Genomic DNA, 72,089 nt, shown 5'->3' on the forward strand with positions numbered 1-72,089 from the left:
GAGGTGGCGGGCGAGTTGCGACATACGGCGGGAGCGTAGACCACCTTGATGGTTGATGTACGCTACTGTGGCGGTATTGTCTGATCGGACTAGTACGTGTTGACCCTTGAGCAACGCTCGGAAGCGGTGCAGGGCAAGGCGTACGGCCAGCAACTCGAGGCAATTGACATGCAAAAGGCGCTGAGGACCTGTCCAGGAACCTGCAGCAGCATGTCCATTGCACATGGCACCCCAGCCCGTGGTGGAGGCATCTGTGGAGACAACAACATGCCTGGAAGCTCGTTCTAAGGGCACTCTAGCCCGTAGAAAATTGAGGTTCGACCACGGGGTGAAGGTCTGACGGCAGGACGGAGTCACTGGGACTCGGAGCGTGCCGTGTTGCCATGCCCACCTCGGGACTCGATCGTGAAGCCAAAGCTGAGGCGGTCTCATATGAAGCAATCCGAGCGGCGTTACTGCGGCTGCGGATGCCATATGCCCCAGGAGCCTCTGAAATAGTTTCAGTGGAACCGCATTCTTGCCCTTGAATTGGCGAAGACAAGTCAGCAGTGACTACGCGCGCTCGCTCGTAAGCTGCGCGCACATGGCGACCGAGTCGATCTCCATACCGAGAAAAGAGATCCTCTGCACGGGGCAGAGTTTGCTCTTCTCCCAGTTGACCCGAAGGCCCAGACGAGCTAGGTGCCGGAGCACAAGGTCCCTGTGTTCGCAAACCTGGTCTCGAGAGTGAGCTAGGATCAGCCAGTCGTCGAGATAGTTCAGGATGCGAACCCCGTGTTCGCGTAGGGGAACAAGGGCTGCCTCGACAACCTTCGTGAAGACGCGAGGAGACAGGGCTAACCCGAAAGGGAGAACCGCGTACTGTATGCCTGTCCCTCGAAAGCAAACCGTAGAAACGGTCTGTGTCGAGGAAAAATGGAGACATGGGAGTAGGCGTCCTTCAGGTCGATCGCTGCAAACCAATCCTGCGGCCGCACGCATTCGAAAATGCGTTTGGCCGTGAGCATCTTGAACGGCGTCCTCTTTTTTGAAGGGAGCGGTTCAAGACGCGCAGGTCCAGGATTGGTCGTAACCCACCGGATTCTTCGGTACAATAAAGTAGGGGCTGTAAAACCCAGACTTCATTTCGGCTGGAGGGACAGTCTCGATCGCACCCTTCGCCAGTAGGGTAGCGACCTCCGCTCTCATGACAGGGGCATTGCCACCGGCCATAGTGAGCGGATTCCCCTGAGGCGGGGAGGAGACCACGCGAACTGAATCACGTAGCCGAGCCTGATGGTTCTCCGACCCGGTGGGACAGTCCGGAAAGCTCTAGCCAGGCCTCCAGAAACTGCGCCAGCGGGGTTATTCGAACCACAGACGTACTGTCGGGGGTGCAGCGAGGCGGAATGACCGGCCCAGGCGTGGGTGGCATAGCGGCCCGGTGCGGGGGCACGGCCATAAACCGCGTCCTGCCAGAGGAGGCCAGGGGAGGACCAGCGTCCCACGGGGGCGTGCTCTGGCAGGGGTCTGGCGACAGAGGTGGATGAGAGGAGCGTGGCCCGTGGGCGGCGCGTGCTGTCATCCACAGCCTCTTGGGGCTCAGAGAAAGAGCATTAGTTCTTTTGTAGAGATCTTCACCCAGCCCTCAAGCGGGGGAAGGAGTGGTCCTGCTACCAGCTCCTGAAGAACTGAGCCCTAACTCCAAGCTGCCTGTCTCAGGTTTGTGCTGCTCAGCCAGGTGTTAGCCGGCTAAGGGGCAGAGACAGGCGGTGCCAGCCTCCAGCGACCCCCTTGTGCTCAGGCCAGTGAAGGCTAGAGGGGAGGAGCCGCAAGGAGGCGGCGTCGGTGGGAAGCAGACTAAGCAGACCACACCGACGGATGACCGTCAGTGCAGAAGCCTCAGTCTGCTTGTGGATTGATCGAAGACTGTTGGGCGCAGTCCTCAACCACCCCGCCGACCAGGCTGCCCGCCTCAAGGTGCTGCTTAGGCTGGTGTGGCAGTCTAAGGGGCGGAGACGGGCAGCGCCGCCCTCCTGCGGCTTCCTCCTGCTCAGGTCCGTTTGCAGGCCAGAGGGGAGCAGCCGCATGGAGGGGGGCTTGGCAGGAAGCAGACTGAGGAGGCCGCACGGATGGATGACCATCGGTGCCGGACCCGAGTCTGCTTCAGGTGGTCGAAGCCACACCGCCAAAGAGCTCAGCCTGGGACATGGGGGAGCTGAGAAAATGAATTCTCAGACCCTGCCACATCAACCTGGCTAAGCCCATGTCTGGACCACATAGTGGACATCACCTGACCCAGGATCACGCAGGTACCGATGTCGCCCGAGAGCGAGGTCAGTAGTGTGCGTGGCGGAACAACCAGGCCGGGCATGGGAGGCATAGCGTCCCAGCATAGGGGCGTGGTTAGAATTTCCGCGTTCTGCCAGGGTTGGCCAGGGAAGGACTAGCGTTCCACTGCGGCCGGTTCGACAGAACTCCCGGGACAGCACTGCATCGAAGGCGCAGGCGACACACAGCACTGCATGACCGTGCCACTGTAGTGACAGGGAACATACAGACCATGATCGCCGTGCGATCGAAAGCAGCGAAGGCGGAGGACACCCGCGGGCCGCGAAAGTCACGTGGAGTCTCGCGCAGCGCAGGCGTCCTGATGCACGTCCGGGAGAAGCTTACAGCGCTCGGGGGGAGGGCGGGGCCACTCCAGCCGATGCTTTCAGCTGCCCGGGAAAGCATGGCTGACAGCTCTGGATCGGTCCCGGCAACGATGGCACTCCCGTGGGAGGCAACGCAGTCGAAACTTCATTTCCAGAGGAATCAAGCCCGCCTTGTGATGCTGTGAGTGCATGGTCTGCGATGTGGAGGGGGGTGTGGCCCGAGGAATTGAATCGTCGGTTGTTGTGCCACACCAAACCCTCAGATCACCCTGGCCACCAGCCAAAGTATCCCTTCTCGAGGAAGAGATAAATTGGGGTGTGGCAGAGGGGACTCTACTCACATGGAGATCATTGAGTCTTGATCTATAAACATCGCGATGGTCATGTTCCCGCAATGAAAACATGACTCATCAACGAGCGCTGCCAAGCGTGATAAAGCCCAACACGCAAAACAGCGCTCGCGACCGTTAGGCAGATGACTGACGCACACACATCCAGAAAATACACGGGCGAACCGTCTTGAAAAAGACGTGCCGCGTGCAGCTCTTTTTAGAGAGTGGAAAAGCTCAGCAGAGTGCTGAAGCACCCAGGGAGAAACACACTCACTGTCGGCAGATTACTGCACAAACCAGCAGCAGGAAATGCGATCTCGCTGGAAGCGCCGTCACACCAACACACTGAAGAGCCGCTCGTCTCGAAGAGATTTGAGATGACACTCAAAAGGCTTGTGGAGTGAAGTACTGAACTTGGCTCCGAAGCGAAAACATATCTGCATGTTGCTCGCGACTTCCTTTATACCCCCAGGGTGGGGCGGAGTTACGCTATGCAAATTCCGCAGACCCATGGCATTTCCTTGCCATTGGCTCGTGTTTTAATACTCGAAGATGATAGGATTTCTAAGCGAAACCCCATTCGTCGTCATCCGACGTAACTCGGAGTGACAACGAAAGGGAACTTATTTTATTTATACATTAATCAAATAAGAAATATTCTTTGTAGCAATTTTTATTTAATATATGCAAAAAACTTTGCAGTATAGAAAAGCAATTACAAGTAATAAGATTTAACAGCTTGTTGTATTTGTGACTATTTGTAAAGTAAAAATCCCTCCCTTTGCTTTCTCTTTTTTCTCTTGACACTCTTCTCTTAAAAGCCACAACTCCCAGCTCTGACCCATGCTCTGGTTACAATATTCTTGATGATCAGTGGAGAGATTTGCGCCAGAACAACTATTATTACTATAGCCATGATGACACTCTTGTTGAATGGAATGGCTGGTATCGACTGTATTTGAATGGAGAAACTGCTCAGATATCTGAGTGGTGTGTGAGTTTCTCAGGATGTGGTGGTTATACTGGACTGTATATCAATGGTTCTCATCCCCGTCTTGAGGATGGGGTGGTGACCCGTGAAGTCTTGGGAACTTTTTCGTCGTGGTCGTGGTGGTGGTGGTGGTATAACTCCCATCAATGTGGCTACTATTCATCCACCTCCATCCAAGTCAAAGCCTGTCCAGGAGATTATTACGTCTATAAACTCATCAAACCTGATGTGTCAATCCCTGTGCCTACGTACTGTGCAGGTGCATTTTTAACTTGTGTGTTTTGTATAGATTACATTTATTATTCCCTATTTGAAAGATGAAAACTTTGGTACTGCTTAACTTTACTACCTGCACATTTACAAATGTATTAGAAGTTGAATCTTTTTATTGATCATGGATGTTTTAACCAGTTAGACTAAAGACATGCAGCCATGAGATAATACCATCATTCATTTTTTTAAATAATATTTTATAATGTAAATATACGCTACTATAAACTATGATTTCACTAACAGCCTTTTTCTCTTTAACAGTTGCTTTCAACAACATCAGTGTTGATCCTTGTTACAACTATAAATCTCTGGATCGTCCCTGGAGAGCCACTAATGAAAGTGGATTGTGGATTTGTGATGATCACTTCTCCTGGAACGGCTGGTACCGACTTTTCTACAATGGAATGAACATCCGAATGGCAGAGAGTTGTGTTAGCACAGGCAGCTGTAACACAGATAACAGTCTGTGGCTCAATGGTCCTCACCCTCAGATAGAGGATGGAGTGGTGACCAGGGAGGTCTGTGGAAGCACAGGGAATGGCTGCTGCGATTTCAAATTAACACCCATCAGAGTCAAAGCTTGTCAGGAAGATTACTATGTCTATGAATTTGTAAAGCCAACTTCACACATTTGTTCAGGGTACTGTACAGGTACGGTTTTTCTGTATTGCTTTTTTTTATATTTATTCAAAACATATTTATACTATTATACATTTATATTATTTCACTAATCTCTTAAAATTCCCTATTTTCCAGATCGTAGCACTATATCAAGTACTTTTTCCTCTACAAGTCCAGCAACAATTATTGGATCCAGCATGAGTAGGTTTTTTCAAAAAGTATTTTGTCTTTTGTTTAAAGGTCGCTAAACATTACATATTTTTTGTCTTTAAGACATTAAGTGAAATGTACGGTGCCCGGGAGGGGACATGTTCAGTTCATTTAGTTTTGTCGTGGCCACAACATTTTAACTTGTAGGAACGTGATAATATGTCCTGGCCACGAGATCATTTTGTCGAGGTAACATCATCCTGTGTCTCTCTGACTCTTCCATTCAGACAGTGGCGCCCGGATTTTAGTAATTCAGGTTGTACGATTTTATTTATTTTTGGGTAGGCTGTCTGGTTTGAGGAGTTGAGAGAATTGGGAAGTGAGACGGTGAATTTACGCACACACTCAGACGTGAGTATGGGACACTAGGTCCTTGGATGCAGGCTGGTGTCTTACCGAAAGCCATCAGAGGCAGATGGTTAGTGATAACTCAACTCCATTGAGGAGTTGGAGGGACACTGGAAGCCATTAGTGGCAGAAGGTGTTGGAATACCTCTTCCCGATTGAAGGGTAGAAGGTCAGTAGTAAGCTGGGAACTTGCTACTAGTGTATCTCATGAACTGAAGCTGTTTTATTCTTTCTTATTTTTTTGCCATTTTTTTGGTTAGAACAGTAGCTAGACAGGAAGTGAGGTGGGAGAGAAAGAGGGGGGACAAGATTGGGAAAGGTCCACGAGCCGGGACTCGAACTCGGGTCACCCGAATCACAACGGTGCTACATGTCGGCACACTTGCCCACGAGGCTATCGGCACCGTCTATTTGTAACTTTTGAAATAATTAATTAAAATAAATAATTAAACAATTTTTATTCTCTCCTATTATTGTTTTATAATAATTTAAATTCCTTTTCTATGCAAAGCACTATCCAAACTTCATTCGAATGTTGTCACAGGCACCTTATTTATCGTCACATACTGGCGTAGCCTACAGAAATACAGGCATAAAATAAAAGGGTAACACTTTATAATAACGTTCAGTTGTAAGTGATTTATAAGCGGTTAGTTAATGATTAACTAATCGTTTACGAAACATGACTATGCGTTTATAAATGATTAATAAGTGATATGTTAATTATTGTATTATGTTTTGTATTCAGTTATGTAATTTACAATTGATTAGTTACTGATTAACTAATCATTTACAAAACATGAATATGCGTTTCATAAATGTTTAATACATTGTTTTGTTTTTTGTATGTATGTAGCAATTAGAGGGTGCAGAAAGTGTTGTAAATGCCTTGTATACACGTACAGATAATTTGTAACAGGTAAGTAACAGTGTTCAACACAATGATGTCTAATCACATTATTCATAAACTATATAATAAACTATTCATCACTTGCAAATGTGTTACACATCATTCGTAGATTACCACTTCAAGAATCAATAAGGCATAAGATCAACGAATCTTATCTACGAATGATGTTTAACACCTTTACAAGTGATGATTAGTTTACACTTAAGATTAGGGGATGCAGAAAGTGTTGTAAATGATTTATTCATGCATTTACACATCTAACAGGTGTTGAACACTGTAGTGTGTACTGCAGTGTAAGTGCTGACTGGTGAGGGTATAGACAGCTGTCTTCTCTGAAACACATGGAGTCTTTAACCACTGTGCACCTGATGTGAGCAAAACATAAATAAAATGTTAGTATATCACTTGCTAATCATTTATGAATGTTTTGTCAAATGATTAGTTCATCACTAACTAACCACTTATAAAGGACTTACAACTGAATGTTATTATAAAGTGTTACCGGCATACATGAAATGAAGGGAAAAAAAAGCAAATAAATAACAATTAATAAAATATATAACCAATAATAATAATAGTAATAACAATATACACTCACCTAAAAGATTATTAGGAACACCTGTTCAATTTATCATTAATGCAATTATCTAATCAACCAATCACATGGCAGTTGCTTCAATGCATTTAGGGGTGTGGTCCTGGTCAAGACAATCTCCTGAACTCCAAACTGAATGTCAGAATGGGAAAGAAAGGTGATTTAAGCAATTTTGAGCGTGGCATGGTTGTTGGTGCCAGACGGGCCGGTCTGAGTATTTCACAATCTGCTCAGTTACTGGGATTTTCACGCACAACCATTTCTAGGGTTCACAAAGAATGGTGTGAAAAGGGAAAAAAACATCCAGTATGCGGCAGTCCTGTGGCCGAAAATGCCTTGTTGATGCTAGAGGTCAGAGGAGAATGGGCCGACTCATTCAAGCTGATAGAAGAGCAACTTTGACTGAAACAACCACTACTCCAGTCTTTGGTGTCTTATGATCCTTCAGAAATCATTCTAATATGATGATTTGATACTCAGTTATTATCAATGATGGAAACAGTTGTGCTGTTTAATATATTTTTTTGGAATACTTTTTTCAGGATTCATTGATGAGTAAAACGTTAACAGCATTTATTCATAAAAAAAGCATTTATTCAAAATAAAAACATTTCTAACAATATAAATCGTTACCATCACCTTTTATCAATTTAACGCATCCTTGTTGAATTAAAGTACTAATTTCTTTAAAAAAATAAATAGTTATTGTTCCCAAACTTTTGAACGGTAGTGTATATTGTTACAAAATATTTCTATTCTAAATAAATACAGTTCTTTTTAACTTTTTATTCATCAAATAATTCTGAAAAAAGTATCTCAGGTTATAAAAAAAATATTAAGCAGCACAACTGTTTCCAACATTGATCATAAATCAGCATATTAGAATGATTTCTGAAGGATCATAAGACACCAAAGACTGGAGTACTTGCTGATGAAAATTCAGCTTTGCATCACAAAAATAAATTACATTTTAAAGTATATTAAAAAAGAGAACCATTATTTTAAATTGTAATAATATTTCATAAAATTACTGTTTTTTTTTTTTTTTTTTTTTTTTTTAACTGCAGGCTTGATGAGCATAAGAGACTTCTTTCAAAAACATTAAAAATAGTAATGTTTCCAAACTTTTGACTGGTACTATATATATATATATATATATATATATATATATATATATATATATATATAAAAGATCAGTGAATGGATTTAAAAGACTGGGATGGGATATATATATATATATATATATATATATATATATATATATATATATATATAGACCTGTATTATTTTATGTTCTTACATATTCTTTTAACATTTATTGATAATAACAAACTGTTATTCGAATGCTTTCTATGGCAAGTCTATGACTGTCTATGACATAGGCTCTTAAGGTCATGACATCACATCACGTGGCCGTCACATAAGGATGTCGTTATCTGAACAAAATTATATTGTGGCCACAACATATTATCACTTTCCCATGAATTAATAGGTCGTGGCCACAACAAAAAAAAATAAGTGAACCGAACATGTCCTCTCCCAGTCCCCTTAGACATTAATGCAAATGATAGTATTCCCTAAATCAAATGATTGGAGGAATTAATAATGAGTTTATCGTGAACAGTATAAGGTAGTCTCAGACAGAATTTTGACTGTGGTTTATGTTGCTTGACTGGCATGTTTAACGGCCGATCACAGCTTGCTTTTTCCAAATGGCTATTCAAATAATGGCAGCAGTCGCTGTCAATGCTCCTGCTTTCCTGCTTCCCCTCTCCTAATGCAGTGTCTGTACTAAAGAGGACAAGCAAGAGTATTAGCTAAATGGCCAGTGTCACTAACTGACACATTAAATGTAGCTTATGAAACCTAATGTCAAATCAGGAAAGCTTAGTGACAATCTCAGATTTCACTGTTCCTTTCTTAAATACTGCATGACGCTTTTTAAGAATTTTAGCACTGCTAGTTACATAGTGTATCCATGGCTTGAACATCTCCCATTATTGTGAAGTGAAAGGATTAAGGTAAATTCTACACATTTCATTTTGTCCATTTCTGTCTCATCAGATGCTATCAACACAGATCATGACCCATGTCACTCCTACAACATTCTTGACAACAGCTGGAGAAGCACATTTAATTATTGGTTTCAGTATGGATATGATGACACTCTAGTTGAATGGGATGGCTGGTATCGACTCTTCATTAATGGATTGAGTGCTCAGATGCCTGAGTGGTGTTTCAGTTATATGTCATGCGGAGGTTATAGTTCTCTGTGGCTTGATGGTTCTCATCCTCAGCTGGAAGATGGAGTTGTTACTCGTGACGTCTACGGCTCTGTTAATGACCAGTGCAATTCCTACAGATCTGACCCAATCCAAGTTAAAGCTTGTCCTGGAAATTATTATATCTACAAAATGAAAAGGCCAAAGCCATTGATCCCAGCCCCCGCATATTGTGCAGGTACAGTTATTCTCCTATGTCTTTTACTTACTTACTTATTATGAGTTAAATTGTGGATTTGTGTTTGTTTTTGAAGAAAATCTTAGCAACATTTTTACTGTTCTTTAACAGTTGTTTTCACCACTCCGAGTGCTGACCCTTGCTACAACTATAACAGTCTGGATGAGCCCAGGAGAGCCACCATCAGCCAATACTACGATAAATATTATTACTATGGAATATGTGATTATAATGCCAACTGGAATGGCTGGTACAGGCTGTTCTACTATGGTCAAAGTGCCCAGATGCCAGAGTCATGTGTTGGTTATGGCATGTGTGGCACTTATCACCCACTGTGGCTCAACGGCCCTCACCCACAGCTAGAAGATGGAGTGGTCACCAGGGAAGTCTGTGGTTCCACATGGAACGACTGCTGTGGTTACAGGTCTCATCCCATACAAGTCAAAGCTTGTCCAGGAAACTATTATGTGTATGAGTTTGTCAGGCCACTATTCTGCTCTGCTTATTGCACAGGTATTTTGGTGTTTAAAACATGTCTAATGTTAAATGTTAAAGGGATAGTTCACTTTAAAATGAAAATTCTGTCATCATTTACTCACCCTTAAGTTGTTTCAAACCTGCATGAATTTCTTTCTTCTGCTGAACACAGAGGAAGATTTTTTTTTTTCCTACTATGGAAGTCAATGGTTCCAGTTAACTGTTTGGTTACTGACATTCTTCAAAATATCTTCCTTTGTGTTCAGCAGAAGAAAGAAATTCATACAGGTTTGAAACAACTTGAGGGTGAGTAAAGGACGACAGAATTTTAAAGTGAACTATCCCTTTAAATACATGTCATGCACACACACACACACACACACACGCACGCACGCACGCACGCACGCACACACACACACACACACACTCTCTCTCTCACACAAACACACACACACACACACACACACACATATATATATATATATATATGCCCTTTCATTTACTGATAATTATGATAATTATTGACTAAAATGTCAAAGCTGAAAAGTTACTTTCCAGTTTTCAGCCACATACAATTTTAATAAAAAACATTATTATTAGTAGCAGCAGCAGTAATAGTAGAAGTGCTAGTGGTAAATATCCTCAATCATTTTTTGTATGCTTTTAAATTATGATAGTCATTGCACCAATATAAATATTACAGTTTGCATTTTTGTTTTTTATCTTTACAGAAATTAGCACCACGAATACAACAAGATCAAATAATTCCTCAGGTATTTTATTACAATAGCTAAATTGTCTACTAATTATCTCAGTAATAAATGTGATCTGTTGTGTGAGCTTTATTGCCCCAAAATACAGTATACCACGTTTCTGACTTTACTACAGTTGCTGGGCCATTTTATCCATTTGGACCTGAAGACACAGAGAATGATCGTTCTGATGATGGAATTTCACCAGTGATCATCCTTCAGCAACAGTTCATATTTTTTGGACAGGCATACAACCAAGTATATGTAAGCAAATCTGATTTTATTTAACCATACCATTCACAGTGAGTTATAAATGATTTTGACTTTTGAATGATCAAAATAGTTCCATTTCAAGGGAACTCAACGTTGCGTCATGGTGTTGACCCAGTGGGAACGCCTACTTGTGCGCCGTAATTTGAAGCATGTGTGAAATCACGCCAATCCTATTGGTGACAAAGGTTACCGCGTCAACAAGACTATAAAAGGGCACCTTACTCAGGGAATCCCATGCTTCTTTGTCTTCTGAAGCTGCGTGTCTGTTTCAGTGTCATTTTTTTTTTGTCTAAATTGTACATCCCTTCCTTCCAGTGGAGTATGAACATAGGTAATAATTTTTTACATTTTGAACAAGTGCAAAAAATTACGAAAGCTTGTTTGAGTGTGCACAGCGCTTTATAAAATAATGAATTCTGATTGGTCAAACGATGTTATTTATAGTTCATTCATTTTAAATTTAATTCACATGATAAGTTTTAAATAATACACAACATGGGTGCTTTTTGAAAATGTTTTCAACAAGAGAGATACTATTTGCCTGCACCGGAATCTTCAGACAATTAGAATCTGGGGGTTATATGACGTAGGTGCCCTTTTATGGTCTTGTTGATGGTCTTAGTCACCTGACCTCTGTCGGCCAATAGGATTGGCGTAATTTCACAAATGCTTCAGACACCAGCACACGCTGAAGCCGTTCCCAGAGCATCAATGCCATGATGTAGCATTTCTTTCCCTTCTCTTCCGCTTCCTCATCATTATTGCTAACTTTAAAACTCTTATTTTAATCTATTTCTAACTCTTACTTAACTTGTATGAGGTAAACATTAATAAAAGAAAAATGATAGTTTGTTGTAAATGATGGCTCTGTTTCTGCTTGTCTGGATTAGCATGGTAAAAGTATTGTGTCCATGACAACATTATCCTAATTTCAGATCAGCAACAATGGATTCTTGATATTTGATTGGTCGTGGCACAGCTACATTCCATACCAATTCCCAGGTTATGGTGGAAGAGACATCATCGCGCCATTCTGGACAGATATTGACAATCGTGGCAATGGTGTCATTTCATATCGTCAGTACACCTCTGGCAGTGTCCTTACAGAGGCCACACAAGACATTAACCAATACTTCCCTGACCTGAGCTTTTCTGCTACGTGGGTCTTTGTTGCAACATGGGACAGAGTTGCATATTACCCATATTCTGGAACTGTAAGAAACCCAGTCTGGTTTTGTAAAATCTTCTTGTTCTTATTCATATTTGAGAAATCAAAATGAATGTAATCCACAAATACTAAGTTACTATAATCTGCATTGCATGATTACTGTTTTTGTTACATTTAGAAAACCTATGTTGGCCAAAATATGATTTTTTTCATTTGGTCATTTTCAGGAAACATCTTTCCAAGTGGTTTTGATTTCAGATGGTCATTTATCATTTGTTTTGATGAATTATGGAACAATTGTGCCAACTCAACGATATGTACAGGTGTGCAAAACATAATAAGTTTAAAATATTCCAGTTGACTAACTTAAAAAGATATTTGTTTGATAATGTTTTCTTTTGATCGCTTATTATAGGCTGGTTATGACACCACCAACTCTAGATACCACTTCTCAATTACTGGATCGCTACAGAGTAACATCACAAGCTTACCATACAGCAGTAATGTCAATGTGTCAGGCAGATGGGCATTCAGAACAGATAATGGATTACAGGGTTGTCAATTTAATGGTAATGTTATAATTTCTCTTTAATTTAATTACTTTCTGTTTGCAGTGACCATTGGAGTGGCCACTTTCCATTTAAGTGTATCTTATTGGTAAAAAAAAAAAAAAAAAAACTTTTGTGAAAAATAAGTATTGTGTAAAACTATTGTAGATATTCCAGTGCAACTTGGGGACTCTTTCTGGAGTGATGCCACCTGTCAGCAGAGATGCACCTGTACAGGAAGCGGCCTCCAGTGTAGCCAGGAGCCCTGCAGTTATTCCCAAGCCTGCCGTCCAGCTGCCTTCCAATACTCTTGCCAGAACATTCAACGGCAAACCTGTACCATCTCCGGTGACCCTCACTACTATACCTTTGATAATCAGGTTTTTCACTTCCAAGGGACCTGCACTTATGTTCTATCTGAGGTTAGTCTTTCATTAGATATTCTATGGCTTTCTGTTTGTTGCATTAAAGGTATGAAACAAATCAGTAATCCTTTAATTATTTAGGCTTGTGGCAACGGTTTGCCATACTATCGCATTGAGGGCAAAAATGAGCATCGGGGCAGCACACATGTATCATGGACACGGATGGTCAGAGTGTTTGTCTATGACGAAGTAATTGAACTGGTCAAAGATCACTATTATGATGCAAGGGTTAGTATGACTTTTTTTGCTTTGATTCTCATTTGAATGCAGCCTTCTGTTCAAATTCCTAATTTCCTTTTTTTCCAACATTGTCCAGGTTAATGGAAGCTTTGCAGCATTGCCATTCAATCTCCACAATGGCTCCATCCAGGTCTATCAGACAGGTTTTTCTTTGGCCATCAGCACAGACTTTGGTCTGGTTGTTACATATGATGCATACAGCTACGTCCGCATCTCTGTACCTTATGAATACTTTAACGCCACCTGCGGTCTGTGTGGAAACTTTAACCTGCATCCTGAAGATGACTTCCGTTCACCCAATGGGGAGATCTTGAGCTCAGATGTGGACTTTGCCAACAGTTGGAAAGTGCAAAGTGACATAGATCCTGAATGCCATAATGTCAGGTGCACAGGTCTGGCTTGTGCTGTTTGTACTACTGATGAAATGAGTGTTTACAGTGACACCAACCACTGTGGAATCTTAGGTGACATCGTCGGCCCATTCGCCTCTTGCCACCCTGTGCATGTGCCACAGACCTATATAGAGAACTGTGTCTATGACGTTTGCTTGGGAGGAGGGTACCAGCCCATTCTGTGCCAGGCTCTCAATGTGTATGCTACTCAGTGTCAACAGCAGGGTGTACACCTTGGGCAGTGGAGACAGCAGGGCTTTTGTGGTAGGCATCTTATTGAGATGAATGATTTGTCTAAATAAAAGATTACAGGAACTGATTTGTATTCTTTATTTTCTTCCACCATTCCCAGAGATTCAATGCCCTCAAAAGAGTCATTTTGAGCCTCAAGGAACAGGCTGCCCTGCAACGTGCAGTAATCCATCTGCCCCAATGAACTGTCCCTTGCCCAATCAGGAGAGCTGCATATGTGATCCTGGATACATCCTCAGTGCTGGAGAGTGTGTGCCTGAAGCAAACTGTGGCTGCACCTTCGAGGGCTTCTATTACACTGAAGGACAGTCAGTGGTGTTGGACGGTGACTGTGGGAGACGATGCGTATGCAGCGGCATGTCAATGATTTGTCATCAGCACCATTGTGGTCCAGCAGAGGTTTGTGGAGTCCATGATGGTGTGAGAGGCTGCAGACCCATTGGTTATGCTACCTGTTCAGTTGAAAACCTAGGGTCATATCATACCTTCGATGGACAAAGTTTCATATACCACGGAGCTTGTGGATTGACCCTTGTTAGAGTGATGGGGCCATCCCCCCTACCGCACTTTGTGTTGACAGTGGAGAAAGTACCCAGAGGTCTTCATGACTTTGCCAGGTTCCTGAAGTTTGAGGCAGAAGGAATACAGGTCGCCATTGAAATGGGAGAGGGCAGCAATGTAAAGGTTAGGCAAAAATATCAAGTCACTAAACTTTTTTTTTAGTAAAGAGCATAATTGCATTATTTTCCAAATTTATATGCTAAACGGAAAAGTTTGTCATCTGTTTATCATTCTCTCCAGGTGGATGGACAGATGGTTGGTCTGCCTGTCACTGTTAGCTCTGGTCAAATCCGCATCTATCACAGTAGTGTGAGGGGTTTTGTTTTGGAAACAAACTTTGGGGTGACCGTGAGAGCTGACTGGCCACACATTGTCCGAGTCACAGCACCGAGCACATACAACGGTACACTTGGGGGTCTGTGTGGGAACTTGAACGGAGACATTGCTGATGAGTTTTACACTCCAGATGCTGTCCTTTTGAATGACACCCAGCTGTTTGCGGACAGCTGGCGTGATGGATCCCTATCAGCCCACTGTGAGGACCCACCTGACATCTGGGAACCAGGACATTATCAGAACAGCAGCCATTTCAATGATCAATGTGGTATCATGGCTATGGATGATGGACCATTTGCTGAGTGCAGCAGAACACTAGATCCTCAGCAACGGATAGCAGATTGCGTTAAGTTTCTGGAGCAGACACAAGGTGCCAGAGAGGCCTTATGTGAGGCTCTGCGAGGTTACACGCTGCTTTGCCAACAGAATGGCATTGCAGTTGAAGAGTGGAGAAGTTTCACCCACTGCGGTAAGCATCTAGTGGTGCACCTGCTCACCTAAAACATGCTCTATTCATGAAGCACCAATGTGCTTAACATTTCTGTCTTTGTTTTTCTGTTATTGTTTTCAACCAGAATCCACCTGTCCAGCAAATACCCATTATGAAGTTTGCGGTACGTCCTGTCCTGCATCCTGCCCCAGCCTCTCGTTTCCATTTCAGTGCACCTTGCAGTGCCAGGAGGGATGCCAATGTAATGATGGAAATGTGTTAAATGGAGATCGCTGTGTGCCCCCCACGGGTTGTGGTTGCCACTACTCTGGGCGTTATCGGCAGGCTGAAGAGAGGTTCTGGCATGGTGAAGAGTGCCAGTTCTTGTGTGTTTGTGATGGAATCACTGGAAATGTCCATTGCACGCCATCATCTTGCAGCGAAGAAGAGGTCTGCCATGTGTTGGGTGGCGAGTACGGCTGCCATCCTCGTCCACATGCTCGTTGCTCTGCTTCGGGTGACCCCCACTACATGTCATTTGATGGATCCTTCTTTGACTTCCAGGGCACATGCCGCTATGTGCTAGCCACAGTCTGTAATGACACTATTGGGCTTCCGCATTTCCAGGTGGATGCAAGGAACGAGGCGTGGCATGGACTCCTGGTGGCGATTACTGTTGAAGTTTTTGTCAATGTGTCTGGGCATCTTGTGCACATGTCACGGGACATGAATGGTCATTCTACCGTTGAGGTAATCAAGCATTGCTCTTTGTAATTTCCCTTGATAGACAAAAACAATGATTAATGACCGGCTTGTGTATGAGGCCATGATCTACAGCAGACATTCTTAGAACACCTTGCTGATATTTTCCTTTCAATCAGGTTGATGGAGAGACCAGAAACCTCCCCATCCTGCTTGATTCTGGTCAGATGTCTGTCTACTCCAGTGGACAGTACATCTTTGTATCAACCGACTTTGGTTTCAGCGTGAGTTATGGTGGATCCTGGGCAGTGAACATCATTGTACCAGCAGAGTACAGTGGGGTTACATGTGGCCTCTGTGGCAACTTCAACGGCCAGAGGAACGATGACTTCATGACGCCTTCAGGTGCTCTCGATCGTTCAGCAGACCAGTTTGGGGCAAGTTGGAAGGTTGAGGACGAGCTGCCATGCAATGATGGGTGTGGAAACAATTGTCCTTTGTGTCAGGATCAGACAACTTCCCGTTCCCTGTGCGACATCATCAGGTCCAGTGAGGGTCCATTTAGCTTCTGTCATGTTTATGTGGATCCTGAAGCCTACTTTAATGACTGTGTTTTCGATGTGTGCCTTTCTGGAAACCGTAATGATGTCCTATGCCGCTCGATCCAAACCTATGCGAGTGCCTGTCAATCTAACAACGCCGTTATCTACCCCTGGAGAGAAAGCACATCCTGTGGTGAGTGAGATAATTTTAGGTTATTTCCATTAGTGTGTGTCATTAGCTTGTATTGTGAACAAATGGTATACATGAGACGTGCTTGAAGCCTATACATTTTGTTTGTTACGTTTCCAGTCATGACCTGCTCAGAGAACAGCCACTATGAGTTGTGTGGCACAGACTGTGGTCACACTTGCGCCAGTAGCATTGATTCTAGTTGTGAGCACACATGCTCAGAGGGATGCTTCTGTGATGATGGATTGGTGAGGAGTGGAGGACACTGTGTACCAGTGGAGCAATGTGGCTGCCTTTATGACGGATTCTACTTTAATGTGAGAATTTAAAAACTCTTTTGACAAAGCTTTATTAGATCTCACCGGATATTGAAAAGCAGAGCCTTGTATGTAGTGTTACTGCTAAAACAACTCTTCAAACATACATGTCCTCCCTTTTTGAAATGTAAACTTCATCGTTTTGTGGTATGTTTTCATAGGTTGGCGAGCAGTTCTGGGATCTCGAATGTTCTCATCTCTGTGAGTGTTTTGCTCCAAATGATATGCGCTGCTCTGCTTCATCTTGCCGACCGACTATGGAGTGTACAGTCAGAGGTGGACGTCGGGGCTGCTATGGTCAGTGCACATCTGTGATATCGCTCATATTAAGTTTTGTTAATTACATCAGCATTTTCCATTGGGTAGTTGATCACAATCTTTTTCATGGAAACTCCTTTTTACAGAAGAGAGCACCACATATATGACCACCATCAGATCAAGTCTTCCCTCAGGTATGTTTGTAAAAATTTATGTCATGTCATGTAATATGGGATATCAGTGATTATATTTGATTTTTTTTACTCATAAATTCTGACGTCTATTTGATCCATTTGGTGCTTGATTTGTTATTTATTATAAAACAATCTGTATAATTCTTTCAAGACAGGTATACCATGAGCTTTAGATTTCTTTTTTTTTTTTTACAGTGGTAGAGTATATGGTACTTATAAAGCCATTAGTTGCTGTAATGTCAACTCCTATTTAGTGTTAATTCCGGATAAAGAACTACACTACCCATAATCCTTAAAAGAAAACTCTACAAATCAAAAGATCAAAGCAAACAAATCAGGGTGAAAGAGATGTGCATTGACCGCTCACCCCATGCAGCATTGTGAAATCGAATGCTTCCATTTTCCAACTTTTTATATATTTGTGTGTAGATTATTAGTTTTCAACTAATAATGCCCATTAGTTTTCACATACCCTTTTTCAGTCAAAGTTTGTAATGTTGTGATTCGTCTCAGAGAAGTTTGATTTTGTTCAGAAGTCTTTATTGAAGAACTCTTTCCAAACCTTATGGAGAAATTAAATAGAACAAATAATTTGGGGAGTAAGGGTGCAAGGGACGATCATTGTTTTGTCAGATGTCAGAGTTAGCATGTAATGTGGAAAACATCTCTTTTTTTTTCTCTACAGAACAGAGCACCACATACCCAACCACCATTAGATCAAGCATTCCCCCAGGTATTTTTGATATAATTTGAAGAAGAAGAAAATGAAGTAATTTGATGTGATATCATTATTATTTTTTATTTTTTTTCCATAAATTCCCACAGCTGTGTTTTATCCATTTGGAGCTGGTGACACAGAGAATGATCACTCTGATGATGGGAGTTCATCTGTGATCTACCTTCTGGAACAGTTCATATATTTTGGACAAACATACAGCCGAATATATGTAAGTCAGTGTAAGATGCCAGCTTTTTTTCATTTGTGATTATGGACTCAATATGGAGGTCACCTGTGAGGAAATTACCATTCATTGCATTCCTTCTGTCTGTTACTAATGACTTCTGAATGCTCAATTTTATTTATTTATTTTATTTTATTTATTATCATTTTTACATGTAAAAACATAATAATTATATCTTAGTCTATTTGCTACTCTTTATTGACCTGCCAGCAGCCATATCACCCTGTAGCCCTAGACTGTTGCCCACTGAAGCTAAGCAGGGTTGAGCCTGGTTAGTACCTGGATGGGAGACCTCCTGAGAAAACCAGTTTGCTGCTGGAAGAGGTGTTAGTGAGGCCAGTAGGGGGTGCTCACCCTGTGGTCTGTGTGGGTCCTAATGCCCCAGTATAGTGACACTATACTGTCAAAAAAAGCACTGTCCTTTGGATGAGACGTTAAACGAGGTCCTGACTCTCTGTGGTCATTAAAAATCCCAGATGTCCTTCGAAAAAGAGTAGGGGTGTAACCCCAGCATCCTGGTCAATTTGCCCATTGGCCTCTATCCATCATGGTCCCCTAATCATCCCCATATATTCTGATTGGCTTCATCACTCTGTTTCCTCTCCACCAATACGCTGGTTTGTATTGGGCGTTCTGGCGCAATATGGCTGCCGTTGCAACATCCAGGTGGATGCTGCACATTGGTGGTTGAGGAGATTCCCCCTTCCACCTTCCAAGAGTTTTGAGTGCTGAGAAAAGCGCTATATAAATGTAACAAATTATTAACTCTTAATTGACCTGTTTCTTTGGTAGTTTGGAGTAAATGTTCAATCATGACTGGATTTTAAAAATATTTTAAAATACAGTGTGTATGAAAAGAAATCTTTATCTCTTTCAGGTCAACAACAATGGACACCTGACTTTTGATGGGCCATTTCACAACTACATTCCATACACATTCCCAGGTTATAGCGGAAGAGATATCATCGCTCCATTCTGGACAGATATTGACAATCGTGGCAATGGTGTCATTTCGCATCGTCAGTACACCTCTGGCAGTGTCCTTACAGAGGCCACACAAGACATTAACCAATACTTCCCTGACCTGAGCTTCTCTGCTACTTGGGTCTTTGTTGCAACATGGGACAGAGTTGCATATTTCCCTCTGTTAGGAACAGTAAGAAACCAATTTTATAAATTCTTTCTGTTCTTGTTCAATGACAAATTTAAGAAATCAAAATGATTGAACATCATGAAGCAAAGTTGCTACACATTACTGGGTATATTTTTTGTGACATTCAGAAAACGTTTTGTTTTTGGTCAGCACTTTATTTGTATTGTTTTCTCTTTTCAGGAAACATCTTTCCAAGTGGTTTTGATTTCAGATGGCCATTTCTCATTTGTTTTAATCAATTATGGAACAATTGCGCCAACTCACCGAAATGTACAGGTGTGCACAACATGGTAAATACAAAATAGAGATCTAGGAGACAATTTAAATAAGATGCTGAAAGCTTTGTCCTAATTTTTCACAGGCTGGTTATGACACCATCAACTCAAGATACCATTTCTCAATTCCTGGATCATTCTCTAATAACATCACATACTTAACATACAGCAGTAATGTAAATATGTCAGGCAGATGGGCCTTCAGAACAGATCATGGATCACGGGGTTGTCAATTTAATGGTAATGTTTTTTTGTTTTGTTTTCTCCCATTGATGTGATCCTAGGCTAAATAAATAATTTGGTATTGGCAGGAATCATTCAGTTACCAATTTAAACAGTATTGTACATTACTGGTGAATCAAGAAGTCTTTTATAGAAAAGTTTTTATATATTTATTCCCTAAAAATCCAGTAATTCTGAGTTAAAAGCCTTGTGAAACTGTTATGCTGTAGGTATTCCAGTGCAGCTTGGGGACTCTTTCTGGAGTGATGCCACCTGTCAGCAGAGATGTACCTGTACAGGAAGCGGCCTCCAGTGTAGCCAGGAGCCCTGCAGTTATTCCCAAGCCTGCCGTCCAGCTGCCTTCCAATACTCTTGCCAGAACATTCAACGGCAAACCTGTACCATCTCCGGTGACCCTCACTACTATACCTTTGATAATCAGGTTTTTCACTTTCAAGGGACCTGCACTTATGTTCTATCTGAGGTTAGTCTTTTCCTATCTCTATACATTATACAGTATGGCTTTCTGTCTATTGTATAATAAGTATGAATCAGTCTGTAAACCTTGAATATTTTAGGCTTGTGGCGACGGTTTGCCGTACTATCGCATTGAGGGCAAAAATGAGCATCGGGGCAGCACACATGTGTCATGGACACGGATGGTCAGAGTGTTTGTCTATGATGAAGTAATTGAACTGGTCAAAGATCACTATTATGAAGCGAGGGTTAGTATGACTATATTGCTTGAATTTTCAGTTGAATGTGACCACCTATCCATTTTGCTAATATCCTCTATTTCCAAAATTGTCTAGGTTAATGGAAGCTTTGCAGCAACACCCTTTGCCCTCCACAATGGCTCCATCCAGGTCTATCGGTCAGGTTTTTCTTTGGCCATCAGCACAGACTTTGGTCTAGTTGTTTCATATGATGCATACAGCTACGTCCGCATCTCTGTACCTTATGAATACTTTAACGCCACCTGCGGTCTGTGCGGGAACTTTAACCTACGCCCTGAAGATGACTTCCGTTCACCCAGTGGGGAGATCTTGAGCTCAGATATGGACTTTGCCAACAGTTGGAAAGTGCAAAGTGACATAGATCCTGAATGTCATAATGTCAGGTGCACAGGTCTGGCTTGTGCTGTTTGTACTACTGATGAAATGAGTGTTTACAGTGACACCAACCACTGTGGAATCTTAGGTGACGTTGTCGGCCCATTCGCCTCTTGCCACCCTGTGCATGTGCCACAGACCTATATAGAGAACTGTGTCTATGACGTTTGCCTGGGAGGAGGGTACCAGCCCATTCTGTGCCAGGCTCTCAATGTGTATGCTACTCAGTGTCAACAGCAGAGTGTGCACCTTGGGCAGTGGAGACAGCAGGGCTTTTGTGGTAGGCATCTTGTTGAGATGAATGATTTGTCTAAATAAAAGATTACAGGAACTGATTTGTATTCTTTATTTTCTTCCGCCATTTCCAGAGATTCAATGCCCTCAAAAGAGTCATTTTGAGCCTCAAGGAACAGGCTGCCCTGCAACGTGCAGTAATCCATCTGCCCCAATGAACTGTCCCTTGCCCAATCAGGAGAGCTGCATATGTGATCCTGGATACATCCTCAGTGCTGGAGAGTGTGTGCCTGAAGCAAACTGTGGCTGCACCTTCGAGGGCTTCTATTACACTGAAGGACAGTCAGTGGTGTTGGACGGTGACTGTGGGAGACGGTGCGTATGCAGCGGCATGTCAATGATTTGTCATCAGCACCATTGTGGTCCAGCAGAGGTTTGTGGAGTCCATGATGGTGTGAGAGGCTGCAGACCCATTGGTTATGCTACCTGTTCAGTTGAAAACCTAGGGTCATATCATACATTCGATGGACAAAGTTTCATATACCACGGAGCTTGTGGATTGAGCCTTGTTAGAGTGATGGGGCCATCCCCCCTACCGCACTTTGTGTTGACAGTGGAGAAAGTACCCAGAGGTCTTCATGACTTTGCCAGGTTCCTGAAGTTTGAGGCAGAAGGAATACAGGTCGCCATTGAAATGGGAGAGGGCAGCAATGTAAAGGTTAGGCAAAAATATCAAGTCACTAAACTTTTTTTTTAGTAAAGAGCATAATTGCATTATTTTCCAAATTCATATGCTAAACGGAAAAGTTTATCTGTTTATCATTCTCTCCAGGTGGATGGACAGATGGTTGGTCTGCCTGTCACTGTTAGCTCTGGTCAAATCCGCATCTATCACAGTAGTGTGAGGGGTTTTGTTTTGGAAACAAACTTTGGGGTGACCGTGAGAGCTGACTGGCCACACATTGTCCGAGTCACAGCACCGAGCACATACAACGGTACACTTGGGGGTCTGTGTGGGAACTTGAACGGAGACATTGCTGATGAGTTTTACACTCCAGATGCTGTCCTTTTGAATGACACCCAGCTGTTTGCGGACAGCTGGCGTGATGGATCCCTATCAGCCCACTGTGAGGACCCACCTGACATCTGGGAACCAGGACATTATCAGAACAGCAGCCATTTCAATGATCAATGTGGTATCATGGCTATGGATGATGGACCATTTGCTGAGTGCAGCAGAACACTAGATCCTCAGCAACGGATAGCAGATTGCGTTAAGTTTCTGGAGCAGACACAAGGTGCCAGAGAGGCCTTATGTGAGGCTCTGCGAGGTTACACGCTGCTTTGCCAACAGAATGGCATTGCAGTTGAAGAGTGGAGAAGTTTCACCCACTGCGGTAAGCATCTAGTGGTGCACCTGCTCACCTAAAACATGCTCTATTCATGAAGCACCAATGTGCTTAACATTTCTGTCTTTGTTTTTCTGTTATTGTTTTCAACCAGAATCCACCTGTCCAGCAAATACCCATTATGAAGTTTGCGGTACGTCCTGTCCTGCATCCTGCCCCAGCCTCTCGTTTCCATTTCAGTGCACCTTGCAGTGCCAGGAGGGATGCCAATGTAATGATGGAAATGTGTTAAATGGAGATCGCTGTGTGCCCCCCACGGGTTGTGGTTGCCACTACTCTGGGCGTTATCGGCAGGCTGAAGAGAGGTTCTGGCATGGTGAAGAGTGCCAGTTCTTGTGTGTTTGTGATGGAATCACTGGAAATGTCCATTGCACGCCATCATCTTGCAGCGAAGAAGAGGTCTGCCATGTGTTGGGTGGCGAGTACGGCTGCCATCCTCGTCCACATGCTCGTTGCTCTGCTTCGGGTGACCCCCACTACATGTCATTTGATGGATCCTTCTTTGACTTCCAGGGCACATGCCGCTATGTGCTAGCCACAGTCTGTAATGACACTATTGGGCTTCCGCATTTCCAGGTGGATGCAAGGAACGAGGCGTGGCATGGACTCCTGGTGGCGATTACTGTTGAAGTTTTTGTCAATGTGTCTGGGCATCTTGTGCACATGTCACGGGACATGAATGGTCATTCTACCGTTGAGGTAATCAAGCATTGCTCTTTGTAATTTCCCTTGATAGACAAAAACAATGATTAATGACCGGCTTGTGTATGAGGCCATGATCTACAGCAGACATTCTTAGAACACCTTGCTGATATTTTCCTTTCAATCAGGTTGATGGAGAGACCAGAAACCTCCCCATCCTGCTTGATTCTGGTCAGATGTCTGTCTACTCCAGTGGACAGTACATCTTTGTATCAACCGACTTTGGTTTCAGCGTGAGTTATGGTGGATCCTGGGCAGTGAACATCATTGTACCAGCAGAGTACAGTGGGGTTACATGTGGCCTCTGTGGCAACTTCAACGGCCAGAGGAACGATGACTTCATGACGCCTTCAGGTGCTCTCGATCGTTCAGCAGACCAGTTTGGGGCAAGTTGGAAGGTTGAGGACGAGCTGCCATGCAATGATGGGTGTGGAAACAATTGTCCTTTGTGTCAGGATCAGACAACTTCCCGTTCCCTGTGCGACATCATCAGGTCCAGTGAGGGTCCATTTAGCTTCTGTCATGTTTATGTGGATCCTGAAGCCTACTTTAATGACTGTGTTTTCGATGTGTGCCTTTCTGGAAACCGTAATGATGTCCTATGCCGCTCGATCCAAACCTATGCGAGTGCCTGTCAATCTAACAACGCCGTTATCTACCCCTGGAGAGAAAGCACATCCTGTGGTGAGTGAGATAATTTTAGGTTATTTCCATTAGTGTGTGTCATTAGCTTGTATTGTGAACAAATGGTATACATGAGACGTGCTTGAAGCCTATACATTTTGTTTGTTACGTTTCCAGTCATGACCTGCTCAGAGAACAGCCACTATGAGTTGTGTGGCACAGACTGTGGTCACACTTGCGCCAGTAGCATTGATTCTAGTTGTGAGCACACATGCTCAGAGGGATGCTTCTGTGATGATGGATTGGTGAGGAGTGGAGGACACTGTGTACCAGTGGAGCAATGTGGCTGCCTTTATGACGGATTCTACTTTAATGTGAGAATTTAAAAACTCTTTTGACAAAGCTTTATTAGATCTCACCGGATATTGAAAAGCAGAGCCTTGTATGTAGTGTTACTGCTAAAACAACTCTTCAAACATACATGTCCTCCCTTTTTGAAATGTAAAGTTCATCGTTTTGTGGTATGTTTTCATAGGTTGGCGAGCAGTTCTGGGATCTCGAATGTTCTCATCTCTGTGAGTGTTTTGCTCCAAATGATATGCGCTGCTCTGCTTCATCTTGCCGACCGACTATGGAGTGTACAGTCAGAGGTGGACGTCGGGGCTGCTATGGTCAGTGCACATCTGTGATATCGCTCATATTAAGTTTTGTTAATTACATCAGCATTTTCCATTGGGTAGTTGATCACAATCTTTTTCATGGAAACTCCTCTTTACAGAAGAGAGCACCACATATATGACCACCATCAGATCAAGTCTTCCCTCAGGTATGTTTGTAAAAATTTATGTCATGTCATGTAATATGGGATATCAGTGATTATATTTGAGTTTTTTTTACTCATAAATTCTGACGTCTATTTGATCCATTTGGTGCTTGATTTGTTATTTATTATAAAACAATCTGTATAATTCTTTCAAGACAGGTATACCATGAGCTTTAGATTTCTTTTTTTTTTTTTTTACAGTGGTAGAGTATATGGTACTTATAAAGCCATTAGTTGCTGTAATGTCAACTCCTATTTAGTGTTAATTCCGGATAAAGAACTACACTACCCATAATCCTTAAAAGAAAACTCTACAAATCAAAAGATCAAAGCAAACAAATCAGGGTGAAAGAGATGTGCATTGACCGCTCACCCCATGCAGCATTGTGAAATCGAATGCTTCCATTTCCAACTTTTTATATATTTGTGTGTAGATTATTAGTTTTCAACTAATAATGCCCATTAGTTTTCACATACCCTTTTTCAGTCAAAGTTTGTAATGTTGTGATTCGTCTCAGAGAAGTTTGATTTTGTTCAGAAGTCTTTATTGAAGAACTCTTTCCAAACCTTATGGAGAAATTAAATAGAACAAATAATTTGGGGAGTAAGGGTGCAAGGGACGATCATTGTTTTGTCAGATGTCAGAGTTAGCATGTAATGTGGAAAACATCTTTTTTTTCTCTACAGAACAGAGCACCACATACCCAACCACCATTAGATCAAGCATTCCCCCAGGTATTTTTGAAAGAATTTGAAGAAGAAGAAAATGAAGTAATTTGATGTGATATCATTATTATTATTATATATATTTTTTTTTTCATAAATTCCCACAGCTGTGTTTTATCCATTTGGAGCTGGTGACACAGAGAATGATCACTCTGATGATGGGAGTTCATCTGTGATCTACCTTCTGGAACAGTTCATATATTTTGGACAAACATACAGCCGAATATATGTAAGTCAGTCTAAGATGACAGCTTTTTTCATTTGTGATTATGGACTCAATATGGAGGTCACCTGTGAGGAAATTACCATTCATTGCATTCCTTCTGTCTGTTACTAATGACTTCTGAATGCTCAATTTTATTTATTTATTTTATTTAATTTATTATCATTTTTACATGTAAAAACATAATAATTATATCTTAGTCTATTTGCTACTCTTTATTGACCTGCCAGCAGCCATATCACCCTGTAGCCCTAGACTGTTGCCCACTGAAGCTAAGCAGGGTTGAGCCTGGTTAGTACCTGGATGGGAGACCTCCTGAGAAAACCAGTTTGCTGCTGGAAGAGGTGTTAGTGAGGCCAGTAGGGGGTGCTCACCCTGTGGTCTGTGTGGGTCCTAATGCCCCAGTATAGTGACACTATACTGTCAAAAAAAAGCACTGTCCTTTGGATGAGACATTAAACGAGGTCCTGACTCTCTGTGGTCATTAAAAATCCCAGATGTCCTTCGAAAAAGAGTAGGGGTGTAACCCCAGCATCCTGGTCAATTTGCCCATTGGCCTCTATCCATCATGGTCCCCTAATCATCCCCATATATTCTGATTGGCTTCATCACTCTGTTTCCTCTCCACCAATACGCTGGTTTGTATTGGGCGTTCTGGCGCAATATGGCTGCCGTTGCAACATCCAGGTGGATGCTGCACATTGGTGGTTGAGGAGATTCCCCCTTCCACCTTCCAAGAGCTTTGAGTGCTGAGAAAAGCGCTATATAAATGTAACAAATTATTAACTCTTAATTGACCTGTTTCTTTGGTAGTTTGGAGTAAATGTTCAATCATGACTGGATTTTAAAAATATTTTAAAATACAGTGTGTATGAAAAGAAATCTTTATCTCTTTCAGGTCAACAACAATGGACACCTGACTTTTGATGGGCCATTTCACAACTACATTCCATACACATTCCCAGGTTATAGCGGAAGAGATATCATCGCTCCATTCTGGACAGATATTGACAATCGTGGCAATGGTGTCATTTCGCATCGTCAGTACACCTCGGGCAGTGTCCTTACAGAGGCCACACAAAACATTAACCAATACTTCCCTGACCTGAGCTTCTCTGCTACTTGGGTCTTTGTTGCAACATGGGACAGAGTTGCATATTTCCCTCTGTTAGGAACAGTAAGAAACCAATTTTATAAATTCTTTCTGTTCTTGTTCAATGACAAATTTAAGAAATCAAAATGATTGAACATCATGAAGCAAAGTTGCTACACATTACTGGGTATATTTTTTGTGACATTCAGAAAACGTTTTGTTTTTGGTCAGCACTTTATTTTTATTGTTTTCTCTTTTCAGGAAACATCTTTCCAAGTGGTTTTGATTTCAGATGGCCATTTCTCATTTGTTTTAATCAATTATGGAACAATTGCGCCAACTCACCGAAATGTACAGGTGTGCACAACATGGTAAATACAAAATAGAGATCTAGGAGACAATTTAAATAAGATGCTGAAAGCTTTGTCCTAATTTTTCACAGGCTGGTTATGACACCATCAACTCAAGATACCATTTCTCAATTCCTGGATCATTCTCTAATAACATCACATACTTAACATACAGCAGTAATGTAAATATGTCAGGCAGATGGGCCTTCAGAACAGATCATGGATCACGGGGTTGTCAATTTAATGGTAATGTTTTTTTGTTTTGTTTTCTCCCATTGATGTGATCCTAGGCTAAATAAATAATTTGGTATTGGCAGGAATCATTCAGTTACCAATTTAAACAGTATTGTACATTACTGGTGAATCAAGAAGTATTTTATAGAAAAGTTTTTATATATTTATTCCCTAAAAATCCAGTAATTCTGAGTTAAAAGCCTTGTGAAACTGTTATGCTGTAGGTATTCCAGTGCAGCTTGGGGACTATTTCTGGAGTGATGCCACCTGTCAGCAGAGATGTACCTGTACAGGAAGCGGCCTCCAGTGTAGCCAGGAGCCCTGCAGTTATTCCCAAGCCTGCCGTCCAGCTGCCTTCCAATACTCTTGCCAGAACATTCAACGGCAAACCTGTACCATCTCCGGTGACCCTCACTACTATACCTTTGATAATCAGGTTTTTCACTTTCAAGGGACCTGCACTTATGTTCTATCTGAGGTTAGTCTTTTCCTATCTCTATACATTATACAGTATGGCTTTCTGTCTATTGTATAATAGGTATGAATCAGTCTGTAAACCTTGAATATTTTAGGCTTGTGGCGACGGTTTGCCGTACTATCGCATTGAGGGCAAAAATGAGCATCGGGGCAGCACACATGTGTCATGGACACGGATGGTCAGAGTGTTTGTCTATGATGAAGTAATTGAACTGGTCAAAGATCACTATTATGAAGCGAGGGTTAGTATGACTATATTGCTTGAATTTTCAGTTGAATGTGACCACCTATCCATTTTGCTAATATCCTCTATTTCCAAAATTGTCTAGGTTAATGGAAGCTTTGCAGCAACACCCTTTGCCCTCCACAATGGCTCCATCCAGGTCTATCGGTCAGGTTTTTCTTTGGCCATCAGCACAGACTTTGGTCTAGTTGTTTCATATGATGCATACAGCTACGTCCGCATCTCTGTACCTTATGAATACTTTAACGCCACCTGCGGTCTGTGCGGGAACTTTAACCTACGCCCTGAAGATGACTTCCGTTCACCCAGTGGGGAGATCTTGAGCTCAGATATGGACTTTGCCAACAGTTGGAAAGTGCAAAGTGACATAGATCCTGAATGTCATAATGTCAGGTGCACAGGTCTGGCTTGTGCTGTTTGTACTACTGATGAAATGAGTGTTTACAGTGACACCAACCACTGTGGAATCTTAGGTGACGTTGTCGGCCCATTCGCCTCTTGCCACCCTGTGCATGTGCCACAGACCTATATAGAGAACTGTGTCTATGACGTTTGCCTGGGAGGAGGGTACCAGCCCATTCTGTGCCAGGCTCTCAATGTGTATGCTACTCAGTGTCAACAGCAGAGTGTGCACCTTGGGCAGTGGAGACAGCAGGGCTTTTGTGGTAGGCATCTTGTTGAGATGAATGATTTGTCTAAATAAAAGATTACAGGAACTGATTTGTATTCTTTATTTTCTTCCGCCATTCCCAGAGATTCAATGCCCTCAAAAGAGTCATTTTGAGCCTCAAGGAACAGGCTGCCCTGCAACGTGCAGTAATCCATCTGCCCCAATGAACTGTCCCTTGCCCAATCAGGAGAGCTGCATATGTGATCCTGGATACATCCTCAGTGCTGGAGAGTGTGTGCCTGAAGCAAACTGTGGCTGCACCTTCGAGGGCTTCTATTACACTGAAGGACAGTCAGTGGTGTTGGACGGTGACTGTGGGAGACGGTGCGTATGCAGCGGCATGTCAATGATTTGTCATCAGCACCATTGTGGTCCAGCAGAGGTTTGTGGAGTCCATGATGGTGTGAGAGGCTGCAGACCCATTGGTTATGCTACCTGTTCAGTTGAAAACCTAGGGTCATATCATACATTCGATGGACAAAGTTTCATATACCACGGAGCTTGTGGATTGACCCTTGTTAGAGTGATGGGGCCATCCCCCCTACCGCACTTTGTGTTGACAGTGGAGAAAGTACCCAGAGGTCTTCATGACTTTGCCAGGTTCCTGAAGTTTGAGGCAGAAGGAATACAGGTCGCCATTGAAATGGGAGAGGGCAGCAATGTAAAGGTTAGGCAAAAATATCAAGTCACTAAACTTTTTTTTTAGTAAAGAGCATAATTGCATTATTTTCCAAATTCATATGCTAAACGGAAAAGTTTATCTGTTTATCATTCTCTCCAGGTGGATGGACAGATGGTTGGTCTGCCTGTCACTGTTAGCTCTGGTCAAATCCGCATCTATCACAGTAGTGTGAGGGGTTTTGTTTTGGAAACAAACTTTGGGGTGACCGTGAGAGCTGACTGGCCACACATTGTCCGAGTCACAGCACCGAGCACATACAACGGTACACTTGGGGGTCTGTGTGGGAACTTGAACGGAGACATTGCTGATGAGTTTTACACTCCAGATGCTGTCCTTTTGAATGACACCCAGCTGTTTGCGGACAGCTGGCGTGATGGATCCCTATCAGCCCACTGTGAGGACCCACCTGACATCTGGGAACCAGGACATTATCAGAACAGCAGCCATTTCAATGATCAATGTGGTATCATGGCTATGGATGATGGACCATTTGCTGAGTGCAGCAGAACACTAGATCCTCAGCAACGGATAGCAGATTGCGTTAAGTTTCTGGAGCAGACACAAGGTGCCAGAGAGGCCTTATGTGAGGCTCTGCGAGGTTACACGCTGCTTTGCCAACAGAATGGCATTGCAGTTGAAGAGTGGAGAAGTTTCACCCACTGCGGTAAGCATCTAGTGGTGCACCTGCTCACCTAAAACATGCTCTATTCATGAAGCACCAATGTGCTTAACATTTCTGTCTTTGTTTTTCTGTTATTGTTTTCAACCAGAATCCACCTGTCCAGCAAATACCCATTATGAAGTTTGCGGTACGTCCTGTCCTGCATCCTGCCCCAGCCTCTCGTTTCCATTTCAGTGCACCTTGCAGTGCCAGGAGGGATGCCAATGTAATGATGGAAATGTGTTAAATGGAGATCGCTGTGTGCCCCCCACGGGTTGTGGTTGCCACTACTCTGGGCGTTATCGGCAGGCTGGAGAGAGGTTCTGGCATGGTGAAGAGTGCCAGTTCTTGTGTGTTTGTGATGGAATCACTGGAAATGTCCATTGCACGCCATCATCTTGCAGCGAAGAAGAGGTCTGCCATGTGTTGGGTGGCGAGTACGGCTGCCATCCTCGTCCACATGCTCGTTGCTCTGCTTCGGGTGACCCCCACTACATGTCATTTGATGGATCCTTCTTTGACTTCCAGGGCACATGCCGCTATGTGCTAGCCACAGTCTGTAATGACACTATTGGGCTTCCGCATTTCCAGGTGGATGCAAGGAACGAGGCGTGGCATGGACTCCTGGTGGCGATTACTGTTGAAGTTTTTGTCAATGTGTCTGGGCATCTTGTGCACATGTCACGGGACATGAATGGTCATTCTACCGTTGAGGTAATCAAGCATTGCTCTTTGTAATTTCCCTTGATAGACAAAAACAATGATTAATGACCGGCTTGTGTATGAGGCCATGATCTACAGCAGACATTTTTAGAACACCTTGCTGATATTTTCCTTTCAATCAGGTTGATGGAGAGACCAGAAACCTCCCCATCCTGCTTGATTCTGGTCAGATGTCTGTCTACTCCAGTGGACAGTACATCTTTGTATCAACCGACTTTGGTTTCAGCGTGAGTTATGGTGGATCCTGGGCAGTGAACATCATTGTACCAGCAGAGTACAGTGGGGTTACATGTGGCCTCTGTGGCAACTTCAACGGCCAGAGGAACGATGACTTCATGACGCCTTCAGGTGCTCTCGATCGTTCAGCAGACCAGTTTGGGGCAAGTTGGAAGGTTGAGGACGAGCTGCCATGCAATGATGGGTGTGGAAACAATTGTCCTTTGTGTCAGGATCAGACAACTTCCCGTTCCCTGTGCGACATCATCAGGTCCAGTGAGGGTCCATTTAGCTTCTGTCATGTTTATGTGGATCCTGAAGCCTACTTTAATGACTGTGTTTTCGATGTGTGCCTTTCTGGAAACCGTAATGATGTCCTATGCCGCTCGATCCAAACCTATGCGAGTGCCTGTCAATCTAACAACGCCGTTATCTACCCCTGGAGAGAAAGCACATCCTGTGGTGAGTGAGATAATTTTAGGTTATTTCCATTAGTGTGTGTCATTAGCTTGTATTGTGAACAAATGGTATACATGAGACGTGCTTGAAGCCTATACATTTTGTTTGTTACGTTTCCAGTCATGACCTGCTCAGAGAACAGCCACTATGAGTTGTGTGGCACAGACTGTGGTCACACTTGCGCCAGTAGCATTGATTCTAGTTGTGAGCACACATGCTCAGAGGGATGCTTCTGTGATGATGGATTGGTGAGGAGTGGAGGACACTGTGTACCAGTGGAGCAATGTGGCTGCCTTTATGACGGATTCTACTTTAATGTGAGAATTTAAAAACTCTTTTGACAAAGCTTTATTAGATCTCACCGGATATTGAAAAGCAGAGCCTTGTATGTAGTGTTACTGCTAAAACAACTCTTCAAACATACATGTCCTCCCTTTTTGAAATGTAAAGTTCATCGTTTTGTGGTATGTTTTCATAGGTTGGCGAGCAGTTCTGGGATCTCGAATGTTCTCATCTCTGTGAGTGTTTTGCTCCAAATGATATGCGCTGCTCTGCTTCATCTTGCCGACCGACTATGGAGTGTACAGTCAGAGGTGGACGTCGGGGCTGCTATGGTCAGTGCACATCTGTGATATCGCTCATATTAAGTTTTGTTAATTACATCAGCATTTTCCATTGGGTAGTTGATCACAATCTTTTTCATGGAAACTCCTCTTTACAGAAGAGAGCACCACATATATGACCACCATCAGATCAAGTCTTCCCTCAGGTATGTTTGTAAAAATTTATGTCATGTCATGTAATATGGGATATCAGTGATTATATTTGAGTTTTTTTTACTCATAAATTCTGACGTCTATTTGATCCATTTGGTGCTTGATTTGTTATTTATTATAAAACAATCTGTATAATTCTTTCAAGACAGGTATACCATGAGCTTTAGATTTCTTTTTTTTTTTTTTTTACAGTGGTAGAGTATATGGTACTTATAAAGCCATTAGTTGCTGTAATGTCAACTCCTATTTAGTGTTAATTCCGGATAAAGAACTACACTACCCATAATCCTTAAAAGAAAACTCTACAAATCAAAAGATCAAAGCAAACAAATCAGGGTGAAAGAGATGTGCATTGACCGCTCACCCCATGCAGCATTGTGAAATCGAATGCTTCCATTTTCCAACTTTTTATATATTTGTGTGTAGATTATTAGTTTTCAACTAATAATGCCCATTAGTTTTCACATACCCTTTTTCAGTCAAAGTTTGTAATGTTGTGATTCGTCTCAGAGAAGTTTGATTTTGTTCAGAAGTCTTTATTGAAGAACTCTTTCCAAACCTTATGGAGAAATTAAATAGAACAAATAATTTGGGGAGTAAGGGTGCAAGGGACGATCATTGTTTTGTCAGATGTCAGAGTTAGCATGTAATGTGGAAAACATCTTTTTTTTCTCTACAGAACAGAGCACCACATACCCAACCACCATTAGATCAAGCATTCCCCCAGGTATTTTTGAAAGAATTTGAAGAAGAAGAAAATGAAGTAATTTGATGTGATATCATTATTATTATTATATATATATTTTTTTTTCATAAATTCCCACAGCTGTGTTTTATCCATTTGGAGCTGGTGACACAGAGAATGATCACTCTGATGATGGGAGTTCATCTGTGATCTACCTTCTGGAACAGTTCATATATTTTGGACAAACATACAGCCGAATATATGTAAGTCAGTCTAAGATGACAGCTTTTTTCATTTGTGATTATGGACTCAATATGGAGGTCACCTGTGAGGAAATTACCATTCATTGCATTCCTTCTGTCTGTTACTAATGACTTCTGAATGCTCAATTTTATTTATTTATTTTATTTAATTTATTATCATTTTTACATGTAAAAACATAATAATTATATCTTAGTCTATTTGCTACTCTTTATTGACCTGCCAGCAGCCATATCACCCTGTAGCCCTAGACTGTTGCCCACTGAAGCTAAGCAGGGTTGAGCCTGGTTAGTACCTGGATGGGAGACCTCCTGAGAAATCCAGTTTGCTGCTGGAAGAGGTGTTAGTGAGGCCAGTAGGGGGTGCTCACCCTGTGGTCTGTGTGGGTCCTAATGCCCCAGTATAGTGACACTATACTGTCAAAAAAAGCACTGTCCTTTGGATGAGACGTTAAACGAGGTCCTGACTCTCTGTGGTCATTAAAAATCCCAGATGTCCTTCGAAAAAGAGTAGGGGTGTAACCCCAGCATCCTGGTCAATTTGCCCATTGGCCTCTATCCATCATGGTCCCCTAATCATCCCCATATATTCTGATTGGCTTCATCACTCTGTTTCCTCTCCACCAATACGCTGGTTTGTATTGGGCGTTCTGGCGCAATATGGCTGCCGTTGCAACATCCAGGTGGATGCTGCACATTGGTGGTTGAGGAGATTCCCCCTTCCACCTCCCAAGAGCTTTGAGTGCTGAGAAAAGCGCTATATAAATGTAACAAATTATTAACTCTTAATCGACCTGTTTCTTTGGTAGTTTGGAGTAAATGTTCAATCATGACTGGATTTTAAAAATATTTTAAAATACAGTGTGTATGAAAAGAAATCTTTATCTCTTTCAGGTCAACAACAATGGACACCTGACTTTTGATGGGCCATTTCACAACTACATTCCATACACATTCCCAGGTTATAGCGGAAGAGATATCATCGCTCCATTCTGGACAGATATTGACAATCGTGGCAATGGTGTCATTTCGCATCGTCAGTACACCTCTGGCAGTGTCCTTACAGAGGCCACACAAGACATTAACCAATACTTCCCTGACCTGAGCTTCTCTGCTACTTGGGTCTTTGTTGCAACATGGGACAGAGTTGCATATTTCCCTCTGTTAGGAACAGTAAGAAACCAATTTGATAAATTCTTTCTGTTCTTGTTCAATGACAAATTTAAGAAATCAAAATGATTGAACATCATGAAGCAAAGTTGCTACACATTACTGGGTATATTTTTTGTGACATTCAGAAAACGTTTTGTTTTTGGTCAGCACTTTATTTTTATTGTTTTCTCTTTTCAGGAAACATCTTTCCAAGTGGTTTTGATTTCAGATGGCCATTTCTCATTTGTTTTAATCAATTATGGAACAATTGCGCCAACTCACCGAAATGTACAGGTGTGCACAACATGGTAAATACAAAATAGAGATCTAGGAGACAATTTAAATAAGATGCTGAAAGCTTTGTCCTAATTTTTCACAGGCTGGTTATGACACCATCAACTCAAGATACCATTTCTCAATTCCTGGATCATTCTCTAATAACATCACATACTTAACATACAGCAGTAATGTAAATATGTCAGGCAGATGGGCCTTCAGAACAGATCATGGATCACGGGGTTGTCAATTTAATGGTAATGTTTTTTTGTTTTGTTTTCTCCCATTGATGTGATCCTAGGCTAAATAAATAATTTGGTATTGGCAGGAATCATTCAGTTACCAATTTAAACAGTATTGTACATTACTGGTGAATCAAGAAGTCTTTTATAGAAAAGTTTTTATATATTTATTCCCTAAAAATCCAGTAATTCTGAGTTAAAAGCCTTGTGAAACTGTTATGCTGTAGGTATTCCAGTGCAGCTTGGGGACTATTTCTGGAGTGATGCCACCTGTCAGCAGAGATGTACCTGTACAGGAAGCGGCCTCCAGTGTGGCCAGGAGCCCTGCAGTTATTCCCAAGCCTGCCGTCCAGCTGCCTTCCAATACTCTTGCCAGAACATTCAACGGCAAACCTGTACCATCTCCGGTGACCCTCACTACTATACCTTTGATAATCAGGTTTTTCACTTTCAAGGGACCTGCACTTATGTTCTATCTGAGGTTAGTCTTTTCCTATCTCTATACATTATACAGTATGGCTTTCTGTCTATTGTATAATAGGTATGAATCAGTCTGTAAACCTTGAATATTTTAGGCTTGTGGCGACGGTTTGCCGTACTATCGCATTGAGGGCAAAAATGAGCATCGGGGCAGCACACATGTGTCATGGACACGGATGGTCAGAGTGTTTGTCTATGATGAAGTAATTGAACTGGTCAAAGATCACTATTATGAAGCGAGGGTTAGTATGACTATATTGCTTGAATTTTCAGTTGAATGTGACCACCTATCCATTTTGCTAATATCCTCTATTTCCAAAATTGTCTAGGTTAATGGAAGCTTTGCAGCAACACCCTTTGCCCTCCACAATGGCTCCATCCAGGTCTATCGGTCAGGTTTTTCTTTGGCCATCAGCACAGACTTTGGTCTAGTTGTTTCATATGATGCATACAGCTACGTCCGCATCTCTGTACCTTATGAATACTTTAACGCCACCTGCGGTCTGTGCGGGAACTTTAACCTACGCCCTGAAGATGACTTCCGTTCACCCAGTGGGGAGATCTTGAGCTCAGATATGGACTTTGCCAACAGTTGGAAAGTGCAAAGTGACATAGATCCTGAATGTCATAATGTCAGGTGCACAGGTCTGGCTTGTGCTGTTTGTACTACTGATGAAATGAGTGTTTACAGTGACACCAACCACTGTGGAATCTTAGGTGACGTTGTCGGCCCATTCGCCTCTTGCCACCCTGTGCATGTGCCACAGACCTATATAGAGAACTGTGTCTATGACGTTTGCCTGGGAGGAGGGTACCAGCCCATTCTGTGCCAGGCTCTCAATGTGTATGCTACTCAGTGTCAACAGCAGAGTGTGCACCTTGGGCAGTGGAGACAGCAGGGCTTTTGTGGTAGGCATCTTGTTGAGATGAATGATTTGTCTAAATAAAAGATTACAGGAACTGATTTGTATTCTTTATTTTCTTCCGCCATTTCCAGAGATTCAATGCCCTCAAAAGAGTCATTTTGAGCCTCAAGGAACAGGCTGCCCTGCAACGTGCAGTAATCCATCTGCCCCAATGAACTGTCCCTTGCCAAATCAGGAGAGCTGCATATGTGATCCTGGATACATCCTCAGTGCTGGAGAGTGTGTGCCTGAAGCAAACTGTGGCTGCACCTTCGAGGGCTTCTATTACACTGAAGGACAGTCAGTGGTGTTGGACGGTGACTGTGGGAGACGGTGCGTATGCAGCGGCATGTCAATGATTTGTCATCAGCACCATTGTGGTCCAGCAGAGGTTTGTGGAGTCCATGATGGTGTGAGAGGCTGCAGACCCATTGGTTATGCTACCTGTTCAGTTGAAAACCTAGGGTCATATCATACCTTCGATGGACAAAGTTTCATATACCATGGAGCTTGTGGATTGACCCTTGTTAGAGTGATGGGGCCATCCCCCCTACCGCACTTTGTGTTGACAGTGGAGAAAGTACCCATAGGTCTTCATGACTTTGCCAGGTTCCTGAAGTTTGAGGCAGAAGGAATACAGGTCGCCATTGAAATGGGAGAGGGCAGCAATGTAAAGGTTAGGCAAAAATATCAAGTCACTAAACTTTTTTTTTTAGTAAAGAGCATAATTGCATTATTTTCCAAATTCATATGCTAAACGGAAAAGTTTATCTGTTTATCATTCTCTCCAGGTGGATGGACAGATGGTTGGTCTGCCTGTCACTGTTAGCTCTGGTCAAATCCGCATCTATCACAGTAGTGTGAGGGGTTTTGTTTTGGAAACAAACTTTGGGGTGACCGTGAGAGCTGACTGGCCACACATTGTCCGAGTCACAGCACCGAGCACATACAACGGTACACTTGGGGGTCTGTGTGGGAACTTGAACGGAGACATTGCTGATGAGTTTTACACTCCAGATGCTGTCCTTTTGAATGACACCCAGCTGTTTGCGGACAGCTGGCGTGATGGATCCCTATCAGCCCACTGTGAGGACCCACCTGACATCTGGGAACCAGGACATTATCAGAACAGCAGCCATTTCAATGATCAATGTGGTATCATGGCTATGGATGATGGACCATTTGCTGAGTGCAGCAGAACACTAGATCCTCAGCAACGGATAGCAGATTGCGTTAAGTTTCTGGAGCAGACACAAGGTGCCAGAGAGGCCTTATGTGAGGCTCTGCGAGGTTACACGCTGCTTTGCCAACAGAATGGCATTGCAGTTGAAGAGTGGAGAAGTTTCACCCACTGCGGTAAGCATCTAGTGGTGCACCTGCTCACCTAAAACATGCTCTATTCATGAAGCACCAATGTGCTTAACATTTCTGTCTTTGTTTTTCTGTTATTGTTTTCAACCAGAATCCACCTGTCCAGCAAATACCCATTATGAAGTTTGCGGTACGTCCTGTCCTGCATCCTGCCCCAGCCTCTCGTTTCCATTTCAGTGCACCTTGCAGTGCCAGGAGGGATGCCAATGTAATGATGGAAATGTGTTAAATGGAGATCGCTGTGTGCCCCCCACGGGTTGTGGTTGCCACTACTCTGGGCGTTATCGGCAGGCTGAAGAGAGGTTCTGGCATGGTGAAGAGTGCCAGTTCTTGTGTGTTTGTGATGGAATCACTGGAAATGTCCATTGCACGCCATCATCTTGCAGCGAAGAAGAGGTCTGCCATGTGTTGGGTGGCGAGTACGGCTGCCATCCTCGTCCACATGCTCGTTGCTCTGCTTCGGGTGACCCCCACTACATGTCATTTGATGGATCCTTCTTTGACTTCCAGGGCACATGCCGCTATGTGCTAGCCACAGTCTGTAATGACACTATTGGGCTTCCGCATTTCCAGGTGGATGCAAGGAACGAGGCGTGGCATGGACTCCTGGTGGCGATTACTGTTGAAGTTTTTGTCAATGTGTCTGGGCATCTTGTGCACATGTCACGGGACATGAATGGTCATTCTACCGTTGAGGTAATCAAGCATTGCTCTTTGTAATTTCCCTTGATAGACAAAAACAATGATTAATGACCGGCTTGTGTATGAGGCCATGATCTACAGCAGACATTCTTAGAACACCTTGCTGATATTTTCCTTTCAATCAGGTTGATGGAGAGACCAGAAACCTCCCCATCCTGCTTGATTCTGGTCAGATGTCTGTCTACTCCAGTGGACAGTACATCTTTGTATCAACCGACTTTGGTTTCAGCGTGAGTTATGGTGGATCCTGGGCAGTGAACATCATTGTACCAGCAGAGTACAGTGGGGTTACATGTGGCCTCTGTGGCAACTTCAACGGCCAGAGGAACGATGACTTCATGACGCCTTCAGGTGCTCTCGATCGTTCAGCAGACCAGTTTGGGGCAAGTTGGAAGGTTGAGGACGAGCTGCCATGCAATGATGGGTGTGGAAACAATTGTCCTTTGTGTCAGGATCAGACAACTTCCCGTTCCCTGTGCGACATCATCAGGTCCAGTGAGGGTCCATTTAGCTTCTGTCATGTTTATGTGGATCCTGAAGCCTACTTTAATGACTGTGTTTTCGATGTGTGCCTTTCTGGAAACCGTAATGATGTCCTATGCCGCTCGATCCAAACCTATGCGAGTGCCTGTCAATCTAACAACGCCGTTATCTACCCCTGGAGAGAAAGCACATCCTGTGGTGAGTGAGATAATTTTAGGTTATTTCCATTAGTGTGTGTCATTAGCTTGTATTGTGAACAAATGGTATACATGAGACGTGCTTGAAGCCTATACATTTTGTTTGTTACGTTTCCAGTCATGACCTGCTCAGAGAACAGCCACTATGAGTTGTGTGGCACAGACTGTGGTCACACTTGCGCCAGTAGCATTGATTCTAGTTGTGAGCACACATGCTCAGAGGGATGCTTCTGTGATGATGGATTGGTGAGGAGTGGAGGACACTGTGTACCAGTGGAGCAATGTGGCTGCCTTTATGACGGATTCTACTTTAATGTGAGGATTGAAACTCTCTTTTGACAAAGCATTATTAGATCTCACAGGATACTGAAAAGCAAACCCTGTATGTAATGTTCTGTATTACTGCTAAAACAACTCCTCAAACATACTCATGTCCTCTCTTCTGGAAATGTAAAGTTCAACCTTTTGTGGTATGTTTTCATAGGTTGGCGAGCAGTTCTGGGATCTAGAATGTTCTCACCTCTGTGAGTGTTTTGCTCCAAATGATATGCGCTGCTCTGCTTCATCTTGCCGACCGACTATGGAGTGTACAGTCAGAGGTGGACGTCGGGGCTGCTATGGTCAGTGCACATCTGTGATATCGCTCACATTAACTTTTCTGAGTTGCATTATCTTTGCGTTTATTTACCAATAATTTGTCTGCTAGTGCTGTTTTTGTCATTATGAAAAAAATAAAAATAAAAATAGAAAATCACTTTTAGGACCAAGGCCACAGTGGATGATCACTCTTTACTAGGCATAAGTTGGTAAACATTTTATTTTTATTTTATTTTTTCACAGAAGAGAGCACCACACACATGACCACATTCAGATCAAACCTTCCCTCAGGTATTTTCATATACTTGTATTTTCTACGTCTCAGAGGTGGATGCCTTGGTTTAGAGCTCGGTTGAAGATCTTTTTCAAAACTTAATGGAAATAATGAATAGGAAAAGTACCTTGAGAACTAAGGCTGCTGAAAAAGTGGATGATCACTGTTGTGCACTCAAGGCATTGTTTTGTCTTTCCCTTTACAGACGAGAGCACCACACACATGACCACCACTGGATCAAGCCTTCCCTCAGGTATATTTAGAACATTTTGAAGAAAAAAAACAATGAATGCAAAGATGATGTCATGTGAACTGATATCAGTGATTTGATTTATTTATTTTTTCTCATAAATTGCCAAAGGTATGTTTTATCAATTTGGAACTTAATTTTAATTTTAATTTTATTTTTTTTGACCAGTAAAAAAAAGTATTGATGTTGAATGTTTTATTGAAATTATTTCTATTTTTAGGAAGGTGGAAGATGTTATGCAATCAATATGTATTTTATATATACCCCCATTATTGTCACAAATCCTGTGGTTCTCCTCTGTTTGTCAGACCACTGTTCTGAGCTCAACTGCACTGAGGATGAACGCTGTGAAGAGAAACATGGTGTTTATGGCTGTTTCTGCAAGGAGAACCATCACAGATCTCAGCGTGGATCCTTTGGTTGGACTCATTCAGCATTTCAAATATACGTTCATCATTGATTACATTTTTGTTTTTGTTTTTATCACTGTTTTATCACATTCTCTTGAATATTTTTCTCTCTCAGATTTCTCTGAAACCTGTGAAAGCAGCTCTGGCTCCATGTCTCTGTCTCGCTGTCAGCTTTTTGAGGCTGGTTTTCCTTCTGACATCTTACACCTCAATGACCCCAACTGCAGAGGAACAGTCCGGAATGGCAGAGTGGAGTTCTATTTTGACAACAATGACCACATCTGTGGTACAAGTCTTGTGGTAGGAATCATCGCATACATGCTCAAATGATCAAAAGAACAACAAATCCTTTTTACAAGTCTTTTATAAATCTTTAAAAAGTCCCTTAATATACAAATGTTCAAATAATATGTGCCTACAGGCCAATGGCACCCACTTCATCTATGAGAACTTTATTGTGGGAGAGCCAGACACAGCTGGACATCTCATCAGCAGGAAGAGAATTCTGAAGCTTCATTTCAGCTGTGTGTACTTACAAACCCAAACACTCTCGATGGACATCAACCCTCTGGAGAGGTGGGATGCACTAAATTCAGCCAACTTACTGACTAACTATTTAAACCCTTCTTATTTGTAGTTGACACATCTTGTGTAAAATTATTTCAACAGCATTGTGCACAGGATCCTTCCTGCTGGTCAAGGGACATATCGGGTCAGGATGATTCCCTATCAGGATGCTAATTTCACTCGTCCCTTCACTGGTAGTGTGAACGCGGAGCTGGACAAGAATATTTTTGTAGAAGTTCGTGTTGATGGAGTTGACAGCCGTCAGTTTGCCTCAGTGATTGATAAATGTTGGGCTACACCTGTGAATGATCCTCATTACTCTCTCCGCTGGGACCTCATCGTTGGCATGTAAGTCAACTTGTTTGTTTGATAGTTTATCTTCCTTAGCACTTCATTATTTGTATTTTGCCAGAAAATTTTTTAATTCATTACTCTTAAAAATACTTGGGATCTAAAAAAAAAAAAAAAAAAACGACATTTTTATTATTTACTTACCCACTTGCCATTCAAAACCTTATCAAACCTAGCCATTTTTTTATTATATTTTTAATATCGTTATTATACTGTCCCAAAATGCTCAGGTGTCCTAATCCAGATGACAATACAGTGGACTTGCTGCAGAATGGTATTTCCGCATCCAGTCGTTTCTCCTTTGAGATGTTTATCTTCACTGCAAACTCCACAAAGGTTTACCTGCACTGCGCTATTCACCTTTGCCTTCTGAAAGACAATCACTGCTCAGTGGTGAGTTTATGAATTCATAAGTATTTTCAGATGGACATGGATATATTTGTTGGTATTTGTAAATCTATCAAGTTGCTTTAAAGGGCACCTATTATGACTCTTATCACAAGATGTAAAATAAGTCTCTGATGTCCCCAGAGTGTATATGTGAAGTTTTAGCTCAAAATACCCAACAGATAATTTTTTACAGCATGTTTAAATTGAAATTTTTTGGGGCTCAGAAAAACACACTGTTTTAGTGTGTATCCCTTTAAATGCAAATGAACTGCAGCTGCCGACACAGGGGGCGGAGCCTCACGAGCTATAATATCAGAACAGAACAGAAACTCTCAGTTGCGGTGTTCATTTCGACTCGGAGTCGGACAATAATGCCCACAGAGTTGGAGAATATATGCTGTATGGAGATAGAACAGGTATAGTTTAGTTTAATTATGGTCATAACTTATTTGTCATCTGCTTTTATCTACTATTACTCGCCTGCTGTAGCAGACCCTGTCCGAATGATGACCAAAATATACTGATGAGTTCAGTGAAGTTTATTGTACATCACACAAAAGATGAGCGTTAGTTTTACTCCAGAGAATCACTGTAAGAGCTGAATAAACACAGTATAAGAAGTAATCATTAAAGTCTTATCCATAAACTCTCTCTCTCTCCCTTTCATTATCAACAACATACACAGCGAAGTACACAAAACACTCGTTACAACTAACAGTAAACAAATATATACACACCTTTTCAGTGGGTGCTTAATAAACTGGTAAACCTTATATTCGTAAAATGACTCGATGAGCTGTCAGAAAGTGCGCGCTCTCACTTTCATTTTCTGCCGTGGTCAGTAACGTTAGGCCTGTCGCTCTGGAGACTGTAAGCTGGATCACAAACAGTACTGATCCATCCTCGAGTAACAACAAGAGTAAATGAAGACTGCTTTGTTCATTCTTACATCCAACAACAAAACACCTCAATCGCTTAGGAGATATTCTTGTCTACAGCTGCTCAAGCGTCGAAACAATGGCAGACTCTGTGTCCAGCTCACTCAGGGCGGGTCTATGCTCAAACTGTAGTGTCAATCAACCGTCGTGGGAGGGGCCTGTGCAAAGTGACGTCACATTGCCCCGAATCTGAGAACAGCTTGTTCTGAGACAGTGCTTATGATTTATGGGGATTATAAAAAAAGCACTGGGTGGATTTGTATCATTATAGGGTGGTTGTGTACACACACTGCCAACACACATTGTTCAAACACCACATATGTTCACATATGTTCAAACATCATGTTTAAGTGAATTTTGCATAATAGGTGCCCTTTAAGTAAAAGGTAAATACTCAGAAAAGCATACATTTAAGCTCCAGTCAATGGAGAAAAATGCCAATTGTATACAGCAGTAACAACATCTACCAGTAGATGGCCTTACAGGGCCATGCTAACCAGCAAAACCTTGTACCCCTTGGTTGACAAAACTTTTCATCTGTATTTTAGCACTGTGACTCTGAACACCACCATAGAGAGGGCAGATCTGTGGACTTCCATGACAGTGCTTCCATATCAATGGGTCCATTGATGTGGTCTGACAGTAACAAAGGTGACTTGTAAAACAAGAAAAAAAGATATATTGTTCATATTTGAATATCAAATGAGCAAGAGTGTTGTAGTTCTGCACAGGTCTGGAACACAGTGGATGCAGAGGAATGATACAAACAGTAAAACATCTTTCAGTGGTGTTAATTGAAACATCAGCACTCTTGAACCACTGCTTGCTCAATCAACTGACTGCTGTGCATTCTCTGTTCACAGATACACAGGTGCCACGACAAGTGCAAGTATCCAAGGCTCCATGGCTGTGTGGTTCTCTGACTATACCACTTATTTCTCTGTGTGTTCTGATATGCTTTTAGAATACTGTATGTTCACTAAGAATCACCATAATTTTATCTAGTCTATACTAGTCTAGTCTTATCTCTTTTTCAGTTAATGAGATACTGCTGATAAACAAATAATCTGACAGAATAATCATTTTAAAAATCAAATCATTTTATAAATTGAGTCTAATTACTATTGTTTGAATAAAGTATATAATAATGAGATCAACTGATTGTCCATGTATTTTGCTCTTTGGTTTTAGTTACATATTTGTCATTTATTGTGTGCGCGTGTGTGTGTGGTGGGGGTGGTCAGTCCTGGTAAACCCATACGTTATGATATTTGTTGGTTCCCATGAGGAAAACAGCTAATAAATCATACAGAATTATGTTAATTTGAAAATGTAAAAATACAGAAAGTTTTCTGTGATGGATGGGTTTAGGGGTAGATATTGGGTTAGGGGATATAATATACAGTTTGTACAGTATAAAAATCATTGTCAAGTCACAGTTATTTATATAGCGCTTTTACAATACAGATTGTTTCAAAGCAGCTTCACAGAGATTATGTCTTTGAAAAGTCCTCATAAATCATGGAAATGTGTGTGTGCGTGTGTGTGTACACATTTAACATACAGTCTTTAAGCCTATGGAATCCTCATGTTTTCATCTTGTTTTGAAGTTTAGGTTGATGTCAGTCAACAGAATATTTACACAGACATTTTAAACGTCACAAGCTGTTTTGTAGCATTTTTTTTCTGCAGCAGTCATACTTAATGACTTAATTGTTCTTTTCTTGCATATATATGTTACTTCTGTAAATAACTTGGAGTTTGACTAGTTTTTCTTCATTCTTCACTGATACAAACACGATTTCACCACAGATTTCTTGTATATTTGTACTTTTACCAAAAAATATTACCTAAGAAACCATCAAATTGATCATTTTTTTATTCATCATTCAGCATAAATAATGCATCATTTTGCACACTAATTTGTTAAAGGTACACTGTAACTTTTGTCCCTCTAGGCTAGCGGTTAAAAAAACGAACATGCACTTTGCTGAAGAAAATGGATTTGGTTGTGCTTCGCTCTGCGTGACTGTGCGGATGAATATGGTTATCCTACTGCTGCAACCATAATCAAATGACCCTTCACAATACATAATGCTTTACAGTGGACTCAGATAGCTACATATGGCAATTGATCTGTTCAATATAATCCCTTACTCACATGTTGAGTAATAAAGACACAATCTCTTTTACAACATTTCAAATCCCAACATTTACAACATTTTACAACATTTCAAATCCCTCAGTTCTTGCCATCTCCGAAAAGCCAAGCTAATGTTGATTCTTGTTTTATTACCAGATCTGTCACATTCTCTTTTTGCCAGCAGACGCTCCTCTGAGTTGTGATCAACCTATGCCACTCCCACACCGTACATGTAAAAGTAGCTGGAGTACCTTTTCTCTATTTATGGATATGATGAGACACGTACAGGCGAGTGATACACAGTTTCCTGCGAAACACTTATAATAGGCTTACCATAGTGAATCTGGGTAAGTTCAATGAATAAATGTAAATGTAAGGCAGCAAAGGTGTGCTTGCATGCAAAATGTCAACGGCAAAAAATAAATAAAAAACTTGTTTCAATGAGGGAGAACAGGACTGAACAACCAAACCTTGGTATTTTGACTTTAAAAAGTCAACTAAAGGCACATCATAACAGACATACCATAGATCTCCTCACACGACAGTAAGTAATGAAAAACTGGTTTAACTACGAAATAACTCCTAGGTCCGAAACTTACAAGGTAGAAACTTGCAGTTCAGCATCATTGTATTCTGTTTGAACTGTCGAAGAGACAACTTCTGCTGACACATTTCAGCTCAGGTAAATTTAATCTCATCTGACTTTGCTCTTATACTCTTTCAGTCAGTTGCTTTTGATTTAGATTATTATACAACAATTATTTTGCACAATTTTTTCCCCTTTTTGTCTATGGGTCCTTGAATACTGCATTTTATTGATTTGTTCAGCAAATTCTGTTACTTTAAATAATTAAAGTGAAGTAGCAATTTATAAATGTACACTGCCAATAATGCTTATACTAAAGGATGGTATTCTTTCTGTGTTAAATGTGCGATAAAGTAATTGAGAGATTGTGTTCACAATGGAACAAATCTAAACAATTTGGCAGAATAACAAAATTCTAAAAATATTTGACATATTCATTGGCATATTTGTATGATAGTCTAGTTGTATTTGTTCAGCAAAATAATCAGTAGCTCAATACTAGTAGATTTATCACCACTGAAATGTTTGCTCATTTCGTGAGATTTATATGTGCTGTATGCAATAGAGCACTCTGTTAAGTAATGTTAATTTATGATTAAGACATTACAAATAAGGTCTTGACAATTTGCATGTTGTGATTGACAGGATTAGATGCACATTCTCCTTTCAAACGTTCATTTAGAACTAAGAATATTGCATGTTTAACTTTAAAGATTGTTATATAATCAAGAATATGTTTTTACAGACAAGTTTGACGTCTGCATGAGCAGTCTGCAACAATGAGGTTTCTAATCTCATTGTGCATGACACTACAGCTTCTGAATAATGGTGAGTTTTACACCTATAAAATTACCAACCTGTGGCCAATAATCCGTGATTTAAGAATGACACAATGGCAAGATGTGTGACTGAAAGTCAATAGAACTGACTGGAATCTTTTTGTATTTAACAGTTGAAAGGATCGATGGACAAACATCAGGTAAGCTAATCATTCTTCTTCTTGGGGTCTGCTTCCCTTTCAATCCTTTAAAATATATTCTTTCCAAAACATTTTTACCAGTACTAGTCAAGATGTTCTGGACTGACAAAATGCTTCAAAATAACCTACTGTATAATCATTTTTGTAGTCTTTTTTTAAACATTAATTTATATTTTTTGTGGATGTTTTTAATATGCAATACTTTTAATGCACTCAACACTCAAATCAACAAAATCTGTCACTGGTTGTATTGAGGCACCTAAGGTACCAAGCGTTCTTGTCGAAGTCAAGATACTCAGTAATTTTGGAAATATCGAATAGAAATAGTTCAGAAGTCATTCATTCATTGGTAAAAAAAAAAAAAAAAAAACCCTGCACACAAATTGCCAGTTTCAGAAAAGCCATTGTAATTATTCAGTTTGTTATATTTGTGCCTCTCTATTAACTGTCATCTTTTGTCTCTTTTGACACTATTCTCTTAGAAGCCACAACTTTGGGCACTGATCCATGCTTTGAATATACAGTGCTGGATAACTTATGGAGAGACATACGTGGTGATCAAGACAACCATGATGATGACACTCTTGTTGAATGGAATGGCTGGTATCGACTGTATTTGAATGGAGAAACTGCTCAGATGTCTGAGTGGTGTGTGAATACCACAGGATGTGGTGGTGATACTGGACTGTATCTCAGTGGTTCTCATCCACAACTTGAAGATGGGGTGGTGACCCGTGAAGTCTTGGGATATCATCTAAGGGGTCGGTGTGATAAATTTAGATCCACCCCCATCCAAATTAAAGCCTGTGCAGGAGATTATTATGTCTATAAACTTGTCAGACCTGATGAGTCAGTCCACAGGCCTTCATACTGCGCAGGTGCGGCATTACACGTTCACATTCTGCTCTGTTAAAGACTTTTCCAACCCAGGGTCATTAGAAAAAGGCACCTCTCTATCTACATTTTTGCACTCAACAATCCAAAAACATTCAGTACCTATGCAATTTAATTCACTGCAGTTTCCAGCTGAAACAAACAGAAGAGGCGGTGAAACTTTTATTCCATTTCAAACAACAGATTATTGATTAAATACTTATTTTCGCGTGGTTCCTTGCACTTTAAAAAACTTTTACCATAGTGCATTATTTGTACACTAATAGCTACATTTTGACATTTGCATCACATAGCCATGCTCCAAATGTATGGCTTTTGTTACATAGTGATCTTGTTCGGTAGCTCACATAGAATAGGGTTGCATTTGTGATGCAGAGCACTCAGGTAAGAGTCCCTTTAAACACAAGTCACAATAAAAGAGCTCAAAGACTTGAACAAGCAAGCAAAAATGGCATGGCTGCTTCAGCAAATACGTTTTTATCTCAAGTTTGCTATTGTTAACACATTAGGTTTAGGGTAGGGTTTTGCAGGGCCACTATAACGGGATGGATGGTTAGGATGAATCCATCCCCCTCCCCCAACCGACCGACCAACCAATGATTGTGACAGGGGCTGTGGCTACCCAGCAAGCAATAGCCGTTATTTCACCGTCTCGGTTAACTATATACCCAATATAGTCCCTATATATGAGTAACCCACTTCTATCCAAAATAACCTTGAATTTGGTTACATGTCATTTTTGCCAAAATAACTTGAGAGATATATGACATTCCATCATTTAAGCAAAGTCAGCAGTGATTACAAGCTGTTTGGTTGAATTTCTTTGACATGTTATCTAATTGTTGACTAGTGTATTCTTGGGCTATGGTTTAGATGTCTATAAAATTTTCACTGACAGCCCAAATTTTGCCTTGTTTTAGCCTAGACGTCATGACTGTGTTTGGATGGCTATTAGACGTCTTTTAAACACTAAATTGCTTGCTGGGATATAGTCTGGGGGGCCCAGAAACCGTAGCGGCGTTTCCGGGGTTTTGTGGGGTTTTCAATGTTATTTTCAAACACAACAAGGCATATCCTTTTAGCATCACTCACTGGACATGTAATTTCCAAACAGCTGGAATATGTACAACAACCAATATAATTTAACGTTGCCAGTATCACATCCATCGATTTCGGACAAAACTGAATGCACTTTTAGCGCCACTCACTGGATATTTCACTTCGACAGTGTCACGAAATGTGCAAAACCCAAGGTAATATCATTTTGCAGAAATGTCATCAAGGGCATGTTTTTCCAAATGAGCCTGGGTTGGACTCTCTGAATCGAAAGTTGATATTAGTTTCTATTATTTCATTTTAACATTATTATGAAATGTGCCTATTTTTAGCCAGTTAGACTTGACATGCTAAAAGTAGTAACGCTACATTATTGTGCATTTTAAGACAGGCTTATAATAATGTCACAGTTACTCCGAAAAACGTCACTAACATTCACATCACTTTAGCATGTGGTATTTCAATGTAAAACCCATGTTTCTTATTCACCAAGCACATGAAATCCAATTTAACCATGTGCTAAATGCGCTGAAATAGTGCTGCACTATGCATCATCATTTCTTTAGTGCATCCGGTGATAAAACAATGCACATATATCTGTCACCGTACTCGATTCAGTTTTGATGAAGAATTAATATTTTTTTTTCATCCTTAACAGTTGCTTTCGACAGCATCAGCAATGATCCTTGTTCCAACTATGAATCTCTGGATCGTCCCTGGAGAGCCACAAATGAAAGTGGATTATACATTTGTGATGACTCTTTTTTCTGGAAAGGATGGTACAGACTTTCCTACAATGGAATGGACATCCGAATGCCAGAGAGCTGTGTTAGAGAATACAGCTGTAACACAGTTCACAGTCTGTGGCTCAATGGTCCTCACCCTCAGATAGAAGATGGAGTGGTGACCAGGGAGGTCTGTGGGGTTGAGTCAGGCTGCTGTGATCACACTTCTTTACCCATCAGGGTCAAAGCCTGTCCAGGAAATTACTATGTGTATGAATTTGTAAAACAATCTTGGTGTGCAAGTTACTGTATAGGTACACTGTTTTACCCATTTTTTTTCTTAAATAATCTTTGAATTAGTTCTTTATTCTTTAAATCATGTCTTCAAATTTCTGCCTTTCAGATATCAGCACTATATCACCGACAGCTTCCATTACAACTCCAGCTCCAGTTTCCGCATTCGACATGACTTTGTGTAGGTTGACAGACAGTCAAATTAACTTTCAATGGGCTATCTGTAAAAAAAAAATTCCACATACAGTATGAATCGCTATTGTGTTGCCAATGTGTGAACAGCTTGTAACAAAACTTTTAAAAACGATACCTCCCCTGACTAGCTTGTATATGAAAACCTGTAGACTGATTTTTATGTAAAGGAACTCCAAGGGATGTGACAGTTACACGCGCTCCAGAGAACCTCTCTTCTGCTCAATGACATGAAATGACTGCTCATACAATGTTTCATGCCAAAAGAGCTATTCTGTACTGTAAACGTGTCATGCAAAGAAAAGGGATTAATTCAAACTATAGTCTCACGGCCACTGATGTCGCTAATAACAAAGTTTCTCAATTCTGCATAAAGCCCCTTTGAGTCCCAGTTGAGTAGATATAAAGTAATTGGGTATCATTACACTTTTAGGATCATTAGAATGTTCAAAGAGTAACAAGTGTTTTATGCATGTAACAGTCATGTGGAATATGCATGGACTTGGTATCTGGAATCTGGAATATGTATGGATTTAGTATCTGGCTTTGACTGCTCCAGAATGTCAAACCCCTCAGTGATTTTGTCATTGTTGCTTTTGTTTGATCTCAGCAACTACAACCAACACAGATGATGACCCATGCTATGACTACACCATTCTTGATGAACAAAATAGAAGCCCAGATGATTTCTTTGCTGTTAATAATCATATATATGGATATGATGACACTCATATTGAATGGCATGGCTGGTATCGTCTCTTCATTAATGGATCGAGTGCTCAGATGCCTGAGTGGTGTTTCAGTTATATGTCGTGTGGAGGTTTTAGTTCTCTGTGGCTTGATGGCTCTCATCCTCAGTTGGAAGATGGAGTTGTTACTCGTAACGTCTACGGCTCTTATTACAAATTGTGCAGTTACTACAGATCTGACCCAATCCAAGTCAAAGCCTGTCCTGGAAATTATTATGTCTACAAACTTGTAAGATTAAATCGAATGATCCCAGCCCCCGCATATTGTGCAGGTACAGTCATTCTCTTATGTCTTTTACTTAATTACGAATTAAATTGTGAGCTTTGCTAAAGACTGCATTTCCATACCTGTTTAAGATTAATTAATTTACCATGGAAAGGATTTGTGTTTGTGTTACAATACAATTTTAGCAAGCTTTTTATTGTTCCTAAAACAGTTGTTTTCACCACTCCCAGGTCACAATATGGAACTTCAGGAACTTGACAATTTAAAAAAGGCTATTATAGGTTATTATAAAAAAATTATAAATTATATATATATAAAAAAAAAAAAAATCATGAAACTAAGTATAAAATATCTTAAAAAAATGTGACCAATAATTATTGTTGTTTATGAAGCGTATAACATTACATTTAAAATTATGGAGCCACTAAAGTGACATAAAGCGCACAAGTAAAATTCCGCTTACGCACAATAAACATTAGTGCACTAATTAAGCATAAACATTCAAACTTAAGGAAATTAAAACCAAACAAATACTGTGCTCGCATATTATTGTGGTCGGTTTATGTATATGATCCAGTTTTCTTATGCACATTGCACATGCAGTTGTTTTTCATAGGCATGTAACATTTCTTGTGTACACATGAAAGTGGTGTTTAAAAAACAATATAAAACATCACTGCTAGAGAAAATACTGCAATTAGCAACTTGCTGTGAGTAGAAATCAAATATAACCATGTTCTCTCTTTAATTTTCCTTAACAGTTGTTGTCGCCAGTCCACCAAGTGTTGACCCCTGCTACAGTTATAACAGTCTGGATGAGCCTTGGAGAGCAGATAAAACTTCAACTGGTGATTACTCCAATTCCAGATGTGATAGTGATGTCAACTGGAATGGCTGGTACAGGCTGTTCTACAATGGTCAGAGTGCCCAGATGCCAGAGTCATGTGTTGGTTATGGCATGTGTGGCACTTCTAGCCCACTGTGGCTCTACGGCCCTCACCCACAGCTAGAAGATGGAGTGGTCACCAGGAAAGTCTGTGGTTCCACAGGGATCAACAACTGCTGTGGTTACACCTTTCATCCCATACAAGTCAAAGCTTGTCCAGGAAATTATTATGTGTATGAGTTTCTCAAGCCAATATACTGCGCAGCTTACTGTGCAGGTAAACACATTGTGTTCTTTTTAATGTATATATAATTTATTTATAATTCTGAAAATTATTAACATTAATGTATAAATACTTCCCATTTCAGAAGTCACAAACCCGACAACACTGCACACAACAACATTGGCAATACCAGTCACAGAATCCAGTGGTAAAGTATTTTTATTAGAGATTAAAGTTTGTCATGAAACTTTTGCAGGTTGACTCAGTTTATATTCTTTAAATTTGTTCTTTTATGTTTTTTAAATTATATTTTTTTATTTTTTTTTGTCATTTATTGACATCAGTATGTACATTTTCCTAATATCACGTCACAAACACAAGTATATCAGGGTTATTATCGAAAACTCAAACTCAGACCATCATAAACATTTTCATTACTTGAAATAAAATTAAGTTAAAAAAAGAAAAAAGGACTTCAATTAATGATCAAATTAATATAATAAAAATACCCAGTTTACATTTATTCCAGCTGTAAGTGATTGTGAAACTATATGGGTCATGCCATTAAATATTACTAAAACAAGCTTAAACCCAGCTATTGTCATTAATCCTGTGGTTCTCCTCTAAGGTGAAGGAGACCGCTGTTCTAAACTCAACTGCACTGATGATGAAAGCTGCAAAGAGGAACATGGTGTTTATGGCTGTTTCTGCAAGGACAACCATCACAGTTCTCAGCGTGGATCCTTTGGTTGGACTCATTTCAAATATACACTGCCCAGTCAAAAAAATAAAAATAGGCAAATGCTTATGAGTCAATGATTGGATCATTATTGCAGTGATTATTATGTTTCTAGCATGTTATATGTTTGGCAACAGTTCTTTTAACCCTAATTAATGGAGTGTGTAGCTTTTCATTTCTTAAACAACCGTGTAGGAAGACACACCATGGTCATATGACAATGTCAAGATGCATCAGGCATCCAGTTGTGAAAGAATGATTGGGAGGGAGCATGAATAATAATTTTCACACATGAATTGGCACCTCTGAGTTCATTGAAAGTCTTTGGAATGTGCTGGAGGAGACTTTACAGAGTGCTTGATTTTTGCATTTTCAATACAAGATCTTTACCAAAAATTGATGCACGTCTTGATGGAAATGTTGTTTCCATACAAATGTGTCTTCGCATACATACAAGATCTTGACCAAAAATGTGCCCATCTTGATGGAAATGTTATTCTTGTATTGGAAGTCTGCTCCAGCACATCCCAAAGACTTTCAGTTAATTTAAGGTCTGGACTTTAAGAGGTGCCAATTGATGTGTGAAAATGATTATTTATGCCATTCCCAACCGTTATTTTCACTCTTAAGCATTTGCCTATTTAAATCCAAAAAGCTGTCTATGTTCATCGTTGATCAAATTTTTGTTTTTGATCACAGCTGACATTCTCTTGACTTTTCTCTCTCTCAGATTTCATTGAAACCTGTGAACGCAGCTCTGGCTCCATGTCTCTGTCTCGCTGTCAGCTTTTTGAGGCTGGTTTTCCTTCTGACATCTTACACCTCAATGACCCCAACTGCAGAGGAACAGTCCGGAATGGCAGAGTGGAGTTCTATTTTGACAACAATGACCACATCTGTGGTACAAGTTTTGTGGTAGGAATCATCGCACACATGCTCAAATGATCAAAAGTACAACAAATCTTATATTTTTTTTAATATATTTTTGTATATATAAATACAATTCTTAGCTATTATTTAAAGTACAAATATTCAAACAATATGTCCCAACAGGCCAATGGCACCCACCTCATCTATGATAACTTTATTTTGGGGGAATCTGGATCTGGGCATATCATCAGGAGGGGAACAAATCTGAGGATCCACTTCAGCTGTGTGTACTCACAAACCCAATCACTCTCCATGGACATCAACCCTCTGGAGAGGTGGGACTCACATATTAAGAAATCATAAATTCTAAATACATACATAAAACCAAGAGTCTCTAAATTGCTTTAAAATTATTTGTTAATTTAATTTTCAACAGCATTGTGCACAGGATCCTTCCTGCTGGTCAAGGGACATATCGGGTCAGGATGATTCCCTATCAGGATGCTAATTTCACCCGTCCCTTCACTGGTAGTGTGAACGTGGAGCTGGACAAGAATATTTTTGTGGAAGTTCGTGTTGATGGAGTTGACAGCAGTCAGTTTGCCTCAGTGATTGACAGATGTTGGGCTACACCTGTGAATGATCCTCATTACTTTGTCCGCTGGAACCTCATTGCTGACATGTAAGCAAGCCATGTGTTATTTTTTTATTTATTTTTTTTATAAATACATTAAACTTGGTGCATTTGGTGTATATTTTTTAAATATTTTATTTATTGGACATTTATTCTTTTGACAAAAAGGGATAGATATCTGCACACTAAAATTACAGCTCCACAAAGTTTATTAATAAAACCTTGCACATTTCGACCAGTCAGGTCTTCATCAGGCACAAACCTGATGAATGAGATGCAACTTTTAATGAATTAATACATTAATTATTTTTCATTTAGAACTTATATTTGGTTCATATAAATTATTAAGTCTTTTAATAAACAAGTTGTTTATGCTCAAACTGCAACATTACACACTAAGGAAAGTTAGGAAATCATAATAAACCACCCCTTTAAAATAGGCCTAGAGAAAATAATTGGCCCAATTTTATCAACCCATATACCTGTTACTGGCCGATACATCAGTGCATCCTTAGTACCAAAGCACCCATCAATTCCATTTTCTTTATTTCTTTCTTTTTTTCATTTTCTTTTTAATTAGTTGATCATTATCACTCTCAATATGCCCAGGTGTCCCATTCCAAATGACACAGTGGAGCTTCTGCAGAATGGTGTTTCCACATCCAGCCGTTTCTCCTTCAGAGTGTTTATGTTCACTACAAACTCCACAAAGGTTTACCTGCACTGCGCTATTCACCTTTGCCTTCTGTCAGACAGTCGCTGCTCAGTGGTGAGTTTACAAATCCTGTAGCAACATAATGTTTCACAAATTCAACGAGTTCTTGAAAAGGCACAGTATTTTCCATAGTAGGGTAAAAGGCGCATTTGATTCGATTAGTTTCTGTATATTTACAGTTATATTAACATATTTTAATTACAGTATATTTATTGTACAAAAAATGAACTATTTTATTTATAAAAAAATAAACAGAAAATACTAGGCTACAAACTTTGCTAATGTAATTGTTTTGAACAAGTATTAACTTAGACATCATTAAAAACATATTACATTAGCTAAAGTATTTGCCCCATGCTGGTGAGCCTTTTACCCTGTGTGGGATAAAAGGCCCCACCTTGCCACCTCATACATTTATAAGAATTTTAAACAAAATAAACCACTTTTATGATTTATTTTAACATTAAATCTGTTGCTCCATCAATGTTCAATAAAAACATAATTTTTTTCTGCAATCATAAAGCAATAGTTTTTATTTTATTTTACCCCCTGTGGTGAAAATCAAGTTTTTAATGTTGTTTATACGTCTATGTGGTGTTTTTAATATGCTTTATGACAAACCATGTGCAAATTCATAAGTCAACACTATTGCTGAGTATTTTGTCCTTAAAACTGCAGTGAACCAAAGACAGTCTCAAAAATGCGGTTTGAAATCATTTGTGTTTCTGACATCACAAACTATGTCATTCAAGCTATTTTAAGGCATGAAGAATTTTCATGGAACATTTTTTCAAGGAAAAAAACAAAAACGTTTAAATATGTAATTTTGGTGATCAAAGATGAGTTTTAAGGGATACAATATTGACTACTGGGGGACTTTAAGGTGTGCCTGATCTGATATTGATATGTGATTGATAGTTTAGTTTTGGCCCGCCCAGAAGAAGGATGACATTTTAGTTACAGCTTGTGTGTGCTTTCAAGAGAAACATCACACACGTGCCATATGTATGTGAGAGCGTGCATAATAAATGCTGTGGAGCCCCCTGGTGATCACATATCAGAACAACACAGTCAGCACAGCCCCTTAAAACTAATTAACAGTTCATACACACATAATGGATACTTGTGGCTGTCTTCTGTTGTTGATGTTTGACTAAGAAGATAATTGTTTGATGACATAATTTGGCATACCGCCTAAATTTCCGGTCTTTGTAACTTTTAGCACTGTGACTCTGAACAAGGCGTGAGAGGGGGCAGATCTGTGGACTTCCATAACATCACTTCCATATCCATGGGTCCATTTATGTGGTCTGACAGTAACAAAGGTGATTTATGGAGAGACTAATTTATATTGTTCATGCATATCTGACATAGTTCATGTTTGCAATTGATCACAAATCACACGCTATACTTCACATTGACTCTTCACAGGTAATCAGCTCCCAGTTTTCCAAGTGCAGGTGTCCAGGGCTCCAAGTCTGTGTGCTTCTCTGATGGTTTTACTAATTTCTATGATGTGTGTCCTGATATCCTTTTAGACTATTTCCACTAAGAAACGTTTTAGGGATTCTCCCTGCAATCTCTGTTTGATTAATGTTTTGTAATCTCTTTGTTCTTTACCATATGACTTTACCATGTCTCCTTATGTTAAAAATAAAAATGTGCAGACATTGAACTGATTTTATTTTGATAGATGTAACTAGTCTTTTTACTCATGGGATGAAATATTCAAAATAATATGTTAAAAATAAATAACAATAAGCAAACTGATTTCTGAATTGTTTTGGTGATTTACGTGTCAGTTCAAAATCTTTGTGTTTTCATTCATGAGCCAATAATAAGTATACCTATTGATTGAGGCTATATCTCATGTTTCAAACATTAAACATGCATGTGTCATTTAATGTGAATAACTAATATGCGTGGCCAGCAATGGCTGTGTTTCACAAAAAGCATTGTAAGCCTAAGTAGATCATGTAAACCATTATTATGTACAATCTACTTATGCTACTTTTGAGAAACACAGCTCATGGAAGTCATGGAAATAAATAAAAACGTTAAAAAAAATATGGAACTATTTTAGTAAAATATGGATTCGTTTTGCTCGGTTATGCTTAGCTCTAAAATATTTTTCAGCATAATGTTGTATTGTAGGCTAGTTGAAGTCATAAATTACATACACCTTGCAAAATCTGCACTGAAAAAAATGATTCGTTGAATTTAATAAAACATTTTATGGTAAGTGGTTGCACACAATTGATTTAAACAAATGCATTATGTTGAACTAAAATTGATTAGGTTCAACTTAATGCATTTGTAAAATCAATTGTGTCCAACCACTTACCATAATTTTTTTTTTTTATTAAATTCAACGAATCATTTTTTTCAGTGTTATAATTTAGCTAAATCTGTTAAAAATATTAAGAATTTAGAAAATAAATAAAAGACATTATAAATTGCATGTTGATTTTTATTTAGTACTTTATTGAATATGTTTTATTACATAACAGATGTTTACATATAGTCCATATATATTTGCATTTACACAAATGAAGCAGTTCAAAAGTTTACATGCACTTAATTGATTCTCAATATTGAGTGTCATTAGGCTACCTGGATGATCCACGGCTCTTTTTATGATAAGTTGTCCTGAGCAGTCCTGTTCTGTTTCATGTGTGTAACATAGTGTAACTATATACGGTGCACTTTCAGATTTAAAACTTTGCAGGATGTTTTCATTCACTTAAAGTTATTCTCTTTCAAAAGTAAGAGTCGACTCTGAGTCAATTAAATGAGTCGTTTTTCAAACGAGTTTCGTTGTGGCGTCAAGACGAAACATTAGTATATTGCCCACAGACACCAGGGGAAAATTTTACCTCAAACCTGCAGCTGATTCCTGTGGATACTGGATAGCATAATGTCGAGAAGACGCTGTGCTCTACAATGTGAAGGTAAAGCCATTTTTTTCACTGCCCAAGGACGAGCATGTGAAGAATCAGAGGTTAAAATTCATCTTTACCACAATACCACAGCAGTATAATCCTAAACTTTTGCTGTGTTCCCTTTATTTTACTGACAACTGCTTCTTAAATATCTGAGTTCAATGCAGGATTCGCAAACCGCTTGCTCTTGAAAGATGGTGTTCAAAATACTTCGTTTTGAGTTTTATATTGTGTAGGTCTCCTGCTAACTCATATTATGTCTTACTGAAATATTTATGCTAATCAGTTGTGGGCCACTATTACCTAAAACTATCTATTAATGCAGATTGTCTGTCGTTCTCACTACTTTGAGGAAAGATTAAGCATGGAGCAAGATTTGTTTTACTACGTTTATGTTACATCAGTCATTCACTCTAGAGCTCGGCTAATGTATGCAGTTATTGATACAGTTTCCACATGTTCACCGCAATAAATTTAAAAAATATACAGTAAATAAATAAGTAACGTTATAAGTAAAATAATCGGTTTGTTGATGGACATGCACTTGTTCATGCTGATGGTGAGGAATTACAATTGCAGCATCTCATAATGTACCTCAAACTGTGTAGTGTAGGCCTATCACTGAGAAACGTCCTGCTCGAGTCGTCCTTGCGATGGAGGTTCGGGTTCAATAACTAGTTCTTCCAATGTTTCATCATCGGACTCGCACTCGGATGGATATGGTAAAATCGACATCATTGTTCGTTACTGTGTTTAGTTTACGGTAGTGATGCACCGATACCACTTTTCCAGAACGAGTTTATGGTGTAGGAAGCCTCAGGACACCCAGAGCTCACGTTGTTATGGCAATTGCCAATTTAGACCAATCACAAGTCGTTTGAGAATTATTGAAAATGTGGTGATGTGCAAATGTATATTATGAGAAAATTAAACAGTTTTTTTTTTTTACCTTTGATGCATGTAAACCTGTTGTAGCTGACTCCAAAACAACATTAGGAAACTTTAAAATAGCATAATAGGGTCACTTTAATATTTAAAAATATTTCATTAGGAATCAAAGGGAATTAAAAAAACCCAAAAACAAACAAACATATATATATATATATATATATATATATATATATATATATATATATATATATATATATATATATATATATATATATATATATTACTGGGTTCAGTAGGAGCTTTAAAGGAACCGTATGTAAGATTGTGGCCAAAACTGGTACTGCAATCACTTTCAAATTACTGTAGAGTGGTGTATCCCCTCCCCCTCCCCCCTGACTCGAGGTTGCCAGCTAGGCTGCAGGATCCAGCAGGAACGTAGGCTGCTACAAGGAGCTTCCAATGGTGAGTGACGAGTCCTACACAGTATGGTTTTTTTTTTTTCTGTTAATTATGTTTATGTTTCATGAGAGAAGTTTTGTGTATTTCAGATCCATAAAGTATTTCAGATTCAGATTTTAGGTTTCGTAACGTTAGGCATTTTTTATCCAACACGTTTGTAGCTGCAGCTGTGGTAACTAGAGCAGAGCTGGCAACCCGGATGCCGAAACACTACTGACTTCGTGATTGGTAGATAGGTGGAGGGTGGGGCATCAGGCCAAAACACAACATGACAACATCAACATCAGTTGAGGGCTGCAACTTCACTTTTACTGTTGTCAATGATATAAGTATTTGAAATGAACATGATTTCTTAATGTCTAGTGACATATCAGGGCCATTTTATGATTAATTGAAATACATTTCTTACATATGGTTCCTTTAAGATGGTCTTTCATAATTAAGCAAAGTCAGTTCAGTTCATTATCTGGTTTTACAGGAAGACTTAGATTCATGATTTATGACAGACATGGGTGGTCTAAGAATCACACTTTTCCAATGCTCGAAGGGAATGTCTTGCTGTCAGTAAAGCACCAACAGAATGTGCTCAAGTCCACCAACTGCTATTGAACACATTTCTGTTACGAGGCTTTTGTTCATTCTTTGAACAAAAGAGAAAGCTGGGGTTAAGTGTCTTTCTTAAGGCCTTATAGTGGACTTCAGGTTATCATTCAGATCCACATGCCTGTGATCAGATCCACATAATTGTTTGTTCATGTTATGTCACAGTCAGTGCATTAACTAATGTTAACAAATACAACTTTTGATTTTAATAATGTTTTAGTAAATGCTGAAATTGATATTAACTAAGATTAATAAATGGTGTAGAAGTGCAGTTCATTATTAGTTAACAAATTTAACTAATGAAATCTTATAAAGTGTTACTGATTTCATGATAGCTAACACTTTAATGAATACATAGCCTACATAACATTTATAACATCAACATAACATGATTTCCTCATAATTACCTACTTGATTCTCTGTTTTGTTTGGTAAAGTAAATCATATTTAGTAATATTATCATCATTTCCCTATTTTTGTTTGATGTGTTATGCATTCTAATTGTATCAACATCTTTTCATTGGTAATGAAGAGAGGCTCTCTGACCTACTGCTGCTCTCCATCGAGCGAGATATTCCAAATAATTGTGAGGAAATCATTAAAATATATAAAAACACAACAGACAGACGGGTACTGCTCTATATACAGTTTTTAACGTTTTTAAAAAAAGTGCCCTTTTGGTCCTTCCGCCCCTGCCCTGGAGGAGGTCTGTGCACGCCACTGTGTTTGCAGAAACACTGCACTTAATGCTGTTTACACCCCTCCAGTAACGGAAAAAAAGTTTAAAGAGATAATGTCAAAATGTGTTTAGAATTTGTGGCATGCATAAACCTCATGCTTCTTGAAAATCCCAGAAACATGTTAGTCCTGTTTCTTCCAAATATTACTGAAGTTAACTTCAATTACATATGTGTTTACTGTTTGACAAATTTATCTGGAGGCTAAATCTCTTATTAATTCTTCACCTGTTCAAGTACTAAAAAAAAATTGAATATAAAAATATCTAACCTCATTAAAATGACTAATAAATGATGTTCTAAATGCAACAGATAAAACAAGCACGACAAGTAAACTTGAACTTTTCAGCAGTATGGAAGTGTTCTACCTTGTGTTTCCTTGGATAAATGCAATCCGTTCATGCTTGAGATGTTGTTTGTGTATCACACAGTTGCTAGACAGAAAGGCATGATGCATGAATGTGTGTGTAATTGCTTAATAATTATAATTACTGAATTATAAATTATATTATAATTGCTTTAATCTCAGAGGCCTATATTTAGTGTGAAAGTGTGGGCCAATGTGTATCAGCTTCTAAATGAAGAACTAGTTCTACAAATAGTGTAGGACATTATGATACAAATAGTGTAGCTGAATTCAACAAAACAAGTGCTTTTGGTATAGCTAATCTTCAAACAGAATTCTAAGAACACTACATAATTTGTTTTAGGCTCATATGTTTATGGGTTCACGTGAGATCACCCACCAAATCAGCATTTTTTTGTATTTGATTTAAATCATCAAAATTAAATTAAATTTCATTTCAGTGACATTTTTGGAAATAAGGCATTGCAATAACTGACTAATAGCCTTTCCTTTAACATTAAAGTTAAATTACTGAACCTATTACTGAAATTCCTGTCTGATTTGCAGTGAATGCCTCGATAAAAGAAGCCTCTAAGCTTGTTTACATGTCTCATTAGAGGTACTCTAAGATGTTTATTTTTCTCATTAGGTGGTATTTTTAAATAATTAGTTAGCAAAGCTATTTTATTGATTAAGTAGCATTGTGAAACTGTAGGTTACATTTGTCTTGACAATTGTCAGTGATAAAGGTCGTGTAGAATCAAAACACTGTCTGATTCTAAAATGATTCTGTGGGATAGATTATTTTCGAAGCATAAAATTATTTCGAATTTGAGTCAAAGGGACATTTCACCCAAAAATGAAAATGTTGTCATAATTTACTCACCCTCATGTTGTTCCAAACCTTTATGAGCTTCTCTCTTCTGTTGAACACAAAATATGATATTTTAAAGAATGTTGGTAACCAGACTGTTGAATTCCATAATATTTTTTTCCTACTATGGAATTGAATGGCTACCTTCAACATGTGATTTGAAATGCATACTGGTTTGGAATAATTTGAGGGTGAGTCAGTGATGACAACATTTTAATTTTTGGGTGAACTATTCCTTTAAAATGTATCTGGGGCCAGTTGGATAAACATTGCCACTAAGTTAAGACGGTGTCTTAAGAACTAGAAGGGCTTAAGGGCTAATCAATCTTACTTTTCAGATTCAAATTAGACATATCTACCTTTTCATGTAACTGACTTTAAAAAAAAGTTATGACCAGTCTTGAAAAAAAAAAAAAAAAAAAAAAATAGATGACTAAAACGTAAGACTATAGTCTAAGCATTTTATGCAATCAGCTTCTGTGCCGCTCTTCCCACCATAAACCTAAATAGACTGTTGAGACCATTGGTATAAAGTAGTTGATAGATTTACCAAATACCTTGACAACTTTTGGCCATTTCTAACTCTTGAGCTCTAGTCACATTATCCTGGCTGAGCTTTCACCGAGATCCTTAGTGCAGAGTTTCAAGGTAAGGTACAATAATTTCAGTGTTTCCAGTAGTGATTAATATTCAGCTTTTAATAACCTTTATTTAGGTTCGGTTTTCTTGTTTTCACAGATGATGGAAAATTGTCATGCATACTCATTTTTGTTTATTTCCTTAATGCTCACTAGGCCATGTCCTACCCCACAGATACTGTATGTGGGCTCCAGAACAAGTCAAGGTGTCTAGTGCCTAGGTCTGTGTGATTCTTTATTGATTTCAATTTACCATAAGGCTAATTGTTTGTTTCTGTAACGACAGACTGACAGTCCCCAATATATCTGCATTCTGAGCAATGAACATTAGATGGCACTGCATGCAAACACTTGTGTGCTGAGCCTGGACTCACTTAAAGGCGGGGAGTTACATTTGTATCAGCATAATTTTCTCAGTTCTCTGCAGAGCAGACATTTGTATCTTAATGGTGCAGTGTGTAACTGTGTGTGCGTGTCTCTGGCGCTGAAAGAATCATGTTTGTCTAACATGATCGATATGCCTCTCACCTCGTCAAGCTGGGGATGAAATTGAAATTGATTTGTGAACAGTGTTATTCAAAAGATCCACCCTGTGATGCATCTCCTTTGTCTGCAATGACACAAGTCTGAGGGATATAAAAGGGTCATGATGGTTTCTTTGAGACTTCAGTTCCTTGACGTTTCAAGGTTTTTTGTACTCCAACATGAATTATAATCAAACCACACCTACTCTTGCATACATTTTTCAACAGCAGATATTGGTCCATCTGTGGTTCCATTACTTTGAGTAATGCGTAATTAGCTAACTATAAAGATGAAACACTTTCATTTATAATGCATTATGACTTTTGCATTTTTAAAATGTGAGGTGCACCTCACTCTATTAGGAAAATGTTATTAGGAGCATGTTGTTCTTTTGACACAGAATCACATGTAATATGATGCCAACAATCCCAGCATTTGCTCTTTGGTACAGTGTCTGGCACACTGATGCCCAAACGCTCACCAAGGCTTTCAGGTAGAATATAATTACATACATGCATCCCGTATCCTCATATGAATGTGTAAACATTGTCAGTGCTTTAATGGAATACTGAATACAGACCACAAAAGGAGATGTTAGGCAGGATGTTCAAGCTGCTCTTTTCCATACAATGAAAGTGAATGATGGCCATAAAATAACACAAAAGTCCATTATGACTCATCGGATATATTTTCTCTTAAGCCATACTGTGTGCTAGATTCTTTTTTTTATTTTTTATCTTTTATTTTTATCTTTTATTTTTTAACTGTTATTTACTGTTAAATTTCTCTTGCACTTTCAAATCTAATTCATGCAAATTGAATGTGAAAATCCAATTTGCTGTCATTTATTGTTATTGTGCCATCAATGCGTTACATGTCTTGATGTATCATGTTTGTATACGCAAGAACTGCGAATATAGTTTGTAGATCATTATCTAACACTAAAGAGATAGCAATAGATTATAGCAAAGATTTAAGGGCACTACTTTGTGAAGAGTGCTTTATCTTTAAGAGTTGCTTTAGTGTGCTTTATTTATCAGTTTTCAGCCATAACATGAAAATAATTATTGACTTCATTGAATTGGTCAGAATTGGTCAGTGGATGCTTCCTTTCTATAAAGCACAAGAGATGTATGCACTACTTTTATGGTGCTATTTGTCATTTTTTTTGCCTGACAGTCATATATCCTTGTTATCCATTTACTTTCATTGCATGGGAAAAAAGCGGCTCAGGCATTCTGCCTAACATCTACTTTTGAGCTCCAGAAAATAATAATAGTAAAAGTAAAAATCATACAGGATAGGAGAGATTTGGTGAGTAGATGATAACAAGAATTTTCTTTACTCAGTGAACTATTCCATACACATTCCATACTTTACATGCATATATGCGGCTTGACTAGCCTGCCAAAGCCTGAACTGGGTGAATTATTATTTAAAGGCCAAAGAGATGAACTAATCAAACAGAGGACAAGGGCCATTAACCAGCCATGAGAGAGAAAAAGAGAGGGGGAGATAAAGATTAATAACAAGCGCCTGTGATTCTACAAAATCCTGTTAGTCTGCAACTCACTAAAGCTTTGGAGATTTTAACATATGATGTTACCGAGTTGTTAACACGGATAATGAACACACAAAATAGTTCAGCTATGACTTTACTTTTTCTTTTTGTTGTTTACTTCAACTATTCAGCCAGAAATCAGAGATGCTGGAACATTGAAACAGTCTCATCACAGATGATGCCCTCTCCAAATATAAGAAGAAACTGATTTATGAATGATAATGAAATGCTCTGTGGAAGAATGAGCGGGAGAAGTCATCGTGTCACAGATGTACACACACACGCTCACAGACACGCACAGACATTTGCTGATTACTTTTGGCCCGGCCATTCATTCATGTGTCTATGTGGATTTTCTATCTGCGTTTTCTCCATAATGAAATGCTGACTTTGTGGCATGTTTGATTTAAATGATTGTGACATACATTGATATCACTGGCTCAGAAATGTGATCTGCGCAGAACTCATTAAAATAGCAAAAACTAATATCATGGAGAGCAGTAGGACATTACCTGTACTTGTCTCCTCCGGAGAGCAGAATTATCTAGGAACCAGTGTCATAAACAGGAATCCAAGTTAATGATGCTTTAATGATTCATGAAATAATGGCATGTGCTGCTGTATTTAACCATCCTAGTGCAGATGCAAGCATTTTTTTGAACGAACTGTCTCTGAATCTTTGTTGTCTGGCAGTGATTCATAGACACAAAATCAGGGAGGTTTTCTCTGAGGAGGCAAGGCAAAACTTACCCTAGTCGAAGTTAATCTATGATTTCTATGAATCTCAGATTTTATATGATGACTCTGATCATATGGGGACAGTACATTTCTGAGATTGTATGCATGAATAATTTTTTTTTTTTTTATGGCATAGACTAGACTCATTCATGTTTATGATACAATTTATATACACATTTTCCCCCCCAGAACTGTTACTGGCATTAAAACTTATTGATGTAAACATATGGAATGACGTGGATTAACATCTTGGCAGTAAGGTAAATATAAAACACAACATGCTACAACATGACTTTTTTAAAACATACAATCTTGATGAAACTTTACGACTTGCTTTTAATAAAATGTTGTTTTCTATTGTAATATATATAAAAAAAAAAAAAAAAAAAAATTTCTTGCTTATTGCTATTTTTAAATGTGAATTATATGCTGGTGCTCAATAACTGTATTATCAATGTTGATTATTATTTATTTTATTTTGGAAAATTATATATATTTTTCAGGATTATTTGATAAAAAGAGTAAAAAACAAATTGTGCTGGCCCCAAACCTTTAAACAATATTACATTAGTGATCATTTATATTACATTGCCTAAATATGCAGAAATGCCCATTAAACGGTTGAATTTTTAGTTGTCATATGCACAAAAAACTTGAACCTGCCTTATTGTAAAGTGTTACAACAGTATAGTACTGTATAAACATACAAATATATAAAAAAAGTATTGGTTGCTTGTTTAAAGTGTCAGTTAAACTATATTTCAAATGCCTAGAAATATCAGTCCTAATGCTACAACTTGCTTTTCTCAGTGTCTTCTTTGATGTATGACCTCTCAGTTTGCAGAACTGGACGTCCTGATATGGACACTCACAGTTGGATGCGTGCTCGTCAACTCTCACTTGTCTTTGTGCGACAGAAAAGTTGTCATTCAAAATCAGCTGTCTCTTTTCCAGCTTACAGAACTTATAGGTGAAGTTCTCTTCTGGTTCTCCATCTCTCTCTGATGTGACACGGCTGACTAGCCTGACTCTCCCATTAAGGCTGCACATATACCCTGCTTCACTGGCAGTCGCACTTCTTTTCTGCTCCCTCTCATCCTCCTCCTCTTTCGTGTTTTCTTTGCATTGTGTCATAAACTGACGGCTACTGGTTTTTGTTCTGTCTGTTCTGACAATTGAAGCAAGCAAGAAGACATGCAAGGCAAGAGTGGGCAGGCATATGTCAGACTATGCTACACTTTTCGTTGAGAGGCAATGGTTTATGAAAATACAGAGAGGATAGCATATAGAATATGGCCTGACTGTTGACTTCCACTACAGGCATTGATTAACATAAATATCCATAAAGATGTACTTGTTTTATATAAATTACAAACATTTATCATAAATTACCAAATTATTTTCTGGAGTGATTCATCACCCCATTCTTATAATAGCTGTGCTTTATTTAGCCTAGTCTAATTACACCGTTCCTTAGTGAATGAGGTTTTGTTCTTCAATACTTCTGGTAGTTTAACAGAGGGAATTGTTGGCTTCAGAGCAATATAAGCTTAAGACTGATCACAGACCAGTCCAGATGCTAAGCTTATCCTTGGAAAGCCCTGGTTGGCATGGCAATAGGCCCTAAAGCACACCCTCCATCTTTGTTGGCGGCTGGGAGAGTTTTCTTGGGCTAACTCAACAGATGCTTCTCGGACTGTGAACTGCTCCAAGGGGGTTGTGGAAATGGGAATGAGCTCTGGATAACTCTGATGTAAAATCAAGTGTTTTGAGGTTTATGACACAGTGTGTGTGGACCATATGGAGGGATGCTAGTTTGAGAGGTCTCTGGGACCAAGCTCAAGGTCTTTGGTGTTTGTTGCTGTTTAATAATGACTGAATCTAAGCTCAGAGAACTGCTTTCTTCTCACAGTCTTGATCTATCCACTTCAGACTGAAACATCGTAAACAGCAGTTCACCCCAAAATGATTTTTGGTCTATTGACTCGCCCTCATTTGTTCATTAATTTCATATTGGCAAGCTTCAAAAATGACAAATGAACCATACAAATATTTTTCCACAAATCACATTCTCCATCCATCTTATTCATATTTATTAACATTTTGAATTAGCTTTTATTTTGATATTTTAGGTTTTTTAATTATTTTATGTTGTAGTGATTTTGTCATGTGCTTTTGTCATTTTATACATTTCTGTACTTCAACGTAAACTTATTTTATTTCAGTTTGTTGCCAATATTTCTATTTTCTAGTTCATCATATATTATATTATATTATATTATATTATATTATATTATATTATATTATATTATATTATATTATATTATATTATATTATATTATATTATATTATATTATATTATACTATATTATATCATTTTAGCTTTATTTTACTTAAAGAAAATATAGTGTAGTTTTAGATAAAAATAACAACACTGGTTTAATAACAACATACATGGGAACCAATGACTTTCACAAATACAAACACAAAAGGTTATCATTGAATAAAAATGTAAGTTTCTCTGTTCTCTCACAAAGCTATCATACGGCTTCAGGGTTTGAAACGACATGATCATTTTCACTTTTACTGACATTCTCTTTGTTGGATGTAATGTGTCCAAATATTCAGTAGAAGAGTCAGAGAGACTCTTAATCACTCTGGCTGTCAGTTACAGGGAGAGAATCAGGTCTTCTAATGGAGATTATGCCTGACTAATGTCTGCTCTCCTCAAGTTTTGCAGAAGAAACATTAGGACAAGCGCTGCTGGAATAATGAATGGCGCTCTGGTGTCTCTGCATGTTTCTCTGAGCTCCTCACCTCTCATCTCCACTCCAGCACCGTCAGCGGCGGTGAGGCGTGTTTCATTTCAACATTCCTTCAGCTGTCAATTCATATTCACATGAGGACAATGACTGAAAGGGGCCGACACACACCCACCTCAACTGTAAATTAGTCTTGACTGTCTAATTAACTAGACCAGCATAGGGATATTTGTATCGTATGCTTGGAAGATGGAACCAAAAATCCATGTTCCCACATAGAAACTCTGCTGATTTAAAAAAGTCCCATAACTGAGCTTGTAATCACTATTATGGGGAATGTATATCCCCCAATATTCAGATAAGTTATCAATAGTCAATGTTTCAGTCATTCATTCATTCATTCATTCATTCATTCATTCATTCATTCATTCATTCATTCATTCATTCATTCATTCATTCATTCATTCATTCATTCATTCATTCATTCATTCATTCATTCATTCATTCATTTGTTTTCTGTTTGGGGTTAACCTAAACAGTGTTGTACCCTAAATATGTTGATTAATCCAAGAAGACACAGTATTTCAGCCGGTTTCTGCATTTTTTTTTTTTTTAAACCATGAGGGACAGTGAGTACATCCGACTCTCACTTGACACAGAAGCAGAGAGAAGGGACTAAAGTAGGACATCCCTGGAGCAGACAGATGGGCACATGAGCAGTGGTTAAAGGCAATTTTCCAAGCAAGATTAGAACCTGAAGTTTTCTGTTCATGGGAAGGAACCTTTTGCCCATAACCATTCACCACACCATTGAGGCAGCTGCCATTCCATTGACACCTGCTGCAAATACATTTGAATTTCTATCATTCTAGTTAACAACTTTCTGTAGGGATTGATAAATATTTAACATGTTTGATACATTTTTTATAATGTTTTGTGATGAATATTTTCCAGATGCTGTTAATCACCACAAAGGTTCACTTCGGAGGGGGTTGTGGCCAGAAATAACTTGTTTTGAAGTCTGCCACATAGGAACAGTGCATAAGAAAAGGTGAGGATGCTAACAACAGTTCACGAGTTCACACTTACATACAATTAGAGGGAGTAAAGTTGAATGCGTATTTGGCGTGCTGTCCGGGGGAGGGCTCAAGCTCAGAGTTCGGCCCGAACCCAGAGTACTCCCCCGGTATGTAAATGACCAGAAGTGTGGAGAAGGGGTGGTGGAGGGATGCTGCTAAACTGTCAATGAATTGAGGTGAGACTGCTGAATATATATATACACCTCTTATCATTGATGGCTGAGTGCTGTCCACTCGTGTTAATTATCTGAACGTGCTCCTCCCGAACTTTGTTAATAAAACATCATTTTGTGATACAATACCCCCATGTTTTGACATTGTGGGGCCATCTGGTTGGGGAAACAGCTTATAAATCATACCAAGTGATGTTTTTTGAAATGTAAAATTGCAGAAAGTTTTCTGTGATGGTTTAGTGTAAGTGGATAGCATACAGTTTGTACAGTATAAAAACCATTATGTCTATAGAAAGTCTACTTAAAGATATAAAAAAGTGAGTGTGTTAAAATGCAAAAGAGTTGTCCTGAACCAGCTGAGCATCTGCCATTGAGATGAATGGGATTGATAGATAGATTTCCAGGCTTGGGAAAGTCACGGTTATCTGAAAAGTTCACAGCAAAGTCATGAAATGTCTAATTTGTCTAATTCTATGTATTCATTCCTGGTTATTTTTCTGTCTCAGCTCTAAAGAAAAAAATAAATAAATAAAAGAAAATAAGCATATTATATTTTCATACATTGTCACTAAATTGCTCAAGTGAAAACTGCTGTAATTTACTATGTGGGGTAATCCAGGCTTCATTTCACACCATCCATGGCTTCTAAAGTTCAGAGTCAGTCTGAAGTCTGATGATAGTCAGGGATTGCTCTGACAGACATCCGTCATTGTAAAGCAAAGCCAGACAAAACAAAATCCATCCTCGTTGAGTCTGTCAACCACCATTAGTTTGCTGTGACAGAGCGGATCACTGACAGTTTAACCAGCCTCGGGAAAGTGACGCCGCCAACTGGTGACACATCCATCATGGAAGTTGTCGGATCTAACATGGCAATGTGGAAAACCACACGTTCTGCAAGTGCATGAGAGAAAGAAAGAGTGAAGGATTGATAGACTACAAAGAACAAAGTGACATTTCTTTTGAGAGGTGACTGAGGGCTTTTCGTATAATTACTACACTGATCATTATATTGATTGGCTGAACTTTTGATTGACAGAAATTATTATCTTTCAGGACATATTTGGGACCTTGTAATTTTGTTTATCTGAATTTTTTATTTTTTTCATACCTGTCATTTAAGAGACATTCATCATGGTCACAGTGTAATTTGCATACCGATGTGGAATCATCTGAAGCACTGGTATTAATGAGGCTTAATTAGATTAGGTTCAGCCTTTCGCTCTGCATCAATTAACTATCAATTAACTTTGGCTGAGATCAAGGAATATTCCATTTATAATCCCTGTATCAATACATTTCTAAATTAATTATATTTAATCTGTTATCTCAATCATTAGCATTTCAATCAAAAAGTAGCAAGAGAATAAATAAATTATAATGAAATGGTAAATTGGGGTGGTGGAAAAATAGAGTTTTGTCCTTTCATAAATCCTAGTCTAGTTGTATAGAGGACAGTGGGGCAAACAGAACTATTTTTTAACCCGAGTTGTCTTCTAGTCTAATGCCAGATTCACACTGGTGTGTTTCTGAGCTGGCATTTAGGTGTCTTTACACACTTTTTAATGCTGTTCAGAGGTGACATACACAGCATTTTCAACTGAATACTTTGTATACTAGGGTCTGAAGTGGGTCAGAGCAGGCATAATTTGGTCTGGCTTTTATGCAGCATTATGTCTTTACAAATAATTTTGAATAGGCACAAATCAGCCCTAACTCTGCTGAGTAAAGACACCTTTAGAATAATTAAAACAAATGCACTTATATGGGAATCATAACCACCATCTTGAATGCCTGAACACTTAGAATGGTTTTAGAACAGAGCACCGGTTTTGAGAGGAACTTTTGTCATCAGTCCTACAACTTTAAAGACTGCAGGACATCATCATGTTAAGTGCAAGTCTTAATGGCCTCTGACAGCTAGTGAAGTTTAAGTCCCATCAGTATTCCAGTCGAGCATGATGGGAAGGTCATTACTGAATGCAGATAAATGTTACAAGAGATAAAGCACTGACCTCAGATCAGCATAGAAAAATGAAGAAAGGTCAGATTTACATTTCTTCTCTCTCACATTCTTCGTGCACCACTTCACCTCAGCTTCTCTCGTGAGTCTCTCTTTCTTTTGCATATGTCTCTTCTTTAATCATATGAAAACAAGAGGTCTTGGTGGATAATCAGTGTTGTTTATTACACACTCCTCAGAAACTCTTACAGTTCAAGTAATACATGTATGACTGTTTCCTTTCTGCTAATGCCATCCACCCCCACAGATGGTCTGTAATATGATATATTATATTACACACAGTGGGCTCCAAAAGCTGGAGACCACACTGAATATCCTCAATTCAAATCTAAGAACATAAGATGACAATTTAGCAGCCATTACTCCAGTCTTTAGTGTCACATGATCTTTTAGAAATCATTCTAATTTGCTGATTTGGTGCTCGAGTAACATTTTTCATTATTATCAATGTTGAAAACAGTCATACTGATGAATATTTTTGTGGAAACAGGATTATTTGATGAATATAGACAATTTAAGTTACACTGTTTTAAACCGTTGAGTCAGTTACAAAACAACAGATTTACATAAGGGATTTAATTACACAACGGCTATTATATAAGTTAGGCCAATCGTATTACAGATCTTACTTTCATGTCTTTACTGATATAAAAATGACTGCATTATGCATTATGTATTATGCATAAGTGCTCAGACCATCAATATAAGACTGACAGAAATGTTAGCTGATTATGCTGTGCAAAATTATGATTTATCTCATAAAAGCTTTTGACTAATTATCAAAGTTGCCATCATCAAATATAATCATGACAGT

The 72,089-nt window shown here is 39.7% G+C and overlaps 1 protein-coding gene across 1 annotated transcript; it reads left to right on the top strand.

The window, feature by feature from the left end:
* Positions 1 to 2,542: 2,542 nt before the first annotated feature.
* On the top strand, positions 2,543 to 44,168 carry LOC311306282 (IgGFc-binding protein-like; the record flags this gene model as incomplete). Its single annotated transcript, XM_084434604.1, has 73 exons — positions 2,543 to 2,764; positions 4,029 to 4,218; positions 4,494 to 4,883; positions 4,989 to 5,054; positions 8,981 to 9,376; positions 9,488 to 9,889; positions 10,715 to 10,869; positions 11,814 to 12,092; positions 12,274 to 12,369; positions 12,462 to 12,615; positions 12,763 to 13,016; positions 13,101 to 13,247; positions 13,336 to 13,915; positions 14,004 to 14,587; positions 14,705 to 15,269; positions 15,376 to 15,980; positions 16,112 to 16,667; positions 16,785 to 16,981; positions 17,143 to 17,278; positions 17,386 to 17,433; positions 18,119 to 18,166; positions 18,259 to 18,380; positions 19,273 to 19,551; positions 19,729 to 19,824; positions 19,910 to 20,063; positions 20,276 to 20,529; positions 20,624 to 20,770; positions 20,858 to 21,437; positions 21,526 to 22,109; positions 22,224 to 22,788; positions 22,895 to 23,499; positions 23,631 to 24,186; positions 24,304 to 24,500; positions 24,662 to 24,797; positions 24,905 to 24,952; positions 25,637 to 25,684; positions 25,783 to 25,904; positions 26,797 to 27,075; positions 27,253 to 27,348; positions 27,434 to 27,587; positions 27,800 to 28,053; positions 28,148 to 28,294; positions 28,382 to 28,961; positions 29,050 to 29,633; positions 29,748 to 30,312; positions 30,419 to 31,023; positions 31,155 to 31,710; positions 31,828 to 32,024; positions 32,186 to 32,321; positions 32,429 to 32,476; positions 33,163 to 33,210; positions 33,310 to 33,431; positions 34,323 to 34,601; positions 34,779 to 34,874; positions 34,960 to 35,113; positions 35,326 to 35,579; positions 35,674 to 35,820; positions 35,908 to 36,487; positions 36,576 to 37,159; positions 37,275 to 37,839; positions 37,946 to 38,550; positions 38,682 to 39,237; positions 39,355 to 39,551; positions 39,721 to 39,856; positions 40,077 to 40,124; positions 40,313 to 40,360; positions 40,666 to 40,776; positions 40,883 to 41,067; positions 41,189 to 41,343; positions 41,437 to 41,682; positions 41,916 to 42,078; positions 43,562 to 43,664; positions 43,877 to 44,168. 73 exons carry the CDS (start codon positions 2,543 to 2,545, stop codon positions 43,975 to 43,977), a joined length of 20,247 nt encoding a protein of 6,748 aa, XP_084290730.1. The 3' UTR covers positions 43,978 to 44,168.
* Between the last annotated feature and the right edge of the window lie 27,921 nt (positions 44,169 to 72,089).

The sequence above is a fragment of the Rutilus rutilus genome (genome assembly GCF_951802725.1).
Source record: "Rutilus rutilus genome assembly, chromosome: 16".
In the NCBI taxonomy this organism is placed as follows: Eukaryota; Metazoa; Chordata; class Actinopteri; order Cypriniformes; family Leuciscidae; genus Rutilus; species Rutilus rutilus.